The sequence below is a fragment of the Candoia aspera genome, chromosome 9 (genome assembly GCF_035149785.1).
Source record: "Candoia aspera isolate rCanAsp1 chromosome 9, rCanAsp1.hap2, whole genome shotgun sequence".
NCBI lineage: Eukaryota > Metazoa > Chordata > Lepidosauria > Squamata > Boidae > Candoia > Candoia aspera.
This window is the reverse complement of record NC_086161.1, coordinates 25,164,607-25,224,789: the sequence shown is the minus strand read 5'-3', so window position 1 is coordinate 25,224,789 and position 60,183 is coordinate 25,164,607. Positions and strand designations below refer to the sequence as shown.

At 50.0% G+C, this 60,183-nt stretch overlaps 3 protein-coding genes across 3 annotated transcripts; 1 reads left to right on the top strand and 2 right to left on the bottom strand.

Annotated features, from left to right (window-relative positions):
* Positions 1-39,171: 39,171 nt before the first annotated feature.
* LOC134502512 (inositol 1,4,5-trisphosphate receptor-interacting protein-like 1) lies at positions 39,172-40,734 on the bottom strand. The gene has a single exon (XM_063310882.1). The coding sequence runs from the start codon at positions 40,732-40,734 to the stop codon at positions 39,172-39,174; it is 1,563 nt and encodes a 520-aa protein (XP_063166952.1).
* Positions 40,735-42,974: 2,240 nt separating this feature from the next.
* Positions 42,975-44,275, top strand: NEURL3 (neuralized E3 ubiquitin protein ligase 3). The gene is made up of 2 exons (XM_063310881.1): positions 42,975-43,532; positions 44,066-44,275. The coding sequence occupies exons 1-2, from the start codon at positions 42,975-42,977 to the stop codon at positions 44,273-44,275; spliced, it is 768 nt and encodes a 255-aa protein (XP_063166951.1).
* Positions 44,276-45,858: 1,583 nt separating this feature from the next.
* Positions 45,859-47,437, bottom strand: LOC134502923 (inositol 1,4,5-trisphosphate receptor-interacting protein-like 1). The gene has a single exon (XM_063311450.1). It carries the CDS (start codon positions 47,435-47,437, stop codon positions 45,875-45,877), a length of 1,563 nt encoding a protein of 520 aa, XP_063167520.1. The 3' UTR covers positions 45,859-45,874.
* Positions 47,438-60,183: the final 12,746 nt, after the last annotated feature.

Here is a 60,183-nt window from a genome sequence, read left to right as displayed (position 1 = left end):
AGATTCAGAAGAGTTGCAAAAAAGTATCTGACATTATAGAAGGAGAGCTGTGTTAGTCAGGAGGAGTCTGGAAGCCCCTTTTCTGACTAAGAAACTGGATAAATTTTGCCTTTTAATACAATTTGCTAGCCGGAAAGGGGCACCCAGATTCCTTCTGAAAGAAGGATGAGAATTTATCTGAAAGAGGTGGAGTTGGGTGGGAGGCAACCATAGGACTTAGGGGCTGTTTGGTACACAACCCGAATCATCAAATTAAGTTATCTGCTATTACTAACGTGTAATTTATGCACGGCTCTACAATCGGTATCGTTGCTAAGGTAAAGTTTGTGCCCGACAATCTATATTCACTTGTTGTTTTCTTTGCCATTTGCCCCTTCCTGCTCTGATGTCCACGAATCGCCTCCGCAGCTGCCTCTCCAGGCCCAGGTAGGCCTTGTTCCAATAACTGTGGGCTGCATGGGTAGATATATTCGATCTGCCTGACTTGGGCATGCTCAGGCTTGACTCAACGTCATCTGGGAAAAAGTCTCCTGATGTTTCTTCATGAAGCGTATAGCGTTACAATGAGGCAAGTGTCCTTGAAAATGAAACCAGATTAAAGCCTGGGCCTAAGTCCAACCTATACCGTGATTGGTTGTGCCAAACATCCCTAAAGCGGGCAGGGCTGAAATGTCAGAGATACGTGGGATTGTTTTCTGAGTGTGGGCGGGTATTTCTGTATTTGTATTTCAGGAAGCGATAAGCCCTCGTGAAGTTCTGTATGGGTTTCCAAGTTATTTCCGGCTAAATAATGACCAGAAATCGTCTTTATATGGGCCGTTGTTCATTCTCCCTGTTTTCCTTCCCCGATGTAACTGGTGTCCAAAACGCCCTCTCTGAACTTTCGCTAATCCTTTCGGCATTAGCGTATTTCCAGGATGCCAGTCCCCTTTTCCAGTGGGTTTAGTTTCAATCCGCCACATGCAGTCGAGGCTGGCCAGGGACCTCTGCACACTGCAGAGTCCCAGCAGACTTGCCGATTTAAATCACAGCTAAGCAGGGTTTCCCTGAGGCTCTTCTGCATCTGGTCAGATGGTGCTGGCGACGCCTCTGGAGCCCCCTGTGGTCCTCAGGGCAGCCTGGTGCTTCACTGCCCACCCGTGGGCCTAGAACGGTACCAGGAAGGAGCCCTGCCCCTCTGGCGCCCTGTGCGATGGGGGCATTGGGGGGCCCTTGGTCAGGCTGCGCCAAGGACTCCTTGCCAAGACGGCTCTGTGGAGCAGGGAGGAGGTTGCCAGGCAGTCCCGGCTGGGAAGGCGGCCTGATGGAAGGTGGGTGCGGGGCCTCACGGGGGGGCCAAGCCTTTCCTGACCAGCCGCTCTCTCTCCTCCCTCCTCTCCAGGGAACACCCGGGGCGGTTCCTGATGCTCCTGCTGGCCGTCCTCCTTGCGGCACTGGTGCTGTTCGTCCATGCAGGGCCCTGCGGACAGCACTGCGCAGTCAGGAGGCACCTCACACCTCACTGACTCTGCGGGGCCAGAGAGAAGAGCTCGGGGGCATTATCGGTGCTCTCGTCCGACGGAGTCCTTGGGGCTCTCTGAGCTCAGTGGTTGGCCTGCAGACGTGTCGCTACCCAGCGAGGCAACACCATCTGGGCCAGGGAGGGTGCCCATTCGTGTTCAGGTGCCCCGTTGCTTCTGGGGTTTTGCTTGAGCCGTTTGGTTGGGAGTCTTGTCTTCCCCTTTTCAGCTTGTCTCAGAGAGGTAGTCTTGATGGTGCTTGTCGGCATTTCTGTCGGTTCTGGGTTCCAGTTGCTCCTTGAGGTTGTCTGTGGTGTACCACGTGGCACCACTGTAGCACGCAGAGCAACTCAAGCCCTCTTAAGTACACCAGAGGACCCCGGAGCCCAAGAGGGGCAGACAGGAGCCACCTGCAACATGTAGGGCAAGGACTATCGCAGTCGCTAGGTAGGACAGGCGGGCAGAAGACCGGCAGAGGCACCCACGAGCACTCTGGAGACACGATGGAAACACCCGAATCTCACCACACAGGGACAGACGCAACCCCGTTCCAACCGGGGACCTGGGAGCATCCCGGACCAAGCCAGATCCAGGAACGCCAGAAACGGAATTCCCGGAAGCCTGGCATTCGGACAAGCCAGCCATCAAGAGACACATGGAGATAAACCCCATGACACACCACTCAAGAGAGACAATAAAAAAGCCAAGAAGGAAACAAAGAGACCAGAACGCGTCCTCGCCAGCAGCCAACGCCCAGAGAAGCAGGGATTACCCCAGTCAGCCAGTCAGGCAGAAAGCAGTGCCCTCGTCTAGGAACTGCCAAGGAGGAAACCACACCCCCACCAACACAGGCAGAGCAAGTGACTGTACATATTCCCAGATCAGGGGCTCTGCTCACTGTTGCTCGTGCCCTAGTGTCCCCCCGTCTGGATTTCTGTAACGCACTCTACATGGGGCTGCCCTTGAAGAGTGCCCGGAAGCTTCAGCTGGTGCAAAATGCAGCTGTGCAGGCAGTTATGGGCGCCCCAGAGCGGCTCACGGTACCTCTCTGCTCCGCGATCTGCACTGGTTGCCAATTTGCTTCCGGATCCGTTCAAGATGCTGGCTTTGACCTTGAAAGCCCTTCGTGGCATCAGGCCGGGTTCGCTGAGGGACCGCCCCTCCCCGATGACATTGGGCTTGGCAGAGGAGGCATGCTGCGGGTCCCGTCTGCCAGGGAGTGGCTGTTGGCGGTCCCAGGAGAAGGGCCTTCTCTGCTGCAAGGCCTGCTGTGTGGCGCCTTCCCCCCAGCAGTGAGATGGGCGCCTTCCCCGCCAGCATTCCCCAAGTCCCACAAAATGCGGCTGTGTGAGATGGGCAGCTATATAAGTGTGACCAATCGATAAATAGTAAGAACAAAATATAAACAGGGCACAGCCCCCCCACCCACGCACTCTAGTACTAGCAACATTGCCTGGTCGGGCAACGGAGCGTCTGCAAGCCAACCGCCCCCGAGGTCAGAGAGCACCACGGGTCCGCAGTCCAGCCCGGAGCTACAGACGTTCCCTTCTGCTGGGTCCGTCTGGAAATCAGGAAATCAAGCCCCTTTTGCCTGCCATCGTTTTGGAACACCCTGTTTATTAAGAAGACTGTTTTTACTGTGCCATTTTACTGTTTTATTGTATTTTAATCAATGTTTTATTCCTGTTTTATGTAACCCGCCCAGAGTCGCTCTCTGAGTGAGATGGGCAGGGAATAACTTTGATTGATAGATAGATACAGAAATAGAGAAATAAAAACGTCGTATCTTCCAGAGTGTTTCCTATGCGTCACGTTGGTGGTGGCCTTTCATTTCTTTCAACAACTGAAATAGTTGCATATGGTTTCAATTTGAGTCCTTGGTCTAAAGCCAGCAGCGGATAAATTTTCCCAGCGCTGCCTTGGTGCGGAGGCTTGTCTCGTTTCCGCTGCCTCTGGTGTTGCTAGCATCAAGCTCAGCATTTAAATAATCTGGACACACATCAGCAAATACTTTCTGTTGTGGTTTTCCAGAATTTCTTGCACCACTTTGGAAGGAGCGAGATGCTGCTTTCCCAATGGAAGAGGCTGTTCGAACCTGTGCTTGATAACCAGCGAACACTCGGCTTCAACAATGGTGGTTATCTAGAAGCAGCCCTAGGTGTGGGGGGGGGTGGGGGGAATTCAGGCAGGCAGGCTTCAAAACAATCAGGGACGAGCCACACAACAAGCACGATTTATCCCAAAATGCCACGGATGGGTACATGAAGGGCTAGGTGGGTCCAAGCCTGGATGCCAGACCCGCTGGCGAGTGAGCCAGGAGTCCTGCTGACCGAGAGCGGGAAGATAACAGGCAAAGGTAAAGAGCGGGGTTAGCCTATCAAGAAATACCTAAAACCTAAAGATCAAAAACCTAGAAATAGAAGAAGATGAGATGGTGGTATCGTTCAACGTTACAGCTCTCTTCACATCCTTAGACCCGGCACTAGCGAAAGAATCCACGGCTGCAGCTCTGCGTAACACACCTGGCCTGGCCAAATACACCAGAATGGAAACGCCCAGGATAATGGACCTCATCAGCCTCCGCCTTCCGACCCACGTTCAGTCTGATGGAGAAATAGACCAACAGATCCGAGGAACACCCCTGGGATCACCGAGTTCAGGACTGAGAGCAGGGATCGTAATGCAGCGCCTGGAAAGGACAGCCCTCCCACACATACAACCCAAAGTATGGATCCGGTATGTAGACGACACTTTTGTCGTAGTACAAAAGAAACAACTGGAAGAAACCCACAAAACCATCAATAACACCTTTAATGGAATAAAATTCACAAGGGAGGAAGAAAACAACCACACACTACCATTCCTGGACATCCTCATCAGTAGAGGAAACGATGGTAAGTTGGAAACACAAGGCTACAGGAAAGCTGCCCACACCAACCAAGCTCTCCACTACCAAAGCGACAATCCAACCTCCCACAAGAGAAGCTGTGTAAAGACATTATTCTGACGAGCTCTTACACACTGCAGCAATCCAGAACACCAGAAAAAGGAAAAAGATCATCTGCACAGCATTTCCAACAAAATGGATACCCTCTCAACTTCATCAAAAAGTGCCTCACCACCCAACCCACCACAACCCAAGTTTAAGGTCAATTACTACCGTCCACCACAAAGTCACCACAAAGCACTTCTCTCTGGTTTCCTTCCAGCCCCTCCACTTTGTGGAGCCCACTTTGAATTTAGACCGGGGACATGGGAAGAAGAAGTTGGACTTTAAAGAAGCAGCTTGGGAAGAGGGTTGACGCCTCTGAACTTTGGTCTTGGAGAAGACTCCTGAGAATACTGAGGAGGGCCAAGAAAACAAACTGATGGATCATCCAACCTATCAACCCAGAGGTCTCACTCGAGGCACCAATGAGCAGGCTCAAAGGATCCTAGTGAGGACCCTTGCTGCGGAGACCCAGCGCTCGGGAGAAGGCTCAAGGCACTAAGACTGGGAAAGGTGGAAAGAAAGAGAAGAAGAGGACGACCAGCAGCGAGGGGGAAGGACTCAGCTACAGGGGCGATGGGGGCACCGCTGGAAGACCAGAAGGACCTCCCAGCTGGGGACATGGAGAAGATCTATGTGGTCTCTAAGAGTGGACACTGACTAGATGGCACCTAATGAAATCAACAAGGATATACCCCATCAAAGTGCTTGTAATAAATCATAATTGAAACAAAACTACAGCTCATGCCCCCTGGGAGGAGGCCCAGATTTGAAGCGCTTGCAAAATTGGGGGTGCTGAGGCTGGCGCAGCAACAACAGCATGATCGGAAGCCATCCCTAACAGCAGCAAATCCGGGTTTTTCTGGAGCTGCTGCTATAAATCTCCAAAGAGCAACTCTTGATCCAAAATATGCTCCATTTCTCACTATTGAGATCTCTGAACCCACAAAACTCACAAAGCCTAACCCCAGTGAAATCATTTTATTCATGAAGCCAATTTAGTGGCCTGCTAGAACCAGTGAAATGGAGCAGAGCTTATAACACAGCTGAGAAGCTGGCACAGAAAAAGAATTATCTTCAAATAGCTTCACTGAGCATGCCAGAGAAAGACAGGTTATTGCTCTTACACACTCAGCTCTCCCAAGCATAAAGAATCACATGCTTAGATGCATTAGGCTGAGATAAGTAAAAGAATTTCTCACTGACTTTATTGTTGCTTCTGCTACATCCATCTTGGCAGAGAATATGAAGTTCCTTTGTTCTTCTTTCCTTTCTAAATACTTAGTTTTGCCCTAAACTCTCAGCCCTACAGCTGCCAAGAGCTCCGTGGATGAAAGGGGAATTGCAGGTGGGTGGAATTCTGGGCATGGTGCCCAGAATGGAGGAGAGCAGCACACATCCATGTGCTGGCTTCTGGTGGAAGAGGGAAAGAGGAAGTGGGAGTGGCAACAAACAGCTTCCTCAGAGTTGCATTGTGAGACAACTTAATTTACATGTTAACTCACATGCAAATGAGGCATGCTGGATTTGCCAGAACTTCCAACAATTCAAGGGAGATCACACGAACGTACCTATTGTGGCAGCAGCAATGGGTTGCAGCAGCATAGCATTTGGCTCCAGTTTCACTTTCTAACGTAAGTGAGCACATTTGCATAGTTCACTTTTTGTGGTCAGACTTTTCACTCCTGGAGGACACGCTTGAAGAGGAATCTTCCTCTTGATTGACATAAAGGGGTCCCATTGTCACCTCTCTCCCCCACCGCCATATAAAACAGCTGCAAAAATTTCATCCCTATCTTGATGCCTCTGGGAGAGCTCCAGACCAAACTTGGCAACTTTCCTACAGGCAGTGCAACCCAATCAGGTTTACTTATTACCCTGATTTTAAAGTTTGAACGTTATTAATTTGGAAAGGGAGCAGGGGAGGAAAAAGGAGGGTGACCCCCAGTAATTTTTGTGAACTGCATTTAGGCCAAAGGTTACAGCAGGAAACATGGAAGACAACACAGATCTACATGATTCTTGGCCTTCTTGCACTGTGTCAAGAAAGACACACTCAGAATAGACACCACTGTAATTGGAATAGCCTGCTACCAATTGTTCACACCTACATTTTAAATCGGCCACTTTCACATGAGCAGAACTTGGTATCTCAGAAATCACAGACGAAGGCAGAGGAACGACCGTGGAATCAAACAGGACTTCACTGAGATAGCTGTGCGTGTGAAGTGTGGTGAGGAACACACCGGCCGTGCTGCAATCATCAAAAGAGGCGGCTGTTCTTTGCAACACGGGATCGCTCTGAAGATAAAACCAGGAGAAAACCCATGCTCAGATATCACACCGAAAGAGCTGGCAGCACCACCGCTCGGCATTCGTTGCTTGGACCTGGACAATTGCCCCAAGAGCAATCAACACAGATTGCCCTTCTCCCCTCCATCACCACAAAACAGCGCAGGGTTCTGTTTCGTCTGTTCTCACGTCATCAAAATTCTTAATCACATACAAAATAGACATGAATGCAGTTAAAATTATATATAAATATGCCTGCCCTTTTGAAAACACAACGGCAGCGTGAAAATGGATAGTTATGTATACAACTGAAATCACTATGATTGGTACCACTTAACAGAAGACCTTTTCTCTCAAGGAAATAAAAGCAAAGAATTCAAAATGCATCCTTTACTCCCAGCACAGTCAATTAAACATTACTGTCGCTTCTAGAAAGCAGACAATTATTTGTCCTATATGACCCTAATCCCAAGATGGAGTTTGAACTGCACGGTGAAACCTCTGGGCTAATCTGTGGATTTTCTTGCTTAATAGAAGAACATCCCTGGGAGATCAGGCTGACGGCCTTCCTAGTCCAGCATCACCCAGGACTCAACCAGCCACATTTAGGAAGCTTCTCAACATCAACAAGTAAATCAGCTATTATTCAAAGTCTGTATTTCCAGAGGTGGCATCAAGGGATCAACCATTACTTCGCACTATCTACAAGCGTGACGGTGCAGTGTAAGTACTGTAGACAGTGCAGTTTGGGAGCTATGCTCAGTATTTAAGCATCATAGGTAAAGGTAAAGGTTTCCCTTGACGTAAAGTCCAGTTGAGTCCGACTCTAGGGGGCGGTGCTCATCTCCGTTTCTAAGCCTTGGAGCTGGCGTTGTCCATAGGACACTTCCGGGTCATGTGGCCAGCATGACGACACGGAACGCCGTTACCTTCCCACCGAAGCGGTACCTATTGATCTACTCACATTTGCATGTTTTCGAACTGCTAGGTAAGCAGGAGCTGGGACGAGCAACGGGAGCTCACCCCGCCGCGTGGTTTCGAACCGCCGACCTTCCGATCGACAGCTCAGCGGTTTAACCCGCAGCGCCACCGCGTCCCTTTCATTTAAGCATCATACTCTTGCTAAAATAGATGGTTGATCCAACTTGCTCAATAATGTTTGTTGTGACCTGCACCAATGCTCCATGCTCAGATTATTGTTCTGATGTTCAAATAAGCAAAGGAGATGAAAAAATTCCTACAGACATGAGAGATCAACCTTAGGGGGAGGGAAGGGGCTTCGAAGATCTAAGCAATTCCAAATCACATGCTCAGTCGACAGCATCAAAAGGCCCACCTGTGTTCTGGTTCTTCTCGGGCTCTGCAGTTGCAGTCTCTGCCCAGGCCTCCAAGAACACGGTAAACGGCTGCCAGCTGCCAAAGCAAAGGGAAAGAAATGGGAGTAAATCCCAACCTGGGACAAGAGTTTCACGAGCCTTTTTATCCCTTTAGTGCTGCCTTTCTCAACTTTTGGACCCTGGAGGAACCCTGGAAATACTTTTCAGGCCTCAGGGAACCCTGCACATTCAGGCTCAAATAAAGGCCAGAAGTTACAAAATTACTATATTGGTTTCACGTGTAGGCCTGTGTATATGCATGAACAGTGTTCTTAAACTAAAAATAAAGAATGAGACTTAGCTCTTTAAGGTGAAGTTGCCTGAATCTGAAATCTCCAAGGGAACCCCTACTGACCTCTTGTGGAACCCTGGTTGAGAAACCCTGCTTTCATGTGTTTGAGTAATGGTCAAGAGAATACAAGCAAAGTTTTTATTCTTTGCTTTCTCTATTCTTCTCTGCCTGTTCACCTGAAACTATGGACTTTCAAAACCAATGTGGAAGACCTGCTGAATTTAGAAATAGCGTCAGGAACGTAAGCCATTGTTTTCGTATCTCAGCAACTATTAGTTTTTCAGTCTTTTGTTGGATACGGAACAGCCCTCAGGAGTCGAGAATAAAGAATGTGAACAAATCCACCCGCCGTATGGTGGAGGATGGCTGATCTTCATTTTCTAGAGCAGCCTCAGCACTTCTGCAGGGATGTGGTCAACTCCTGGGGCCTTGTTTGGCAGTTGGTCTTTTGGGTCAGGCCAAATAAGAGAATCAAGTGCAATCAATCAATCAATCAATCAATCAATCAATCAATCAATCAATCTTTCTCCTACTATTCTCTTTCCACTGGTGAAAAAGTGGGGCATGGGATTCCATTTCTGAGTCTTGGCTTCTTGTTAAAAACCTCAGGAACTGGGGATAGAATCGGCAGCTGTGATATAGCCATGGTCTTCACCAGCAGCCGTGCAGGACCACTTCGTTCCCCCCTCCCAACCTACCTCTGGAGGCACACGGCTTTTAAAGGGGCTGTGCATCTTAAACCAGGGATGCTCTAGGCCTCGCCTGCTCCTTTCTGGCACCACAGAATGTCACTTCCCGAGGCACAGTTTGGTTTGAAATCCCAGGCTTTTTCCAGCCTCGGGGAGCACAAGAATCTTTCTGCTTGAGTGTGTCAGTCATATAGCTAATCAGATGTAAGCCAAATGCATTCTTTGTGGTGATTTTCTGGAAAAGAGAACAACAAAATTGGAGGTGGGGGGAAGAACAATACTGTATTTTTATTTATTATTCACATTTCTATTACCGCCCATCTCCCCCCAAGAGGGGGACTCTGGGCGGTTCTGTGTTCGTTTTATGTTTAGAACAATAGCTAAAACTGTGTGTATCACCAAACTCCAAGATTTCAGCAATCTCATCTCTGAAATATCAAGCAACAACCTTGAGATTTTGGATTTGGATTTCTTGCCTAAAATTGGGTAGCACTGCATACAAAAACATTAAAAGCCACCAATATTTAGGATTTTAAGCTAACAACACAATGCTAACAAATGTAAATGTCACAAACCCTGCCGTAGGGAGAGGGAGGGCAGTGACTTTCGCTGGATATTCAAGACCGCAGGCCTGGCTTTCTGGAGATCCTGCTAGGCCCTTCCTTGCTGTGAGATCTCATTACATGTGTCCGTATCCTTTAAAGCAAATCTTTTCAGCCACAAAAAGGTTGAAAACTTGTTTTGATTTACTGATTTAGAAAAAAATGAAAACAATTTTTTGGTGTAGGGATGAAGGTGCTGGACTAGAACCCAGGAGACTGGGAGTTCTAGTCCTTCCTTGGTCATGAAAGCCGCATGTCTGACTTTGGGCCAGTCACTCTCTCTTAGACCACCCCACCGGGAAGTTGTTTTGGGAAACAGAATAGGAAGAGGGAGCATTATGTGCACAGCCTTGAATCCTACAAAACAAAAGTGGATATAACAGATCAATAAAAATTCTCACAAGTCCTGCAATCAGGCCAAGCGTTAAAAATTTTGTGATGGGGAGTTCTAGTCCCGCCTTAGGCAGGAAAGCCGGCCGGGTGACCTTGGGCCAGTCACTCCTTCTCAGCCCAACCCACCTCACAAGGTGGTGGTTGTGAGGAAAAGAGGAGGAGGAAGGAGAATGAGGTATGTTTGCCGCCTTGAGTTATTGATAAAAATAATAAAGAAGAGATTAAAAAAATCTTTAAAAAATGCACAGCCCTAACGCTAGTAACTAAACAGTTTGTCTGTACAGGTGTGAGCAGTGAGCAGAAGTTGAACTCACATTTTGTGTCGTGGAGGAATGCTCTGCAATCCAAGCACTGGACAGTTGTGGGAGTGCTGGCAGTGACGCCTCTGCCTGCCTACAAGACAAACGCAGACACAGGGACATGGATGAGGCACGTCTCTCTTTCCATGATGTTCCTTTGAACTTAGCGCAGGAGAACATTTCTGTAAACCAGTCTTTCTCATGGCTGGCTGGGGAATCCTGGGAGTTGAAGTCCGCATATCTTAAAGTGGCCAGCACTGAGAAACACTGCTGTAAGCTTATCACACGTAGCCCCACCTCCTTACAAGCTTCAAAGCCCTCCACTGTGTATTGCATTGCAATTACACAGTCACTTTCCTGGCGGGGGTGTGTGTGTGAAAGTTACTCGTACTTGCTAATGGGAGACTGTACGGACAGAGGCGATTCAGTGCTGAACTGTAGACCAACAACCCTAGAGCGCCTCCGCTGCTTCCTCTCCCGTTCATCATCGTTCGTTCTGGGAGCAATTCTCCAGCACTGGGGTGCCAGAGGCGCTGAGTGGCTGTCGTCTCGTGCCAGGGGACACAAACACGCTGTCGGAAGAGGCCCTTCCTCTGAAGCCAGCAGGCGGGAGTGTTGAAAAGCTCATGACCCCCAGGAAGAAAAACACAGCGAATCAGACTGATGTTCCAGATCTTCCACAACCAGAGGCTGCTCACCTGTAGGCCCTGCAGAAAATGCTCAGCCATCCCCACTTCTGACAAGGGCGGGCTAGAGTCCCTTTCCATTGAGCAGCATCTGGAAAGGGACCCATGCCCATCCCTGACCTAGACACGTTTTAACAGGCTTGCCAGAAGACTCAATTCTGTACCGAGGAGCTGAAGGTACAGAGCAGCCATTACAAAAACGTTGGTTTAACTTAGAAAGACAGGATGGGATGAGGTAGGAACTCAAAAGTGCCTCAAAAGGGAGGGAGGGAAGGAGGGACTCTGAGGCTTTCAAGATCCAGTTATTATTCCCTATAGTAACAGAGTTCCAGCAGTTGTTATGGGGTCTGTTTCCTGACCTGGCCTACCCTGAAGGGTAAACATTGAAATGTCCTTTCCACTAACCATTTTTCCCTCAGACCGACCCGTGAGATTGTTCATTTAAGAGAGATGGGGCAGGTTGGAAACTTAGTTTAAGAAAAAAGAGAACATCACCTGTCGGGTTTCAGATCAGTGGAAGGGTGTACCAACTGCTTTCCCTATGGAAGAGCATTTCCCAAGGTTTCTGCCCCCAGGATAAGACGGAATTCTCCTCCTGCCTGTTACTGGGTTTTGTCCTCCCAACGTGCTGCTGGTTACTATTGTTATGAATCATAGCTGGTGGCTTTTGTTTTGCCTTCTCTTTTTAATGCTAGAGTTCCCTTGGGTTCAGGCAGCGTACAGGCTAATTAAACAGGTCAAGATGCTAAGCCGTAACGTGGGCCGGTGGGCTGCAGCCTTACGCGGCGGGTACACTCTTCAGGCCGTTTATAAACCGCCGTTCACGGCCAACCGGTTTAGGGAGTAACGGCACGTTTTTAGGAGACGCTCAGAAGTTTCCCCGGAAGGTTTGAGAATCTTCGGGCGGGGACCACACGGGCCTCGCGGTCTGTTCACTTTCACCGCACGAGCAAGGCACGTCATTTCATCCCCCAGCACCGCCTCGCCGCTTCCCGTTCAACGCCTCGGCGCGGAAGGCGGCCGAGAAGTCTCCGGAGCTCTCCGGTATCTCATCCCTCCACGTGCCTTCAACATTTAAACGGGCAAACGCTCCAGCGGCTCTCTGCGCCGCTTCCCATTCGAGCACGCGGGGAAGCACGAGCGGTCTCACGGGCGTCCAGCCACCCCGCGGGGCGACCGAGCCCGGAAGCGCAGCAGCAGCAGCGCAGCCCAGTAAGCGGCGCCCAGCGGGACCGCTCCAACCGGCCAGCCCGGCTCTTGGCCAATCCGAGGGCTGCATTCCGCCGCGCTCGGCTGCGCCAATCGCAACGGCCACCCTCCCCCAGTTCGGCTTCCCCTCCTCATTGGCCGCCCTCCGCAGAGGCGACCAATCAGCGCGCGGCTCCCCGCACGACGTCTCTCCCGCCCTTTTCCCCTTCGGCCCGAGGCCGCCGCTGCCGACTTCGCCTCAGGCGGGACTTTTGCTTCTTCATTCCCGTTTGGCCTGCCCGGGGACCAGTCGCTGCCTTCAGGCGAGGGTTCTCTCCCCGCTCCGGCGACGCCGCTGGTTTGAATCCCGCCGCCGTCCCATTGCGCAGGCGCCGAAGACGCATGACGCCCTCGCGCCAGGGGCGCCTGAGGGGGGTGGGCGGAGCGCACTGAAGAGCGGGCAGGGAGGCTGCCGGGAGCACAGAGCTAGGAAAGGGAAGAGAAGCCTCGCCTGCGCTCGCGGACCGGGAGCGAGGCTGCGCCCGGGGTAGGATTTGCGAGGAGCAGCCCATAAGTGGCTTCCTCGGGAGTTCGTTTGTTGTTTTTTTAAAGGGGAAAATCTTGGGGGCTTTGCAGAAAAAAATAGACAAGGTCTTGGGGGGGAAAAAGGGTCATCTTCATTTATTGTTTTTTCCCTCTGGAATCTGGCTTGCCAAGGGTGGTGCTCCAAAAGCTAAGCATAAATAAGATCGAAAGGATTATAATATTCTCAGCTACATCAAGAGCAGGATGGCTTCCAAATCATGGGAACTGATAATCAAAGATCTTTTCCAAGCCAAGGCAAAGAGAATCCTGGCAGCCGTTAATACATAACAATACCAGTGCAGTGCAGGGATCTGTGGCTTGGTGGAGTTTAGTAAAAATGCGGTATCTCAGATGGCAATAGTATCTCAGACTGCCCCTTTCAGAATTTGTTCCCTTCTGCAATGAATCATTTTCCAGGATGGTTGGGCTTTCTAGTGCGGTATTGCCACAACATATGACAAAAGATCCAACCCGCTTGTTACCCTGAACTCTGTACCTCACCGCCCCAGAATGTATAATTCAAGTAGTCCTCGCTCAGCGACCACTTGTTCCGTAGCTATTCGAAGTTAGGATGGTGCTGAACAAGGAGACTAACCACTGGTCCTCAAAGTTGCAGCCGTTGCGTGTCCCAACAGTCATACGATCACAATTTGGCACTTGGCAACTAGTGCACAATTATGACAGTCACGGTGATCACCATTTGCGACTTTCTCTGCCGGCTTCCCACGAGCCAAGTCAACGGGGAAGCCAGCAAGAAGTTGCAAGTGGCGATCATGTGACCCCACGCTTAACGACCATGTGCAATTCACTTAATAACCACAACCAGAACTATCGTCGTAAGTCAGCGCAGTCGCATGATTTTTCACTTTATGTTAGCGACAGAGTTCCTGATCCCAATTATGGTTGTTAACTGAGGACTACCTCCACGATTCTCCCGGCCCAAGACCAGATTTGAGAGCTAAAAAGACAGCCTGGAAAAAAAAACAGTAGCAAGCTGCTTCCAAGAACGCTAGATGGACCTGTGGGAGAGGGCTGCCAGAGCTGAACATGAGCTGAAAGTGATCGTTTTACTGAGCAGACTTTGGATTTGGTGGCTTCAACAGCCGCTGCCAAGTCTTAGAATTCTAACGAATCACAGTGACAATTATAGACTGGTACATAGAACACCAAGACAAGTGGTAGGGACCAAGCGGTTCCCACCGCTGGCGACTCGCCTTCACATCTGGGACATAGTACGTTCCCAACTTGTGGTGCCAGCCAAGATAACTGGCGGGCATCAGGTTGGGAAAAGTTGAACTGAACTCAGGAACTGGTAGGAGATTCTAGCGTCATTAGTCCATAAAGGATGATACAAGAAGCTTAAGAACAGAGCTTGCTGGAACCCCACACCATGACCCTCAACCCACACACCAATGCCACCTTCTAGGAAACAACTGAGAGAAAAGCATTCCTGAAATGAATATGCAATATTCATTCCTGCCAATGGAATGGCTCTGACATTCAAGTTTGTCTGTGCCCAGGACTTTTGGCCCCACGAAAATGTTCAAACATGTCCCTCCTAACTATGGCTTGAGAAAACACCTTTAGCATATGCCTGTTTGTTCGAAAGTTAGCCTCCTTGCATGCTTCTCGGTCAGCGTAATGCCGCTGATGGAATGAAAGTGAAAGTAATTCAAATACTTACCGCCTCCAAACAGGCTTGGGTTTTCATTTCCTTCCAGACCAAGACTGTTTTTAAGATTGATGTCGAGCTTTGCAAGCCCACGCAAGGCATATCTTCTGTTTTGTGGTTAGGTTCTTTCTCATTCCCACCCACGGCATATCTTGTTTTTCACCGTATGTACTAACTTTAAACCTTGATCTTTACTTAGTACCTTTTCACTTATCTGCCCCAGCAAACTCAAACAAGGCTGGCCGAAGAAGGCTGTTGTACAGTGGGAAAGCCTCTGACCTTGGTATGGCAGAGCTTCTGGCCTCCACCAACCACACCTGTTTTGCCCTCCCGGGGAGCTGAGCACCTTGAGCAGGTGCTGAGTGCTCCAGGTCCAAATTGTTCCCAATTCCTAGTTAGGACATGTAGGAGGAGAGCTGTGTTCAGTTTATGGTGGCAAAACAACAGGAGCCTGGTAGCAGCTTTTCCAACTCACAAGTTTCATTCAACGATAACATAGCCAGAACCTTGATCTCACCATCATGGCCTCTGTCTTGACTTTTTTTTGACCATACGCCGTGGACACCCCTGTTGCTGCTGCTGCTGCTGCTGCTAACTTTGCATGAAGAAGGGCAATGTTTTTGTGTTCTCTTAAATCTCTGGATTCCCTCGTCTTAGCCTAAGCACTCATCCTGGAAAGATGAGGCCTTCTTGGTTTGCTTGTTTGTTTTTTTCATCTTATGTGGAAAATGGAGGCTTTGCAAGCTTGATAAGTAGCAGGCAATGGGTACTATCATGAAAAGACCAAAACAAAATCCAGAATCCAGAATTTATTTTTTAAGACAATATACCACTTTTCAACCATGCTTTAGGTCATGCTGACCAGGAATTCTGGGGGGTTGAAGTCCAAAACATCTGGTGGAGGGCACCAACAAGCTTCTACAGCAGAGTGAGTAGCAATATTGCTTGATTTAGAAAGCAGTTTGCTTTCAGGGTGCTCTGCTTGTGCTCCCATAAATGGACTGCTGTGTTGTTATGAATTCCTCTCTCCCAGTAAGAGGGAGATACCATTTAAAAGCCACCTTTGGGACATCTGAGAGATAAATTAGGACCTTGTATCCCTTCCCATGTTGGAGCAATACTTGTAACAGGCCACAAGTCGAAGAAATGCCAAAAAAAGAACTTCATTTTTTATTACTTAGTGAAGCTCTTATTTCACCGAGAACACAAAGCCCTGTGAGGCTTGTTTTTGAATTTCACTTGAAATATTGATGCCTCTGCAGATTCCACTTGCCTGGGGCTCCAGGAGGTTGCTGAAGAAAGCCCGGCTGAAGACGGCAGGGTCTGCTTTGGGTCCAAGGCCAACACCGTGATGTTCCTGCGCTGCGGAACATTGCTCTTCTCCCGGTGCTAGCCAGAGAGCCCTCACTGGTTCCACCACCTCTGCAAATGCCTTCATTGCCTCCGCATGAAGGCTGCTGTCCTGGGCCAAGGGCTCGAAAAGGTTCAAGGGGCAGCACTTTGGAGGCTTTCCCTGCTGCGATGGAAGGCCAGAACCTTTGTGGAGATTGTGAGTTGCCTTCCCCTCTGCAATGGGGCCCTGAGGAGCAAGGGCAGGGAGTTCCTCTGAGGTGTCTTCCTCCCTCGGAGCCCCTGAGGAGCAGCTGCTCACATTTGCCCTGGAGCTGCCTCGGCCTCCCAGGCTGCAGGCCCTTAAGCCCTTGGCGGGCATCGCCCACCTCCTCCTCTGTCCTTGGGCCGCTGAGACCAGCCGGGCACCTTGAGCAGCTTGGAGCGTGCACTCAAGCGAGAAGCCATCAGCAGAGCCCGGCCCTCTTGTGGTGGCTTACAAACTGGGGAACTTCTCAGAAATGGGGAAACACGGAGAAAGGGGTTATAACTGTTTTAATGTTTTTGCTTTTTTATGGATTTTGTAAGCCGCCCAGAACCAAAAGACTCAGAAGAACCAAGGGACCCAAAAGACCCCGAGGCCAAAGAAGCAAAAAGAGGAGCCATCCGCCACAAACGGTGCAGGGACTGTTGCAGCCCCCGTGCCGGACAGGCGGGCAGAAGACCAGCACAGGGCACCCACCAGCACCCGCGAGCAGTCGGGGGACACGGTGAAAGCGCCTCAGTCGCACCACACGTGGATAGAGTCAACCACAGTTTCAGTTGGGAAGGCATCCTGGACCAAGCCGAATCCAGACATGCTAGGGAATTCCCGGAAGCTTGGCAGCCAAACAAATCGGCCCTCAACAGACCCATGGAGAGAAACCCCAAATGAGAGTGAGTAAAATCCATTCAATACCAGTTCGTCTGCAGCCCACGTTTCCCGGATCGAAATGCCGTCGCTTCGGGAGAGGCAGTCAGTGAAGCGGGGTCTCTGGTGGGTGCAAACCGCCCAGCCTCGTTCCGGGTTCGAAGGGCGACCTGAGGCATGTCGCTTGGATGTCCAGCGGATGCGCTGTGAACCAGGGGCTGGGTGCATGGGTGGGTTTGGCAGGGTTCGGGGCTTCGTATTAGTTGTTGGTTGAGGTGGTTGTAATTGTCTCCCCCTCTGGGGAGGGGAAGGGGGGCACTGTCCAGTTCCTGCTCCCTCTCCTCTGCCCTGTTTGTCCGTCAAGACTGTTTTCAAGGCAAACACGTCTCTGAAGGGATCCCCAACGTTCCCAGCGAAGGCGGTACGTTAGGAGGCTTTGAGGAATCTGGTGAGGAACGATCTCTGAAAGGGGCCACGGGGTGTCTGTTGCCCATTCAAAAGTAAGGTTCACAGCAGCAGACACCCAACTCCACTGTTGCTTTCGCTGCTCAGAACATCTTCTGCAACACCATCTGTCCCCTGTCTTTTCTTGCGGGGGGGTAGGGGGAGGGCAGCAGGAAATCTCAGTTCCAGATGAAGCACCGAGATGCAATCGCCTCATTTTGTTTTCTGAAAATGCCGATGTAGGCCCGGGAAACGTTTGTGTAAATAAAGGCGGCAGAGGCTGGCACTCTGCTTTGTAGCTCACCAGGTTCCTGTTGAACTTTTGCTTTCATTTTTGGGTTTTTCTCCATCAGAATCAGGGGGGCAGACACCGTGGTGGACCTCTACAGGGCTCTGGGGGCCAATCCCCATCGTGAAGCCAGATGATGAGTGGAGGACGCTCAGCAGACCCCCGCTGGTCCTGGACCCCAGCCCCCTGCTCCGCCCGGTCCTGTTTCCACCCAGCCGGACTCAGATGCCTCCCTCTGTCCCTTCACATCGGAAGAGGGGTGCGAAAATTGTGCCGTTCTGGTGAAGCTTTGGGAGAAAAGCCGGGCATAGCAACAGCTGAGTTTTGGTTTCCAAGGGAGCCCCTGATGGGGGGGGCAGGTTTGTGGGAGCAGCTGTGACCTCACACTCGCTCACAGGCAAGGTCCTGCCTCCACTGCTGTGAAAGCCACTTGGGGGGAGTGACCTCTGCCCTTCGGAGCAGAGCAAGCGCTGTCCCCACACGGCGCGTCCAGAACGCTTCTGGGAACTGCTGGGAGGTGGCTTTGCGCCTGTCGTGGTATGTAAGAGAAGGAGGAAAGAAGGCGTTTAGGGCTAAAGACTCCTTGCTGGTGCTAATGCCTTAGGCCTGCTGAATGCTGGAGGGAATCCCCTCTAACCGCTGCAATGACGCTGGCCCTGGCGCTGAAGCAGCTGATCCGGTCCCCGAAGCGCAGGATGGAGCGACAGCTGCAGTCCGGGAGACTGACCGACTGGTCAGTCCTGGCGAGCGTTTCTGGAGTGCCCGATTAAATCACCAGAGGCTTGGTTCCCGCCAGGAGAGATCGCTGGCCGTTGTAGTAGAGACGGCAACGGGGTTTCATTGAAATGCACGGATCTCTTCCAAGTGGCTTTACAGAGCTTGATTCATTTTGCATTTTGATTGCCTTGTTCAGCGATCAAAATACAAAGTGTTCTTAATTAAAAAAATGTTTTGGTGATTCAAGTAAAAAGAAAAAACCTAAAGGGCCTAATTTCAGCCTGCTCTTGATCTTTCGCAGAGAGATGGCTGCTTCCAGTTGTGGAGGTCTGGTGGAAGAACTACGCGGGGAGAACTCTCTCCTCCGTAGGGAAAACCCGGTGGTGAAGGAGGACCTGAGGAGGTGAGGAACGTTCAGACAGCCACCCTGACTTCCCCTTTCAGCATTTCCTACCAAACTCTCTTTAGCTGCCTCCCCTGGACCCGCGTCATACCACATTCCAGGTTTAGTTACAGCGCCTGGGAAAAAGGCGGGGGGCTCCCTTCAGACAGCTCAAAACGATGCTGCTCCCCAGCCATCTCCAGCCAGCTTGGTCGAGTGGTTCAGGTTCTGGTGGTTCAGGCAACAGGCTAGAAACCAGGAGACCGTGAGTTCTAGTCTCGCCTGAGGAAGGGAAGCCGGCTGGGTGACCTTGGGCCAGTCGCGCTCTCTCAGCCCACCTGGGTGCAATGGAGACTAGCCCCTCGTGGCACAGCCCGGGCAATGTGACTTGTCACGGCTAAATAGTCTACACATCTGGCTGCTGGACCTCACAAGGATTTCCCAGCAAGAAAAAGCAGCATGGACACCGAACGGCTATGCCATACGATTAAAAAACAAATAAACTCCGAGACGACAGAGGGGCTCCCTTCAGCGACTGCGTCTGGCTGCTCCTCCCTCCGCCTTTGTAACACGCACAAGAACGCCGATCTGTGGTCGGGGCCGCGGGTTCTGTCCTTTCGGTTCCAGTTTGCCCATCCCGCTGTTGCTTATTCTGGCTATTCCGCTAGTTTGAGCGATCCTTTAGGGCAGGGAGACTCTTTATTTCCTCCTGTTTTTCTGCTACTTTGAATTATACGTTGCCACGGCTCTTCAAGAGAAAAGTAGCGTAGCCATCCAACCAGTCAGCCAGTCAGTCACAGTTGTCCTAAAGGGTCGTTCAGGCCAGAGGAATGGGCACAGAAATGGGCAATGCAGTTGAGGTGAGCAGACAGGCCGCCCTCAACTTACACGGCAACGGGGACTGGAATGCCCGCTGCTCGGCAGGGCGGTCACAGAGCGGGATGGCACTGCTTGCTCCCAGGGTCCTTAGGCAAGGCCACGTGTCAGCGGGGAAGCCGGAGGGAAGTTGCCAGTCCCAGGCGGGCAAAGGGGCTACTGCCAGGCAGGGGAGGGAGCCAGGGGGTGCCTGCGGGCGCAAGGGAGGCCAGGGGATGCGCGAGGGGGCCCGAGAGGCGCTGCACGGGTCGCAGGGGTGCAATGAGCGATCGCTGGCTGTTGGAATAGAAATGGCAAAACCGCATTGATTAGAGTGCACGCATATGGCCTACGTGACTTTATGGAGTTTAGCGCACTTTGCATTTCGGTTGTCACGTATAACACTCAAAATGGAAAGTATTTTTAATTTTTTTTTGATTTTAGAAAAGTTTTGATGATCCAGGTAAAAAAATTAAGGGGCTATGGTCTTCATATTTAACAGAAGGGCGATGATGAACTCAGCTCTGCTCCGGGAGAAGGAAATGCTCCGACATGACTTGTCCCGTTTTGGCCAGAATTGGCAGCTAGAGAGACAGGAGCAGAAGCTCCGAGACGAACTGAGGAGGTGAGGAACGTTTGGACAGCAACCCTGACTGTCTCTTTCGGAATGTCATACTAAATTCTCTCTCGCTCCCTCCCCTGGACATACGTCATGCAGTGTTCCGGGTTTAAGTCCATTGCCTGGAAGAAAGCTGGGGAAAATAAGAGGTGCCTGGTCAAAAAATTCCGGCTCTCCAAGCCTGTCCGGTTCCCTCGACGCCCGGAACGCCAGACGGGACTGAGGCTGCCACGGCTAAAGATGAGGCTGGACGGGGGGTGGGGGATGAAGGCACCTTGTCTGAAAGATCCTTCCGGGCAGCTGGCTGGGAAGGAACCAAGTCGTTACGGAAACAGAGGAAAAACTGTCCCGTGAGCCAGACAGAGGGAGTTGGGCCTGAGCACAGGGAAGCCCCCTCCACGTCCCGTCAGCAGCAACCAGCCTGTAAACCGACAAGGGAGAGCAGCTGCCCATCGTGGGGATCAGGAAAGCAAGGACTTAGGGGGAAAAAAGGGGTCCCGAAGCCCGCCCCCTCGTTGAGTCCTCTCTGGATCCAGACTTGGTGGCTTCCGTCCCTCTGGCTAGCGCCTGGCCACGCGGTTGAGACGGACTGGGTGCGTGTGGCTGAGGATGTGCACATGTGAGGAAGAGCAAACATCCATTGCCGCTCCTTTACATTCACTGGGCCGCCATGGATTCCAGAGAACCCGCCGTGCCACACGCTCGGTCAGAAGCGACCTGAGCGTGTCCCTAGCTGTTTCCCAGCTGCGGAACACGGCTGTGAGCGTGTGTGGTGGACGAGGGCGACCTTGGGGGGTAGAGGGGAGAGCTGCTGTCTGGGATCAATCACGTAAAAGGAAGGGGAGCCTGGGAGAGGGGGACGGTCCAAGGAAGAAACTCAGGGAAGACCTGAGCGATAAACAGGGGAGCTGGGAGATTGGTCCCTGCAGCCGCACCAGGTCCTGTTTGTGCAGCCTTCCCACAAAGTGGGACCAGTTCCTCCTGTCCTGTGTCCTGATTGGCTGACCTGGGAGGGCTGACAGCGTGTGAGCGAGCGAGCATCAGCCGAGCCTGGGAGCGCGGGGAACACTCCCTCAGAGACTTTCGCCCCCAGAGACGCTGGTCTTCCTCTTTTGCAGAATGACGACGATGAACTCAGCTCTGCTCTCGGAGAACGAAGAGCTGCAGCGTGAGAACGCGGCCCTCCATGGCCAGAATCACCAGCTTGAGGGACAGCAGCGGGAGCTCTGCAGGGAAAACGCAGAGCTGAAGGAAGAGCTGAGCCCGTGAGACGTTGCTAGGCAGCAGTCCTGAGTTTTGGGGTTCCCTGTTTTTGCCTCTCCTGCTCCCTTGTTCTCCTGGAGGCATCCCAGCCAGGCCTCCTTCCCTCAGAGACTTTCGCTGCCAGAGACGTCGCCTTTTGTGGAGGCAGCGGAGCAGAACCGAGTCGGCCCCAGAGGGGCACCAGAGATCCCGCGTCGCCTTGCAGGGAGCGTTCACGGCCAGTCACCTCTCGTTCAGAGGTCCAGGGTTGGGGCTCCTGCTTAGTGAAGGGGTTCACACAGGGTCATGCATGGGAAGCAGCTGCTCCCTCTTTCCTCAGCCCCAGGCCAGACCACCACGCCCCTCTGGTGGCTGCGTCCAGCTGCATCCAGGAGGGCTTTAGAGCCCAGGTGAATCCGGGAGGGTTTAGCTCTGCTTCCGTTGCGAGGGGGACCGGGGGTGGCACCCTCAAGAGACAGTTTAACTGGTGGAAGTAATGTGGGGAAACAACAATGTCCCCCACATGGTAAATCTGGCTCACCCGTCTGCTTTCATCCAAAGAGCCCATACCTCCTGGAAACAGGCTTCTGAAGCACGCAGACCAGTTCTGCGAAAAGGGCTTAAAGCCCCCTTTAAAAAACGTGGAGAGGAGAGTCCCGAAGCCTCCAGCCGACATGTCAAAAACCAGCTTGAAACAGCTACGAGGAACCGCGAAAAGGACGGACCTGATGCGCCCCATCTCCGCACTCGGAGACAGCTGGAAGCAGCCACTAGAGGCCTCCGGGATCTGCGTAAGTCTGAGGCAGAGCTTCGTAGCAGCCCCAGAGACAGGAGGCTTGAAGGATCAGGAGGCAACCTCGAGAGGCAACGCTCTGAAGCGTCTGCGGGGAATACACCACAGCGGCTTCGAGGATCCCTGGAAGGCCGCTCGACTCCTGAGGGACCCAGACCAGTTCTGGGAAAAGAGCTTAAAGCCCCCTTTAAAAAACGTGGAGAAGAGAGTTCCGAAGCCTCCAGCGAAGAGGTCAAAGAATGGCTTGAAACAGCTAGGAGGAACTGTGAAAAGGGCGGACCTGATGCGCCCCATCTCCGCACTCGGAGACAGCTGGAAGCAGCCATTAGAGGCCTCCGGGATGACGAAGATGATTGTGTTAAGCCATCAATAAGCATGGGGAGGAGCAGGGGGAGAGTGAGTGTTATAGAACCCACTCGCTCCGAAAGCTGGCTAGGGAACGGATGGCTTCGCACATCTCTGGCCGGCCTCAGGAAGAGGGGCTCCGAAGCGGCCACCAGGAACCTGCAAGAGTGGCTACAAGGGTCTCTGAGAAGGCTCAGACGAGGATCCCCCAAAGAGCCCAGGAGGAGCCTGGGGGCGTGGCTGAAGGACTCCGCAAAGGCTCTTCGGAAGGACCATGCTGGGGCATCCGGGCAAGGCGTGCGTGAGTGGCTGCAGGCGTCCATCAGTCACCTCCAGGAGGAAGGGCCCGGGACCGCCTACCTGGACATGGAGGCGTGGCTGGAAGCACCCTTGGGAGCTCTGCAGGAGGAAGCAGCGCGAGAGGCGACGGGAGGCACGTCTGGGGCACCTGCCAGGAGCCTCCTACCGGAAGACCGTGGAAGATCTCCTGGGAGCAGCGGACTAGGACGCTCCCCGCCTGCATCCAGCGGAGTCCTTTGGCGAGGAAAGGAGGTGTGTGAAGCGCCAGCGTAAATAAAGGGACCAGTCATGTTAAGGGGGGGTCATTCTTCACGTTTTCTCTCTCTCTTCCTTACGTATTGAGCCAAAAGGGAAACAGGTTTATTTCTAGTTCCGTGTAGCGAGCGGTCATCAAGGGGGAACCTGGAAAGGGAGATGACATAGCAAATGTTTGCATGAAAGAAGTTTCAGAAAAAAAAATCTATTTAGATCTAAACTCAAGAGCCCAATCAGGACTGGAGCCCCCACACTTAAGGAGCGTGGCTCCTGCTTTTTCCGTGCTGGAGGGTGGATGGAAATGGCACCCTCAGATGGCCCTTGGCTGCGAGAGGAAGCCCTTCCCTGCAGTAAATACGTCCTGTGGAGGACACCGTTAGTCCCCTCTGTGCAGGGGATCCACCGCTGGAGCCCCACGGCAGGTAATTCAGAGCAGCCTTTCTCAAACGGGGCTCTGCAAGATGTCGCTGGGGCTTTCACGGGAGAGCGTACAGGTGTATATAATTTTTTAACTTTATGCTCCTTGCAATGCCAGCTGCAGATATAACAATTTTTATCCAGGGCTCCCCTGAGATTTGAGAATTATTTCAAGGCTTCTTCCAGGTAAAAAGGTTGAGAAAGGCCGATTTATGGAGAGAGAGAGAGAGAGAGAGAGAAAAGGGGAGAGAGAAAGGCGAGAAGGAAACAAAAAGACCAGTAAAAAAACGATCCTAACATCGTCACAGTATGTGAAAATGGGATGTCTTTCTCTGAAGTCTTTCATTTCAGAGAATAGTGCCCTGCGTTGATAACCTGCATATTACTTTTACTTGGGAAGATTCAGAAGAGTTGCAAAAAAGTATCTGACATTATAGAAGGAGAGCTGTGTTAGTCAGGAGGAGTCTGGAAGCCCCTTTTCTGACTAAGAAACTGGATAAATTTTGCCTTTTAATACAATTTGCTAGCCGGAAAGGGGCACCCAGATTCCTTCTGAAAGAAGGATGAGAATTTATCTGAAAGAGGTGGAGTTGGGTGGGAGGCAACCATAGGACTTAGGGGCTGTTTGGTACACAACCCGAATCATCAAATTAAGTTATCTGCTATTACTAACGTGTAATTTATGCACGGCTCTACAATCGGTATCGTTGCTAAGGTAACGTTTGTGCCCGACAATCTATATTCACTTGTTGTTTTCTTTGCCATTTGCCCCTTCCTGCTCTGATGTCCACGAATCGCCTCCGCAGCTGCCTCTCCAGGCCCAGGTAGGCCTTGTTCCAATAACTGTGGGCTGCATGGGTAGATATATTCGATCTGCCTGACTTGGGCATGCTCAGGCTTGACTCAACGTCATCTGGGAAAAAGTCTCCTGATGTTTCTTCATGAAGCGTATAGCGTTACAATGAGGCAAGTGTCCTTGAAAATGAAACCAGATTAAAGCCTGGGCCTAAGTCCAACCTATACCGTGATTGGTTGTGCCAAACATCCCTAAAGCGGGCAGGGCTGAAATGTCAGAGATACGTGGGATTGTTTTCTGAGTGTGGGCGGGTATTTCTGTATTTGTATTTCAGGAAGCGATAAGCCCTCGTGAAGTTCTGTATGGGTTTCCAAGTTATTTCCGGCTAAATAATGACCAGAAATCGTCTTTATATGGGCCGTTGTTCATTCTCCCTGTTTTCCTTCCCCGATGTAACTGGTGTCCAAAACGCCCTCTCTGAACTTTCGCTAATCCTTTCGGCATTAGCGTATTTCCAGGATGCCAGTCCCCTTTTCCAGTGGGTTTAGTTTCAATCCGCCACATGCAGTCGAGGCTGGCCAGGGACCTCTGCACACTGCAGAGTCCCAGCAGACTTGCCGATTTAAATCACAGCTAAGCAGGGTTTCCCTGAGGCTCTTCTGCATCTGGTCAGATGGTGCTGGCGACGCCTCTGGAGCCCCCTGTGGTCCTCAGGGCAGCCTGGTGCTTCACTGCCCACCCGTGGGCCTAGAACGGTACCAGGAAGGAGCCCTGCCCCTCTGGCGCCCTGTGCGATGGGGGCATTGGGGGGCCCTTGGTCAGGCTGCGCCAAGGACTCCTTGCCAAGACGGCTCTGTGGAGCAGGGAGGAGGTTGCCAGGCAGTCCCGGCTGGGAAGGCGGCCTGATGGAAGGTGGGTGCGGGGCCTCACGGGGGGGCCAAGCCTTTCCTGACCAGCCGCTCTCTCTCCTCCCTCCTCTCCAGGGAACACCCGGGGCGGTTCCTGATGCTCCTGCTGGCCGTCCTCCTTGTGGCACTGGTGCTGTTCGTCCATGCAGGGCCCTGCGGACAGCACTGCGCAGTCAGGAGGCACCTCACACCTCACTGACTCTGCGGGGCCAGAGAGAAGAGCTCGGGGGCATTATCGGTGCTCTCGTCCGACGGAGTCCTTGGGGCTCTCTGAGCTCAGTGGTTGGCCTGCAGACGTGTCGCTACCCGGCGAGGCAACACCATCTGGGCCAGGGAGGGTGCCCATTCGGGTTCAGGTGCCCCGTTGCTTCTGGGGTTTTGCTTGAGCCGTTTGGTTGGGCGTCTTGTCTTCCCCTTTTCAGCTTGTCTCAGAGAGGTAGTCTTGATGGTGCTTGTCGGCATTTCTGTCGGTTCTGGGTTCCAGTTGCTCCTTGAGGTTGTCTGTGGTGTACCACGTGGCATCACCGTAGCACGCAGAGCAACTCAAGCCCTCTTAAGTACACCGGAAGACCCCGGAGCCCAAGAGGGGCAGACAGGAGCCACCTGCAACATGCAGGGCAAGGACTATCGTAGTCGCTAGGTAGGACAGGCGGGCAGAAGACCGGCAGAGGCACCCACGAGCAGTCTGGAGACACGATGGAAACTCCCGAATCTCACCACACAGGGACAGACGCAACCCCGTTCCAACCGGGGACCTGGGAGCATCCCGGACCAAGCCAGATCCAGGAACGCCAGAAACGGAATTCCCGGAAGCCTGGCATTCGGACAAGCCAGCCATCAAGAGACACATGGAGATAAACCCCATGACACACCACTCAAGAGAGACAATAAAAAAGCCAAGAAGGAAACAAAGAGACCAGAACGCGTCCTCGCCAGCAGCCAACGCCCAGAGAAGCAGGGATTACCCCAGTCAGCCAGTCAGGCAGAAAGCAGTGCCCTTGTCTAGGAACTGCCAAGGAGGAAACCACACCCCCACCAACACAGGCAGAGCAAGTGACTGTACATATTCCCAGATCGGGGGCTCTGCTCACTGTTGCTCGTGCCCTAGTGTCCCCCGTCTGGATTTCTGTAACGCACTCTACATGGGGCTGTCCTTGAAGAGTGCCCAGAAGCTTCAGCTGGTGCAAAATGCAGCTGTGCAGGCAGTTATGGGTGCCCCAGAGCGGCTCACGGTACCTCTCTGCTCCGCGATCTGCACTGGTTGCCAATTTGCTTCCGGATCCGTTCAAGATGCTGGCTTTGACCTTGAAAGCCCTTCGTGGCATCAGGCCGGGTTCGCTGAGGGACCGCCCCTCCCCGATGACATTGGGCTTGGCAGAGGAGGCATGCTGCGGGTCCCGTCTGCCAGGGAGTGGCTGTTGGCGGTCCCAGGAGAAGGGCCTTCTCTGCTGCAAGGCCTGCTGTGTGGCGCCTTCCCCCCAGCAGTGAGATGGGCGCCTTCCCCGCCAGCATTCCCCAAGTCCCACAAGATGCGGCTGTGTGAGATGGGCAGCTATATAAGTGTGACCAATCGATAAATAGTAAGAACAAAATATAAACAGGGCACAACCCCCCCACCCACGCACTCTAGCACTAGCGACATTGCCTGGTCGGGCAACGGAGCGTCTGCAAGCCAACCGCCCCCGAGGTCAGAGAGCCACGCAGGTCCGCAGTCCAGCCCGGAGCTACAGACGTTCCCTTCTGCTGGGTCCGTCTGGAAATCAGGAAATCAAGCCCCTTTTGCCTGCCATCGTTTTGGAACACCCTGTTTATTAAGAAGAATGTTTTTACTGTGCCATTTTACTGTTTTGTTGTATTTTAATCAATGTTTTATTCCTGTTTTATGTAACCCACCCAGAGTCGCTCTCTGAGTGAGATGGGCAGGGAATAACTTTGATTGATAGATAGATACAGAAATAGAGAAATAAAAACGTAGTATCATCCAGAGTGTTTCCTATGTGGCACGTTGGTGGTGGCCTTTCATTTCTTTCAACAACTGAAATAGTTGCATATGGTTTCAATTTGAGTCCTTGGTCTAAAGCCAGCAGCGGATAAATTTTCCCAGCGCTGCCTTGGTGCGGAGGCTTGTCTCGTTTCCGCTGCCTCTGGTGTTACTAGCATCAAGCTCAGCATTTAAATAATCTGGGCACACATCCGCAAATATTTTCTGTTGTGGTTTTCCAGAATTTCTTGCACCACTTTGGAAGGAGCGAGATGCTGCTTTCCCAATGGAAGAGGCTGTTGGAACCTGTGCTTGATAACCAGCGAACACTCGGCATCAGCAATGGTGGTTATCTAGAAGCAGCCCTAGGTGGGCGGGGGCGGGGGGGGAAGGCAGGCAGGCTTCAAAACAGAATCAGGGACGAGCCACACAACAAGCACGATTTATCCCAAAATGCCACGGATGGGCACACGGAGGGCTAGGTGGGTCCAAGCCTGGATGCCAGACCCGCTGGCGAGTGAGCCAGGAGTCCTGCTGACCGAGAGCGGGAAGATAACAGGCAAAGGTAAAGAGCGGGGTTAGCCTATGAAGAAATACCTAAAACCTAAAGATCAAAAACCTAGAAATAGAAGAAGATGAGATGGTGGTATCTGTTGGCAGAATGCTGGGAAAGCCTGTAGCCCAGGAGAGATCAGAAAAGCTACACACCAAGCATTTCTCTAAAAATAATTTATTTACAGAAAGCAAAACAAAAAACAAAACATATTTAAAGGACTTAGCTCTCGTTGAGAGCTACATGCCAGCAGAGAGAAAAAAGAGGAAGTAAGAACAAGTCTGGGCAGGATCCTCCCCCCAGGCGAATTGCATAAAGCACGTGAAAGGAGACAATCAAATACAACCTCTTCACCCGGCCAAAATGATTAGGTACAATAGCAGTCTTAATCTTAGTAGGAAAACCTCAACACTCCCCTTTTTATACTACAGATTAAGATGCAAACCAATCTTCTCTGACAACTCTTTGTGTCTTGGTACAGGAAGAGGTTTGGTTAAAATATCAGCAATCATGTCTTTTGATTCACAATATTTTAACATTATTTCTCCTTTGCTTATCATATCTTTGATATATTGATATCTAATATCAATGTTTTGTTCTATTTCTGCAGGCTTCAGATTTTGCCATAGCAATGCAAGCTTGATTATCCTCATAAACAGTTATAGGCTGGTTCACTTCCATGCCCATGTCTTTTAACAAACGTTTAAACCATATAACCTCATTACAGGTTTGTGTTAGAGAATAAAACTCTGCTTCTGCAGTGGAAAGAGCAACAAGTGTTTGTTTTCTAGAATGCCAGCCTAAGCTAGATCCAGCAAATTGAATTAAAATCCCAGAAGTGGATTTTCTGTCACTGACATCTGCTCCCCAGTCAGAATCGGCAAAAGCCTGCAATTTCTCAGTTCCAGAGGCATTTAGCTTCAGGCAGTAATTCTTTGTTCCTTGCAAATACCTCATTAACCTCTTCAATGCTGCTTTTCCAGTAGATGTAGGCTTCTCTACCTGTCTACTTAAAATGGCCACAGAATTTGAGATATCTGGGCGAGAATGATTTGCAATGTACAGTAAACTTCCAATTGCAGATCTATAGTTCTCTGCCTCAGTTAATTGAGTTTCTCCTATATCTTTCTGAAAATCTGTTATCATCGGAGTAGAGACTGGTTTACAGTCTTGCATATTAAAATCCTCTAGGAGCTTTTGAATTTTACTACGTTGGTTTAACAGAAAGCTACCATCCTTGTCTCTGTGTACTTCCAAACCTAGGTAATTCATCACAACTCCAAGGCTTTTTAATATGAAATGGCTTTTCATGGAGGCTTCAAAATCAAGCCTTTGTTTTTCTGTTGATGTGAACAGCAGCAAATCATCAACATAAATGCACAGATACATACAGCCTTGTTTGTCCTTCTTCATATATACACAGGGATCTGCTTTTCCTTTTTCAAAACCAAAATTCTGCAGTTTTTCATCTACTTTTTGGTTCCAGGATCTAGCAGCTTGTTTTAACCCATAGATTGACTTCTGCAGTTCACAGACTAGATTCTCCCCTTTTTCATAGCCAGGGGGTTGCTGCATGTATAATTTGTGATCTAAATCTCCATAGAGAAATGCAGTTTGAATGTCATAGTGGTTAACTGACATTCCTTTTAGTGCAGCAACTTTTAACAGTAATCTAATTGATTCACCTTTAGTAACTGGTGCAAAAGTCTTGTCAAAGTCTAAATCTTTCCTTTGAGTGAACCCTTTTGCAACCAACCTTGCTTTATATTTTTGGATTTTGCCATCAGCATCCCTTTTCAGTTTGAAAACCCACCTACAACCCAGACAGCGTTCATTGGGAGGTAGATTTACCAGTTTCCATGTTTTATTTTCTTTCAAGGATGCTAATTCCTGTTGCATGGCAGAATGCAAATTTTGTGCAATCTCAGGTGGTAACGCATTCACTTGTTCTAAAGACTCAGGTTCTGTGAATATGTGAAAAGCCTTTACTGTTTCAGCCTGAAAACGTGATGGAGGAACGCCTTTATTACTCCTCTGAGATCTGCGAGGTAATACAGGGCTTAAATTTTGACTCCTATCACTTTCCTGAGAAGCATCTGTCTCATCAGACAGATCTTCAGTTTGCTTTTCTGGTTTAATGTCCTCATCAGGCAAAAGATCACCATCAGCAAGTCCTTGCTGTTCTCTTGTGGTGGTCAGATCAACTGAAGAGCTAGAATTTAACCTCCCCCAGTTTTGTTCAGCAAAAGAAGCGCTTTTGCTAATTATTAATTTCTCTCCCACTATGAACCTGTAGCTCCTCTGGCTTTGTTCATAGCCAACAAAGATGGCTTTCTTTGTTGTGGGGCCTCCTTTCCTTCTCTGCTGTTTTGGAATGTGAACCCATGCAGTGCTACCAAACACTCTAAGATGGTTTACCTTTGGTTTCACACCATAAAACAAATGGAATGGAGTGTCCTGAATCACAGAGTTATACAACCTGTTCTGTACATAAGTGGCAGTAGATATGGCCTCTCCCCAGTACTTAAAAGATAATCGTGAATCTTTTAACATGCATTCCATCGCATTTTGCAAGGTTCTGCCCTTTCTTTCAGCAACACCATTTTGCTGAGGGGTGTAAGGGTTAGAAAGAATTTGTTCTATCCCTTTTTCCACTAGGAACCTTCTGAATTTGTGAGAAAGGTACTCTCCTCCCCTATCACATTGGAGTGCAGATACAGGCCTAGGGAATTTTCCATTTGTCCATGTCACAAAACTTTTAAATTTCTCAAATGCTTCATCTTTATGTTTTAAGATGTAGATAAATGTGTATCTTGAGAAATCATCAATGATGGTCATTGCATACCTTGCTTGTCCAAGACTTGGAGCAAAAGGACCAATAATGTCAGAGTGTACAATTTCCAAAGGTCTAGTTGTAACTCTGTCACTGTGCTTACTCACAGGAGCTTTTAGTGTTTTGCATTCTTTGCAAACTACAGTCTAAGTATTTATCACAGGGTTTTATCTTTAGGTCAGCACACAGCTGTGGCATTTGTGCTATATACTTGAAATTAGCATGACTAAATCTCCTGTGCATCAGGTGTACACATTGGTCATGATATGGAGTGTTGCCAACTGCAGCCTTGCAGCTTGGCTTCCTTGCATTTTGCACAATGTACAAGGAGTCTTTTAACATACCAGTAGCACACAATCTCCCATTTTTACGTATCTCACAACCATTTTTCTTAAATGTTATGATATACCCTGTTGCAGCCAATTGTGCCACAGATAAAAGGTTTGATTGTAAATTTGGCACATACAACACACCTTTTACAGTTTCTCCCAAGCAGGATAAATACAAGTCACCTTGTCCCATAATTTTGGTCACAGACCCATCAGCCAAAGATACACTTTGTCTTTCAGTTTTAGACAGTGACACAAAAGAGCTTTTACAATTACATAAATGACAACTGGCCCCAGAATCTAACACCCATACATCAGAATTACCCTTCTCAGCAACCTGTGCAATTTGGGTTGTCTGAAGAGCCTTCTTCTGTGTTGCCATTGTGTTCTTCTCTGTCTTTCTACTCTTGGGTCTCAAGGCACAGTCTCTTTGCAAATGTCCAGCTGAACCACAAGTGAAGCATCGCTGGCTTGCTAGCGCTGTGGCCTCAGGTTCCTTTCCCTTCTTTTCCCTCGTTTTCTGGTCTTGCAGCTTTCCAGAAAAGATGGGGGGGGGATCTTTCCTCTCTCTTCTCCCATTCAGCGAGTAAGCGCTGTGTAACATATGATGGGGTGAGGTCTGTTTCAGGCATAGCCTCCAGGGTACAAATCAGCGTGTCCCACGTTTCATTCAGTGAGGACAGGAGGATATAGGATTTTGTGAGAGGTGTAAATTCCATTCCTCTCTCCTGCAACTCAACAAACAGCTGCTGAATATAATGCAGGTGCTCAGGAAGGCTATCTCCTTCTGCAAGGTAGGCTCTGTACAGCTTTTTCGTCAGAGTAACTTTACTCCCTGCTGTTGCCTTTACATATAAGTCTCTCAAAGTGTCCCAAAGTTGCTTTGCAGACTGCATGCCTCGCACGTGGACTAGCTGATTGTCCTCAACTCCCAAGATAATGGTGGCTCTAGCCCGCTCATCCTGTCTCAGCCATTCAGCACAGGGATTTTGGGGGTTTTGCTCACCAATTGGCAGCCAAAGATTCTCTCTGCGAAGATACATTTCCATCTTCAGGGCCCAATTCAAATAGTTGGTCTCTGATAGGCGCTCCAGAGGCATCGCTGAGGGCTGGGAGGTAGCCATGGCTTCTTCCTTCTTTTGCAAGTCACCTCAGCTGGCTTCTTTGTCCTGTAGACCGGCAGTTGCTGGAAAATCTCCAGGCGGCTCCAAAGAAAATCTTCACAGGTCTTTGCTACCTGCCTTTAAATTGTGCATGAGGTATGGAGCTGATCTCTCTTTTCTCTCTGGGTTTTACTGGGCTTACTGGGTTGCTCACTGGGCCCATAACCTGTTGGCAGAATGCTGGGAAAGCCTGTAGCCCAGGAGAGATCAGAAAAGCTACACACCAAGCATTTCTATAAAAATAATTTATTTACAGAAAGCAAAACAAAAAACAAAACATATTTAAAGGACTTAGCTCTCATTGAGAGCTACATGCCAGCAGAGAGAAAAAAGAGGAAGTAAGAACAAGTCTGGGCAGGATCCTCCCCCCAGGCGATTTGCATGAAGCACGTGAAAGGAGACAATCAAATACAACCTCTTCACCTGGCCAAAATGATTAGGTACAATAGCTGTCCTAACAACCAGGAAACACACTGAGACAATGAACTGGTCTCTAATATTTATTGCTAGTACTTAACAGGAATCCTAACAAACTGAAGAAGCGTGGGAAAAACCCAGACATATAACCCCCAAGGGTTAAGGCGGTCCCGATCTGTGTCTCTTTGAATGGCTGAACAGTTCCTCAGTGCTACGCATGCGCTTGACAGTCTGGATGGGAGCCCCCTGCTCGCCATCCTTACTCATGACATCAGCAGTCTTAATCGTTAGTAGAAAAACCTCAACAGTATCGTTCGACGTTACAGCTCTCTTCACATCCTTAGACCCGGCACTAGCGAAAGAATCCATGGCTGCAGCTCTGCGCAACACACCTGGCCTGGCCAAATACACCAGAATGGAAACGCCCAGGATAATGGACCTCATCAGCCTCCGCCTTCCGACCCACGTTCCGTCTGATGGAGAAATAGACCAACAGGTCCGAGGAACACCCCTGGGATCACCGAGTTCAGGACTGAGAGCAGGGATCGTAATGCAGCGCCTGGAAAGGACAGCCCTCCCACACATACAACCCAAAGTATGGATCCGGTATGTAGACAACACTTTTGTCGTAGTACAAAAGAAACAACTGGAAGAAACCCACAAAACCATCAATAACACCTTTAATGGAATAAAATTCACAAGGGAGGAAGAAAACAACCACACACTACCATTCCTGGACATCCTCATCAGTAGAGGAAACGATGGTAAGTTGGAGACAAGGCTACAGGAAAGCTGCCCACACCAACCAAGCTCTCCACTACCAAAGCGACAATCCAACCTCCCACAAGAGAAGCTGTGTAAGAACATTATTCAGACGAGCACTTACACACTGCAGCAATCCAGAACACCAGAAAAAGGAAAAAGATCGTCTGCACAGCATCTTCCAACAAAATGGATACCCTCTCAACTTCATCAAAAAGTGCCTCACCACCCAACCCACCACAACCCAACCAACAGAAGCTGTGAAAAGGATAGCACTGCCATACATCAGAAACATCTCAGAAACCACCAACAGACTGTTACAACCACATGGTATCACTCTAGCACCTAAACCAACTAAAACTCTTCAAAACATACTAAGTAACCCAAAAGACCCAATAGCCCAAGAAGGAAAACAGGAGTTATTTACAACATACGGTGCAAAGACTGTAACAGGCACGATGTAGGATGGACAGGCAGAAGACTAGCAGAGCGCATCCACCAACACCAACTAGCAGTCAGAAGACACGCTGAGAACTCCTTAATCTCACAACACATGGACAGACTCAACCTAGTTTCAACTGGGAAACAGTGAGCACCCTAAACCAAGCCAAATCCAAAAACGCCAGAGAATTCCTGGAAGCCTGGCACTCAGGCAAAGCAGCCATCAGCAGACACATAGAGGTAAACAACATTTACATACCATTCAAAAGAGACAATAAAAAAGCCAAAAGACCAGAACACCTCCTCGCCAGCAATCAACACCCAGATATGCAAAGATTGACATCAGGATTAACACCAGATAAACCATCAGACAGCACAAAGGAACTATTAACTGAGGCAATCAACCCAGCAGCAAACAGCAGCCCAGTCAAGGAACTCCCAGGGAGAGAGCAACACCCCCACCATCACAAGCAGGGCAAGCCACGGTCTATAAACTGAGAGCAGGGCCCTCTCCCTGTTGGCACTGAAGATGTAGCCTAGCCTGGCAATGAAACGTCTGCAAGAAAAGAACCAGGCTCAGGGAGCACCAAGGACTCCACTATCAAGAAATCCCACGAAAGGTGAGATGTTGGAAAAGTGCCAGGTGGTGTGGGGGCAGCTTGGTGCCCCCCAGGTGGAGGAGGGGGCCCCGCAGTTTGCGGTGTGTGAGGGGGAGGGCAAGAAGGGCACGCGCGGGCCCTGCAAGAGGCGGCGTGCGGCCAGGGGGGAGGCGGCTGCGGGCGGCACGGTGCGCTTCCTCTGCTGGCGGGTGGTGGCCCCAAGAAAATCGTCCCTGTACCTCCTAACCATGGCTTGAGAAAACATCTTTAGCATATGCCTGTTTGTTTGAAAGTTAGCCTCTCCTTGCAGGCTCCTCGGTCAGCACAATGCCGCTGGTGGAGCGAAAGTGAAAGCAATTCAAATACTTACCGCCTCCGAACACGCCTGGGTTTTCATTTCCTTCCAGGCCAAGACTGTTTTTAAGACTGATGTTGAGCTTTGCAAGGCCACCCAAGGCATATCTTGTGTTTTGTGGTTTGGTTCTTTCTCATTCCCACCCACGGCATATCTTGTTTTTCGCCATATGTACTAATTTTAAACCTTGATCTTTATTTGGTACCTTTTCGCTTATCTGCCCCAGTAAACTCAAACAAAGCTGGCCGAAGAAGGCCGTTGTACAGTGAATCAGTACAGTGAGTTGTTTTTGCTTATATCACATAGTTTGTTTCCTTGAGATCAGTCTATAGGAATGGTTTTAAAGAAGGGACCTTTGCATGTACATTTGGAATCCCAAACATAACTTGGAGTTTTGTCCTGTTGATGTGAACATTGGAAAGAGGGCTGCACCTGGAAATCCGGGTTACGGTCTTGGGAATAGCTCCACCAGACCTACAATAGCAGGGGCAACCTGCTTTGAGTGATCCTGTTCCCCACTAGAGCAAAATATACAAACCATGTGTGAAATTGCTTAAATTAGGACCAACTGGCACCAATGAATGTTGTTATGTAAAAATAATATATTTTATATCATTAACATAGATCAACTGCAAAAATATATTTTCTTTGACCAAGAAGCATCGATAGAATTAGCTGTTCAGTACAAAAAAACCCTAACTGATTACAGTGAAGGCGGGAGCCTGGAGACTGGTAAAAGGAGGGGGTTGGGGAGAATTCAGTTACTTGACTCTTTCAAGGGAGTAGGCAATGGTACTGTATCTTTCAACAAATGAAATAGTTGACTGAGACCTGATCGGTTCCAGAGAGATTTCTTACTATTGAGATCTCTGAACCCACAAAACTCACAAAGCCTAACCCCAGTGAAATCATTTTATTCATGAAGCCAATTTAGTGGCCTGCTAGAACCACTGAAATGGAGCAGAGCTTATAACACAGCTGAGAAGCTGGCACAGAAAAAGAATTATCTTCAAATAGCTTCAGTGAGCATGCCAGAGAAAGACAGGTTATTGCTCTTACACATTCAGGGAGGTCACACGAATGTACGTATTGTGGCAGCAGCAATGGGTTGCAGCACCATAGCATTTGGCTCCAGTTTCACTTTCTAACGTAAGTGAGCAGATTTGCATAGTTGACTTTTTGTGGTCAAAGACTTTTCACTCCTGGAGGACATGCTTGAAGAGGAATCTTCCTCTTGATTGACATAAAGGGGTCCCATTGTCTCCAAAGGATCAGACGGCTGTCTCCAAGCTTCCTACGCTCTATTCTTCCATCCTAACATCAAAGGATCCCAGGTCATTATGGAGGAATCTTGCGGTAGAGTAAGCAGAAGAGCTTCATTCCATGATGGTATTGTCTTCTCCAGACCTATGTGCATTGGGAAGGAAGATGTGGTCATGACATATGTGCAAGTCCAGACTTACCCAGGGAAGACAAAAGGCACGTCCTTCCCCTGTCTAAAAGAATAGAATCTTGAAGGGGGAAGAAGAAAAAGAAGGTCCTGGTGGGGAGGCAGAAAGAAGGGGGCCTCACCATCCGCTTGGAACTTCCAGAAAAGCCAGAAGCAAGTCAAATAATATTGAATCAGGAAGGGATGTCTGATTCAAGGAACTACGGTTGGAGTAGGTCTAGGTAACCAAGTTCAGCTGGACATTGTAGGAGGAGAGCTGTGGTCAGTTGATTCTAGCAAAACAGCAGGAGCCTGGTAGCACCTTTTCCAGCTCACAGATTTTATTAAACAATAACATAGCCAGAACCTTGATCTCACCATCATGGCCTCTGTCTTGACTTTTTTTTTGACCATACGCTGTGGACACCCCTGTTGCTGCTGCTGCTGCTAACTTTGCATGAACAAGGGCAATGTTTTTGTGTTCTCTTAAATCTCTGGATTCCTTCCTCTTAGCCTATGCACTCATCCCTGAAAGATGAGGCCTTCTTTTTTTTTAATCTCATGTGGAAGATGGAGGCTTTGCAAGCTTGATAAGTAGCAAGTAATGAGTACTATCACTAAAAGACCAAAACAGAATCCAGAATCCAGAATATATATGTTAATACTTTATACCACTTTTCAACCATGATTTAGGTCATGCTGACCAGGAATTCTGGGTGGCTGAAGTCCAAAACATCTGGTGGAGGGCACCAACAAGCTGTATTCCTTGATTTAGAAAGCAGTTTGCTTTCAGGGTGCTCTGCTTGTGCTCCCATAAATGGATTGATGTGTAGTTATGAATTGGTTATGAATTCCTCTCTCCCAGTAAAAGGGAGATACCATATAAAAGCCACCTTTGGAAAGTCTGTGAGATAAATTAGGACCTTGTATCCCTTCCCATTTTGGAGCAATACTTGTAACAGGCCACAAGTCAAAGAAATGCCAAAAAAAGAACTTTACTGCAGATGCTGACTGCAGTCAGGAAATCAGAAGGCGCTTAATCCTTGGGAGAAGAGCAATGACCAATCTCGATAAAATAGTTAAGAGCAGAGACATCACACTGACAACAAAGGTCCGCCTAGTTAAAGCAATGGTGTTCCCCGTAGTAACATATGGCTGCGAGAGCTGGACCATAAGGAAGGCTGAGCGAAGGAAGATCGATGCTTTTGAACTGTGGTGTTGGAGGAAAATTCTGAGAGTGCCTTGGACTGCAAGAAGATCCAACCAGTCCATCCTCCAGGAAATAAAGCCAGACTGCTCACTTGAGGGAATGATACTAAAGGCCAAACTGAAATACTTTGGCCACATAATGAGAAGACAGGACACCCTGGAGAAGATGCTGATGCTAGGGAGAGTGGAGGGCAAAAGGAAGAGGGGCCGACCAAGGGCAAGATGGACGGATGATATTCTAGAGGGGACGGACTCGTCCCTGGGGGAGCTGGGGGTGTTGACCGACAGGAAGCTCTGGCATGGGCTGGTCCATGAAGTCACGAAGAGTCGGAAGCGACTAAACGAATAAACAACATATCTCAGAATAAACATATGGATTCTACAAGTACAGGGTTACCATGTGAGGATCACATCCTTCTTGGGGAAAGAACTTCTGGTGTTGAGCGTAGACGTGGTGGAGCGCCCATTTGTCTTGTACAATGTGTGAAATGGCCCTGTGGGATGAAGGCGTTGGAGAGGCATCTGGGAAAGGCCTACAGCTGCAGCTGAGTATCCCAAAGCCTCTCTTTCCTGCTCCAGGGAACGGCAAGGCTTCCTCCTCTCCCCCTTCACTAACGTGGCCCACTTCAGCCACCTCAAGGCTGACAGCCGATTCCCACTGGTGGAATCAACACGTTCAGCTGCACCTATGTGCTCTGGGAAGGCAGATGTGGTCATGACATATGCGCAAGTCCAGACTTACCCAGGGAAGACAAAAGGCAAGTCCTTCCCCTCTCTAAAGAATAGAATCGTGAAGGGGGAAGAACAAAAAGAAGGTCCTGGAGGGGAGGCAGAAAGAAGGGGGCCTCACCATCCGCTTGGAACTTCCAGAAAAGCCAGAAGCAAGTCAAATAATATTGAATCAGGAAGGGACGTCTGATTCAAGGAACTACGGCTGGAGTAGATACAGGTAACCAAGTTCCGCTGGAGATGGTAGGAGGAGAGCTGTGTTCAGTTTATGGTGGCAAAACCACAGGAGCCTGGTAGCACCTTTTCCAACTCACAAGTTTCATTCAACGATAACATAGCCAGAACCTTGATCTCACCATCATGGCCTCTGTCTTGACTTTTTTTTTGACCATACGCCGTGGACATCCCTGTTGCTGCTGCTGCTGCTGCTGCTGCTGCTGCTGCTGCTAACTTTGCATGAACAAGGGCAATGTTTTTGTGTTCTCTTAAATCTCTGGATTCCTTCCTCTTAGCCTATGCACTCATCCCTGAAAGATGAGGCCTTCTTTTTTTTAATCTCATCTGGAAGAGGGAGGCTTTGCAAGCTTAGTAAGTAGCAAGTAATGAGTACTATCACTAAAAGGCCAAAACAGAATCCAGAATATATTTTTCAACACAATATGCCACTTTTCAAGCATGCTTTAGGTCACGCTGACCAGGAATTTTGGGGGATTGAAGTCCAAAACATCTGGTGGAGGGCACCAACAAGCTTCTACAGCAGAGTGAGTAGCAATATTGCTTGATTTAGAAAGCAGTTTGCTTTCAGGGTGCTCTGCTTCTGCTCCTATCAATGGACTGATGTGTTGTTATGAATCGGTTATGAATCTCCCTTCTACTGATACCATATAAAAGCCACCTTTGGGAAATCTGTGAGATAAATTAGGACCTTGTATCCCTTCCCAGTTTGGAGCAATACTTGTGACAGGCAGCAAGTCGAAGAAATGCCCAAAACAGAATTTCATTTTTTATTACTTAAGAAAGCTCTGATTTCACAGAGAACACAAAGCCCTGTGATGCTTGTTTTAGACTTTCACATGAAATATTGATGCCTCTGCAGATTCCACTGCCTGGGGCTCCAGGAAGTTGCTGAAGAACGCCCTGCCGAAGATGGCAGGGTCTGCTTTGGGTCCGAGGCCAACACCCTGATGTTCCCGGGCTGCCAGGCGTTGCTATTCTCCCGGTGCTAGCCAGAGAGCCCTCACTTGTTCCACCACCTCTGCAAACGCCTTCATTGCCTCCGCATGAAGTCTGCTGTCCTGGGCCAAGGGCTCGAAAAGGTTCAAGGGGGCAGCACTTCGCAGGCTCCTGGGCAGAGGAATTCGAATAGGGAAGGCAAGGTTCCCTACGAGGAAGTGCTGGAGGTATTTTCCTTCCAGGGCACCACGCATGTGCAGGAGGATGTCCTCAAGTCTCAGTGCAAATTGCTCTGGCTCCCAGGAGGACAGAGGCCCCTGAAGCAAGAGGTGCATCAGAGAGGTCTTGTAGTGGTAGTCGGTGAGCACCGGGTTCTTCTTTCCTGGGGTACTGGAGGCTTGGAAGAAGAGGAGGACCTGAAGGCATTTCAGGTGGCAGCTGTCCCTGGGAGCTCGCTGGCCCACCCATTTGAAAAAGAGCAGCTCCTGGACAGCAAAGCTCTGATACCAAGCAGTACCGTTTAGATGGTCTTTCTTGCCACCCTGGGGGGTCAGGAAGACCAGAGAGTCTCCTTGCTGCACCCCAAGTAAAAGGTCAATCAAGATCCCCTTCCCGGATGGGAATTCCAATTTCAGCCGGCAGGTCTTGCCGGACTGCTGGATGGTGAGACTTAAGTTGTACTTCTGGCCAAGGGTATTCCAGGCCTTGCTCACCAGCGCTCGGAACCACTGGGTGGCTTTCTCCCCGTCCAAATGGGAACGGGTGCAAAGGACGTGCAATAGGGAGCCACCTTGCTCTTCCCGGCTCAGCTGTCGCTCCGGGTGGTGAAGGAAGCACACCACGTCCCCCAGCAGCTTCTCTCTCTTGCACACGCAGTCCCTTTCGACCGAGATGTGCCCGTGCTTGCTTGGAGCATCCTGAGAATCACTGGTTTCAGTGTGGAAGGAGTGGCCCTTGGGTGGCGATATGGGCACAAGGACAGAGAACGCTTTGGAAACCTTCTCCACGGGCCATCCTTCAAAGGCACTGCCCACCCCAATGCAGTTCTCCAGCAGAGGAAGTGTGTTTTGAGAGGGAAGGGCGTTCCGGCTCCCTTCCAGCAGATTGTTCACAAACGCCTCCACAAAATCGCACAAGCTGCTCATGCCACTCCCTTCCGTCTCAACGCGGTGGTAGTAAAAATCCTCCAGCAATCTTCGCTTGGAGTCGTAATACGCGGGTTCCAGGTCAGTGTCCTCGTCGCCTTCACTGCTGCTGCTGGAGCTGTCTGTGCTGGAGGCGTAGCCGGGCTCCTGCTCAGTGGTGCGTCTGCAGCATCCGAAGAGGAGGAGGAGGACCAGCCCTACGTAAGGCCACCCGTCCCAGGTTCCGCCTTCCGGTGTTCGCTCACCGCTGCTCCACTGCTCCTGGCTCTGTCCTGGATCCCAGTCCCAGTTCTCCTGATCCAATTCCACCTGCAGGAGCCCCATTTCCCTAGTCAGCCGCACCTCACGCTCCCTGAGACGGTCCCGCGTGGCGGAATCGTTGATGTCACTGACCATGAGGGGGTGGTGGACTAATGCCACGACAGCCAGGAAAATCAGCGGGCCGATGGCCATACCCAAAGCGGTTGTCTCTGGAAGAAAGCACAAATGATAAAAGTGTCCCAATGGGAGCCAAGAAATCACATGCTCTGTGCCTTGCCTGCTCCTTTCTGGCACCCCAGAACAACACTTCCTAAGTCACAATCTGGTTTGAAAGCCCTGGCATTTTCCAGCCTTCGGGGAGCCCCATTGGCTGCTAGTTGCTGCACTAGTAACCCCTGCCCATTGTTACTTGACTGATTGTGAAGTCCCAGCTGGCCTTAAAAGGACATCATCCTCATCATCCTCATCCTCATCTTATGTATTTTCTATCCCGCCTATATTATTTTGATAAATAACTCAAGGCGGCAAGCGTACTGCATACTCCTCCCTCCTCCTCTTTTCCCCACAACAACAACCCTGTGAGGGGAGTCGGGCTGAGAGAGAGTGACTGCCCCAGCCGGCTTCCATGCCTAAGGAGGGACTAGAACTCTCAGTCGCCCGGTTTCTAGCCCAGCACCTTCACCCCTCGACCGAACCTATTAAATCCTCCCCCTCGGCTCCTCAGGCAGCTTTGGAAGCGACACAAGTACAATAACATCACTGAAAGACAAAAAATGGAACACTGTCCTAAAAGCCAGAAGCGAGGAGGGGACCACACTCATTTTCCACCGGGGGGGGGGTGTCTACAATCATAATCGCCCAGTTATTCACCAGCCTAAGATTTCTCAGTAGACTGATGAAAGGATAGAATTTACAAGATTACGCTGTATGACCAAGTACATGAGGGATTGATTTTCAGCCCTCTTAGGTTTTTGGGACCATTTAGAGCTCAAAAGCTAACAGGAAAACCTTAATTTGGGCCTAGAAACAAATTGGCAGACCCAGTTCAAAGGGTGTAGAAGGAGTACCATACATTCAGAAGGAAAGACTCTTCCCAATTTCCTGGTGGTGCATTTCTGGACATTTTTCAGGATAAGGTGAGGCAAGGAATGCATGACAGGGAGCCAGCGTGAACATCCCCACCATACATGGCAAGGAGCTCACCGTTGATTTCCAAACTGTTTTCAGCCCTTAAATACATCCCATCCAGCCAACAGCTCTGCAGTCTTAGCCCAATCCACATTTCCAAACACACCTTACCTCTATTTTACCTGGATCCAGTTTAAGGTCAATTACTACCGTCCACCACAAAGTCACCACAAAGCACCTCTCTCTGGTTTCCTTCCAGCCCCTCCGCTTTGTGGAGCCCACTTTGAATTTAGACCGGGGACATGGGAAGAGGAAGTTGGACTTTAAAGAAGCAGCTTGGGAAGAGGGTTGACGCCTCTGAACTTTGGTCTTGGAGCATACACCTGAGAATACTGAGGAGGGCCAAGAAAACAAACTGATGGATCATCCAACCTATCAACCCAGAGGTCTCGCTCGAGGCACCAATGAGCAGCCTCAAAGGATCCTAGTGAGGACCCTTGCTGCGGAGACCCAGCGCTCGGGAGAAGGCTCAAGGCACTAAGACTGGGAAAGGTGGAAATAAAGAGAAGAAGAGGACGACCAGCAGCGAGGGGGAAGGATTCAGCTACAGGGGCGATGGGGGCACCGCTGGAAGACCAGAAGGACCACCCAGCTGGGGACATGGAGGCGATCTGTCTATGTGGTCTCTAAGAGTGGATGCTGACTTGATGGCACCTAATGAAATCAACAAGAATATACCCCATCAAAGTAAATGTAATAAATCAAAATCGAAACAAAACTACAGCTCATGCCCCCGGGGGGAGGCCCAGATTTGAAGCGCTTGCAAAATTGGGGGTGCTGAGGCTGGCGCAGCAACAACAGCATGATCGGAAGCCATCCCTAACAGCAGCAAATCCGGGTTTTTCTGGAGAAGCTGCTATAAACCTCCAAAGAGCAACTCTGGATCCAAATAAATGTGAAACCAAAATGAGAGTTGCTCCCTAAAAATAAAACCCACCTTTCAGGCAGTTATTTGTTTTTTCCTGAGAGATAGATTAAAATGTAAATATGAAAAGTGCTTTCTTTCTTGCCCAAGCCTAACCCCAGTGAAATCATTTTTTTCAAGGGGCGGTCACACAAATGTACCTATTGTGGCAGCAGCAGTGGGTTGCAGCACCATAGCATTTGGCTCCAGTTTCACTTTCTAACGTAAGTGAGCACATTTGCATAGTTCACTTTTTGTGGTCAAAGACTTTTCACTCCCGGAGGACACGCTTGAAGAGGAACCTTCCTCTTGATTGACATAAAGGGGTCCCATTGTCTCCATGGGATCAGACGGCTGTCTCCAAGCTTCCTACGCTCCTCTATTCTTCCATCCTAACCTCAAAGGATCCCAGGTCATTATGGAGGAATCTTGCCGTAGAGTAAGTAGAAGAGCCTCGTTCCATGATGGTATTGTCTTCTCCAGACGGCCCATAGAACTTTATGAGAAAGTGAGGGTGAAAATCATAGAAGAAGACCGGAAGTGGCAGGGTGGACGACGAGTGGGCTTCACCTGGAAAGATCCCTGTCTTCAGTGTGGTGAATTGCCTCCATTTGTGTGCCCAGACTTGGTCAGTCAAGGGAAGACTTGTGCATGTGTTGTTCCAGATGAATATATAGCAGAAGATACCACTGTCAGCTTCTGGGTGGACAACCAGGGCTGCGTTTGTTGCAGCACCAAGCTTGAGGCAGAAGGGTCCTTCCTCTTCAATGGTGTCTCGGTTGAATCTCCCCTTTGGACTGTTGTGGACGTCTGTGGAAGAACTAAAACAATCCAACCTCTCGGGAAGCAACCGCAGGCTCTACAATTGGCTTTGGATGACTTTTTAGATCAGAGGAGGGTCAGTAGAGTGAAGGACAGGGCTGTTCCTGCCTGGTGAAGCCAGAGGGATCATGGAAGAAACGGACTGCGCAGAGGGGGAAAATGAGGCATGCAATTAAACGTAATCCCCAACTGAAGACGGGGGCGGGCTCTGATCGATTTACATCCTTCAAACCTACATAATTCTTGCCAGGAAGGGGCCAGTGTGCTCCCCTTCCAACTGGGGGAGATCGAGAGAGCTCCGCAGGTAGCATCGAAACACCAGTGTTTTCCAAAGACGCTGTTCTGGGGTGAATCTGTATTGGCCCCAGTGGCCAGCTGGAATTGGCAGGCTGCTGCAAAGCACCTTCCAGCTCTTCGAGTCTCTCCCAAGGCTTAAAACGGTGAGGATCTCTGACCTACTTCGCACCACATCTGGAGAGAGTTGGATGGGAGATATCATCAGCGACTTGATGGCAACTCAGAGGTGACCTTCTGATGAAGACAGCCTACTTAATCACTTCGTGACATCGTCTTTTGCGTGCTGATGCTCATCTTCCCCTCTCCCCTTAGACTAGGGAATACGTGTTGTTCCGAAGTGATTCTACAATAACGACATACAATCTGCAAGGCTTGTTAGGTTTAAGCGTGGGTATGGGGATCTCCCTTATACGTGCAAGAAGAGACAACGTGGACCACGCCCCTGTACTTCCTCTCCATTTCTTCCATGGTGAAACCAAAGGATCCGTGGCCATTGCAGCAAAGCTGGTGGCGAAGCTGTAGCATCAACGGTAGACATGACATTTGTATCCTCTCTATATCTCAGAATAAACATATGGATTCTACAAGTACAGGGTTACCATGTGAGGATCACATCCTTCTTGGGGAAAGAACTTCTGGTGTTGAGCGTAGACGTGGTGGAGCGCCCATTTGTCTTGTACAATGTGTGAAATGGCCCTGTGGGATGAAGGCGTTGGAGAGGCATCTGGGAAAGGCCTACAGCTGCAGCTGAGTATCCCAAAGCCTCTCTTTCCTGCTCCAGGGAACGGCAAGGCTTCCTCCTCTCCCCCTTCACTAACGTGGCCCACTTCAGCCACCTCAAGGCTGACAGCCGATTCCCACTGGTGGAATCAACACGTTCAGCTGCACCTATGTGCTCTGGGAAGGCAGATGTGGTCATGACATATGCGCAAGTCCAGACTTACCCAGGGAAGACAAAAGGCAAGTCCTTCCCCTCTCTAAAGAATAGAATCGTGAAGGGGGAAGAACAAAAAGAAGGTCCTGGAGGGGAGGCAGAAAGAAGGGGGCCTCCCCATCTGCTTGGAACTTCCAGAAAAGCCAGAAGCAAGTCAAATAATATTGAATCAGGAAGGGACGTCTGATTCAAGGAACTACGGCTGGAGTAGATACAGGTAACCAAGTTCCGCTGGAGATGGTAGGAGGAGAGCTGTGTTCAGTTTATGGTGGCAAAACCACAGGAGCCTGGTAGCACCTTTTCCAACTCACAAGTTTCATTCAACGATAACATAGCCAGAACCTTGATCTCACCATCATGGCCTCTGTCTTGACTTTTTTTTTGACCATACGCCGTGGACACCCCTGTTGCTGCTGCTGCTGCTGCTAACTTTGCATGAACAAGGGCAATGTTTTTGTGTTCTCTTAAATCTCTGGATTCCTTCCTCTTAGCCTATGCACTCATCCCTGAAAGATGAGGCCTTCTTTTTTTTAATCTCATCTGGAAGAGGGAGGCTTTGCAAGCTTAGTAAGTAGCAAGTAATGAGTACTATCACTAAAAGGCCAAAACAGAATCCAGAATATATTTTTCAACACAATATGCCACTTTTCAAGCATGCTTTAGGTCACGCTGACCAGGAATTTTGGGGGATTGAAGTCCAAAACATCTGGTGGAGGGCACCAACAAGCTTCTACAGCAGAGTGAGTAGCAATATTGCTTGATTTAGAAAGCAGTTTGCTTTCAGTACGCTCTGCTTCTGCTCCTATCAATGGACTGATGTGTTGTTATGAATCGGTTATGAATCTCCCTTCTACTGATACCATATAAAAGCCACCTTTGGGAAATCTGTGAGATAAATTAGGACCTTGTATCCCTTCCCAGTTTGGAGCAATACTTGTGACAGGCAGCAAGTCGAAGAAATGCCCAAAACAGAATTTCATTTTTTATTACTTAAGAAAGCTCTGATTTCACAGAGAACACAAAGCCCTGTGATGCTTGTTTTAGACTTTCACATGAAATATTGATGCCTCTGCAGATTCCACTGCCTGGGGCTCCAGGAAGTTGCTGAAGAACGCCCTGCCGAAGATGGCAGGGTCTGCTTTGGGTCCAAGGCCAACACCCTGATGTTCCCGGGCTGCCAGGCGTTGCTATTCTCCCGGTGCTAGCCAGAGAGCCCTCACTTGTTCCACCACCTCTGCAAACGCCTTCATTGCCTCCGCATGAAGGCTGCTGTCCTGGGCCAAGGGCTCGAAAAGGTTCAAGGGGGCAGCACTTCGCAGGCTCCTGGGCAGAGGAATTCGAATAGGGAAGGCAAGGTTCCCTACGAGGAAGTGCTGGAGGTATTTTCCTTCCAGGGCACCACGCATGTGCAGGAGGATGTCCTCAAGTCTCAGTGCAATTTGCTCTGGCTCCCAGGAGGACAGAGGCCCCTGAAGCAAGAGGTGCATCAGAGAGGTCTTGTAGTGGTAGTCGGTGAGCACCGGGTTCTTCTTTCCTGGGGTACTGGAGGCTTGGAAGAAGAGGAGGACCTGAAGGCATTTCAGGTGGCAGCTGTCCCTGGGAGCTCGCTGGCCCACCCATTTGAAAAAGAGCAGCTCCTGGACAGCAAAGCTCTGATACCAAGCAGTACCGTTTAGATGGTCTTTCTTGCCACCCTGGGGGGTCAGGAAGACCAGAGAGTCTCCTTGCTGCACCCCAAGTAAAAGGTCAATCAAGATCCCCTTCCCGGATGGGAATTCCAATTTCAGCCGGCAGGTCTTGCCGGACTGCTGGATGGTGAGACTTAAGTTGTACTTCTGGCCAAGGGTATTCCAGGCCTTGCTCACCAGCGCTCGGAACCACTGGGTGGCTTTCTCCCCGTCCAAATGGGAACGGGTGCAAAGGACGTGCAATAGGGAGCCACCTTGCTCTTCCCGGCTCAGCTGTCGCTCCGGGTGGTGAAGGAAGCACACCACGTCCCCCAGCAGCTTCTCTCTCTTGCACACGCAGTCCCTTTCGACCGAGATGTGCCCGTGCTTGCTTGGAGCATCCTGAGAATCACTGGTTTCAGTGTGGAAGGAGTGGCCCTTGGGTGGCGATATGGGCACAAGGACAGAGAACGCTTTGGAAACCTTCTCCACGGGCCATCCTTCAAAGGCACTGCCCACCCCAATGCAGTTCTCCAGCAGAGGAAGTGTGTTTTGAGAGGGAAGGGCGTTCCGGCTCCCTTCCAGCAGATTGTTCACAAACGCCTCCACAAAATCGCACAAGCTGCTCATGCCACTCCCTTCCGTCTCAACGCGGTGGTAGTAAAAATCCTCCAGCAATCTTCGCTTGGAGTCGTAATACGCGGGTTCCAGGTCAGTGTCCTCGTCGCCTTCACTGCTGCTGCTGGAGCTGTCTGTGCTGGAGGCGTAGCCGGGCTCCTGCTCAGTGGTGCGTCTGCAGCATCCGAAGAGGAGGAGGAGGACCAGCCCTACGTAAGGCCACCCGTCCCAGGTTCCGCCTTCCGGTGTTCGCTCACCGCTGCTCCACTGCTCCTGGCTCTGTCCTGGATCCCAGTCCCAGTTCTCCTGATCCAATTCCACCTGCAGGAGCCCCATTTCCCTAGTCAGCCGCACCTCACGCTCCCTGAGACGGTCCCGCGTGGCGGAATCGTTGATGTCACTGACCATGAGGGGGTGGTGGACTAATGCCACGACAGCCAGGAAAATCAGCGGGCCGATGGCCATACCCAAAGCGGTTGTCTCTGGAAGAAAGCACAAATGATAAAAGTGTCCCAATGGGAGCCAAGAAATCACATGCTCTGTGCCTTGCCTGCTCCTTTCTGGCACCCCAGAACAACACTTCCTAAGTCACAATCTGGTTTGAAAGCCCTGGCATTTTCCAGCCTTCGGGGAGCCCCATTGGCTGCTAGTTGCTGCACTAGTAACCCCTGCCCATTGTTACTTGACTGATTGTGAAGTCCCAGCTGGCCTTAAAAGGACATCATCCTCATCATCCTCATCATCATCTTATGTATTTTCTATCCCGCCTATATTATTTTGATAAATAACTCAAGGCGGCAAGCGTACTGCATACTCCTTCCTCCTCCTCTTTTCCCCACAACAACAACCCTGTGAGGGGAGTCGGGCTGAGAGAGAGTGACTGCCCCAGCCGGCTTCCATGCCTAAGGAGGGACTAGAACTCTCAGTCACCCGGTTTCTAGCCCAGCACCTTCACCCCTCGACCGAACCTATTAAATCCTCCCCCTCGGCTCCTCAGGCAGCTTTGGAAGCGACACAAGTACAATAACATCACTGAAAGACAAAAAATGGAACACTGTCCTAAAAGCCAGAAGCGAGGAGGGGACCACACTCATTTTCCACCGGGGGGGTGTGTGTCTACAATCATAATCGCCCAGTTATTCACCAGCCTAAGATTTCTCAGTAGACTGATGAAAGGATAGAATTTACAAGATTATGCTGTATGACCAAGTACATGAGGGATTGATTTTCAGCCCTCTTAGGTTTTTGGGACCATTTAGAGCTCAAAAGCTAACAGGAAAACCTTAATTTGGGCCTAGAAACAAATTGGCAGACCCAGTTCAAAGGGTGTAGAAGGAGTACCATACATTCAGAAGGAAAGACTCTTCCCAATTTCCTGGTGGTGCATTTCTGGACATTTTTCAGGATAAGGTGAGGCAAGGAATGCATGACAGGGAGCCAGTCTTGACTTTTTCTTTTTTTTTTGACCATATGATATGGACAGCCCTGTTGCTGCTGCTGCTATGTTTGGTAATAAAAATCCTCCAGCAATTTTTGCTTGGATTTGTAATTTTCAGGTTCCAGATCAGTGTCCTTATCGTCTTCGTTGGTGGTGCTGCTGCAGCTGGAGCTGGAATTTCAAAGGGGGGACAGCATAGGAGGAAGAGCCTGGCTTGTTGTTTATTCGTTTAGTCGCTTCCAACTCTTCGTGACTTCATGGACCAGCCCACGCCAGAGCTTCCTGTCGGTCGTCAACACTCCCAGTTCCCCCAGGGACGAGTCCGTCAGCTCTAGAATATCATCCATCCATCTTGCCCTTGGTCGGCCCCTCTTCCTTTTGCCTTCCACTCTCCCTAGCATCAGCATCTTCTCCAGGGTGTCCTGTCTTCTCATTATGTGGCCAAAGTATTTCAGTTTTGCCTTTAATATCATTCCCTCAAGTGAGCAGTCTGGCTTTATTTCCTGGAGGATGGACTGGTTGGATCTTCTTGCAGTCCAAGGCACTCTCAGAATTTTCCTCCAACACCACAGTTCAAAAGCATCGATCTTCCTTCGCTCAGCCTTCCTTATGGTCCAGCTCTCGCAGCCATATGTTACTACAGGGAACACCATTGCTTTAACTATGCGGGCCTTTGTTGTCAGTGTGATGTCTCTGCTCTTAACTATTTTATCGAGATTTGTCATTGCTCTTCTCCCAAGGATTAAGCGTCTTCTGATTTCCTGACTGCAGTCAGCATCTGCAGTAATCTTTGCACCTAGGAATACAAAGTCTTTCACTGCTTCTACATTTTCTCCCTCTATTTGCCAGTTATCAATCAAGCTGGTTGCCATAATCTTGGTTTTTTTGAGGTTTAGCTGCAAGCCAGCTTTTGCACTTTCTTCTTTCACCTTCATCATAAGGCTCCTCAGTTCCTCTTCACTTTCAGCCATCAAAGTGGTATCATCTGCATATCTGAGATTGTTAATGTTTCTTCCAGAGATTTTAACTCCAGCCTTGGATTCCTCAAGGCCAGCTTGTCGCATGATGTGTTCTGCATACAGGTTGAATAGGTAGGGTGAGAGTATACAGCCCTGCCGTACTCCTTTCCCAATCTTAAACCAGTCTGTTGTTCCGTGGTCTGTTCTTACTGTTGCTACTTGGTCGTTATACAGATTCTTCAGGAGGCATACAAGATGACTTGGTATCCCCATACCACTAAGAACTTGCCACAATTTGTTATGGTCCACACAGTCAAAGGCTTTAGAATAGTCAATAAAACAGAAATAGATGTTTTTCTGAAACTCCCTGGCTTTTTCCATTATCCAGCGGATATTGGCAATTTGGTCTCTAGTTCCTCTGCCTTTTCTAAACCCAGCTTGTGCATCTGGCAATTCTCGCTCCATGAACTGCTGAAGTCTACCTTGCAGGATCTTGAGCATTACCTTACTGGCATGTGAAATGAGTGCCACTGTTCGATAGTTTGAACATTCTTTAGTGTTTCCCTTTTTTGGTATGGGGATATAAGTTGATTTTTTCCAGTCTGATGGCCATTCTTGTGTTTTCCAAATTTGCTGGCATATAGCATGCATTACCTTGACAGCATCATCTTGCAAGATTTTGAACAGTTCAGCTGGGATGCCGTCGTCTCCTGTTGCCTTGTTATTAGCAATGCTTCTTAAGGCCCACTCAACCTCACTCTTCAGGATGTCTGGCTCTAGCTCACCGACCACACCGTCAAAGCTATCCCCGATATTGTTATCCTTCCTATACAGGTCTTCTGTATATTCTTGCCACCTTTTCTTGATCTCTTCTGCTTCTGTTAGGTCCTTGCCATCTTTGTTTTTGATCATACCCATTTTGGCCTGGAATTTACCTCCAATGTTTCTAATTTTCTGGAAGAGGTCTCTTGTCCTTCCTATTCTATTGTCTTCTTCCACTTCCGCGCATTGCTTGTTTAAAAATAATTCCTTATCTCTTCTGGCTAACCTCTGGAATTTTGCATTTAATTGGGCATATCTCCCCCTATCACTGTTGCCTTTTGCTTTCCTTCTTTCTTGGGCTACTTCTAGTGTCTCAGCAGACAGCCATTTTGCCTTCTTGGTTTTCTCTTTCTTTGGGATGTATTTTGTTGCCGCCTCCTGAACAATGCTGCCAACTTCTGTCCATAGTTCTTCCGGGACCCTATCTACTAAGTCCAGTCCCTTAAATCTATTCTTCACCTCCACTGCATATTCCTTAGGAATATTAGTGAGCTCATATCTAGCTGATCTGTGGGTCTTCCCTAATCTCTTTAGTCTGATCCTAAATTGTGCAATAAGAAGTTCGTGATCTGAACTACAGTCAGCTCCAGGCCTTGTTTTTACCGACTGTACAGATGTCCGCCACCTTTGGCTGCAAAGGATGTAATCAATCTGATTTCGGTGTTGTCCATCTGGTGAAGTCCATGTATAAAGCCGTCTCTTAGGTTGTTGGAAGAGAGTGTTTGTTATGCAGAGTGAATTGTCTTGGCAAAATTCTATCAGCCTGTGTCCTGCTTCGTTTTGTTCTCCCAGGCCATACTTACCTGTAATTCGAGGTGTCATTTGACTGCCCACCTTAGCATTCCAGTCTCCTGTGATGAAAATAACATCTCTTTTAGGCGTGTTGTCCAGTAGGTGCTGCAGATCCTCATAGAACTGCTCTACTTCAGCTTCTTCAGCATTTGTGGTTGGGGCGTATATTTGGATCACTGTGATGTTAGATGGCTTGCCCTGAATTCGAATTGAGATCATTCTGTCGTTTTTTGGGTTGTATCCAAGCACTGCTTTCGCCACTTTACTATTAATTATGAAGGCTACTCCATTTCTTCTGTGGTCCTCTTGTCCGCAGTAGTAGATCTGGTGGTCATTTGATGTGAAGTGGCCCATTCCAGTCCATTTCAGTTCACTGATGCCCAAAATGTCAATCTTTAATCTTGACATCTCCCCAATAACCACATCCAATTTGCCCTGGCTCATAGATCTTACATTCCAGGTTCCAATGGTGTGTTGATCCTTAGAACATCGGATTCGCCGTTCACCACCAGCACCGTCGGCCGCTAGCCGTCCTTTCGGCTTTGAGCTAGCTGCGTCATCACGTCTGGGGCTAGTTGAGCTCATCCTCTGTTCCTCCCCAGTAGCATTTTGACCATCTTCCGACCTGGGGGTCTCATCTTCCGATGGTATACCGACATATCTCTGGTTGTACTGATCCATTTAGTTTTCACGGCAAGAATACTGAGGTGGGTTGCCATTACCTTCCCCAGGGATCGCATTTAGTCTGACCTCTCTGTCATGACCTTCCCGTCTTGGGTGGCCCTTCACGGTTTAGCTCATGGCATCATTGAGGTGCTCAAGCTCCAGCACCACGACAAGGTAACGATCCTTTGCTGAAGAAGAGCCTGGCTACCACATCTTAATAGTCAGAAGGCCAGAGGAGGGTTTGAATTCAGTGCAGTAAGCATAGAGCTACCAGTAATAGGCTACAAAACTCTCTTTGACCGTAGGATGGCACCAAAGAGGGTGTTTTATGTCCCTTTGCTGCCATCTAGTGGTTTTCTGAAGTTTTGAAGCACAGATACAGGAGCCCTGGCTTAGCATGTTGTGCAACATGAGCTGTCCTGTCAAGAGTAATGGGACCTAACTTCTTTCCCACACCCTGTGAGTAGACTAATGTAGATATTGGATAGATGCATTTGTGCAACCTGCTAGCCTCGATTCGAATAGGGTCAGTGGTTCAGTATGTGTGAGAAAACTTGTTTGCCTTTTGTGTATTGTGTGACCCAAGCTGTAACAGCAACAGAGCAAGAGGGCGTTCCTACCTTGCAAGACCGAGTGATGTGCTCAGGGTTATTACACCTTGGCCAGGGAGGAGACGCAATGAGAGCAGGGGTAAAGTGGGCCCAGGGTAAATTGTACAGACAGTTTGTGGGGAGGGGAGGGAGGGGGGGAGAGGCACAATGAGCCTGCCACAAAATGCATTTGGGCCCGAGCATTAGAGTCAAATGCCAACGCTGCTTCCTAAAGGCTTGGGAGTCAGCACGGCTGTTGACACCTGCTCACGCTGGGGTGTAAATCCACAGCAACGCCACTAAAGTCTGTGAAGGACTCCAAATTTAACTTAACGCATGGCCGTGCCCCTGAATTCTCCACCCACTCTCTTTCTCCGACTCCAGAGTCCTTCTCTAAGTCTTCTTATGAGGTGTCCCATTGCAGAGGAATAAAATGGCAATTATGGGCATGTCATGGGAGGGCTATACAGCAGGGGGTGGGCAACAGGATCGGAGCCGGCCACGTTAACTGAGACCTTATCCCTGGAGCAGCTCAAGGGAGGAGGAGGAGGAGGAGGACAAGGGATCAGCTCCATTTGCGGTGACACCGTGGCCCTTCTCTCTTCCAAATAAACATCCGCACACTGCCGGATCTTCCCTGGATTGAAGCTCATTCCAGGAAGGCCCGGAGCAAAATGCAGGGTCTCTAGATGGCAACGTGGAGGCAGGGAAGAGCTTGGTTTTCCCCTTGAGAAAGGCAGTCCACTTCCTGCCTGTGGACTGATGATGGGGTGACCAGCGGTAGTCACTGGAATGGATTTGGGCCAGGAGGTTCCGATTGTGTGCCTTTGCGCGTTTGGATGGAGGCTTTCAGCGGAGAAATGGGTCCCTCCAGGCACGGCGCTCATTTTATTCTCAGCGCTGCAAAAAATGGGAAAGAAATCACCCTGATCTTTCTCCCCAGGGCTTTCAAGGAATGCAGTGAATGCTTAAGGCCTCTGCAAGGCTCGAGGCACTGATTTTGCTCCCTAAAATCACCTCTCCCCCCCCCCCACCGCCACATAAAACAGCTGCAAAAATTTCATCCCTATCTCGGTGCCTCTGGGAGAGCTCCAGACCAGCGTTTCTCAAACTTGGCAACTTTAAATGGGTCCCAGATGGCCTAGTGAGAGGTGGACACCACTTCTTACGTAAGGCAGCCATTTGAAGAAAATTGCATTTCCTCAGGAATTTTGCTCCCTTTATACTGGGAGGGGGGTAAAAGTTAAAAAAGGGGCTGGGGCTTTGCTCAAGCAATCTCAGCTGCCTAACTGATTTTTTTACCTTCCCGTAGACACTCTTGCCTTTATGACTTCTGGTTTTCAGTTCACAGGAAGCGGTTTAAGAGGAACCTTTAAACCGAGCCTTCGCTTAATACTGTAGAGATACTTCTATGGAAATGCACATAAAAAGAGACAACTATAAATTGCACTGTGACAGAACAGATTTCCTCACTTCTGTCCGAATATAACGCAGGCAAGCTCCAAGAACAGCAGCTGCACGTCCAGTGAAGACCACCAACGGTCCAGCCCTGGAGGCCTTTGTTCACACGGACAAAAGGCGAAGATGTGTTTGGCTCATTTGTGGCTCAGAGTGCTACGTTGACCCAAAGTGTAGTCGGTTTTCGGTTCAACGTACTGTGTGAACCCAAGCAGCCTCGGTCTCCCACTCCAGCACAACGCAGCGCTGCTCATGCGAACGGGAGTCCAGCCCCTCTTCCCATAATCCACAGCTCTGGCCAGGTAAGTTCGGCTCCCTGCTTTTTCCTTCTCAGACGAATTTGGATCTCTTGCGCATCTCACCTCTCGGGGGCCTTCTTTTCCACCTTTTGTGCTTGGTGATCAAGGCACAGTCCCCACACTAGCAGCCCTAGTTTGCGCATCGCGGCCCACAAGAACTGAGCTGCAGGAGGACAACTGCGACGTCACGGAGACGGGTGAAATCAAGCGTGGCCCCTCTCCAGCAGCCGTCTTTCTACCCCGCTGAGGGGGAGGGTCCGCAGCACCACGTCCCGGTCCCTGGACTCTGAGGGACCCTTGGAGCATGCTCAGCGTTCCCGGCCGGGCCGGGCACTGCTCTCAGGCAGCTGGCTGGCAAGGGGGCAGGGCAAAGGAGGAAGGCAGTGAGCACCACTGGAATCCTTCTCCACAGAGCTGGCTTAAAAGGCAGAAGGAGCAGGGCGGGTGGGCCCAAGGGAGCCGGCCACCGGTTGGCTCGGCTTGGCTTCCTGCCCCTCCTGTAGCAATGTTAACGGTGGACCCCTGAACACTGTCCCACCACAGCTTCAAGGGAGGTACCATTGGCGACACTTTCCCCCTCGTTCTGAGGTGGGGGGGTCAGGTAACCTGTGCATGGATGACGGGAGGTGTGTGAAACAGACGCTCGCTCCTCCCTGGTCATCAGCCAGCCTCCGATGCAGCCGTTCCTCACCCAACGTTTCCACCGTTCCTTGAGATCCATCACGTCCCCGTGGCTTTCAGTCAGTTATGGGGGAGGAAGGGGTAACTTTTTCTGCAACTCCATGTTTTTGCGACACCAAAATAGCATCAGTGCGAAGTCTTCACCTTCAGATGCAGCTGCTCTGTTTTTCCTTGTTGCACTACAGGTAGTCCTCGACTTACAATCACAACTGGGACAGGAACTTCTGTTGCTAAGCAAGGCAGTTGTGAAGTGAGTCACACCCAATTTTACAACCTTTTTTGCTGTGGTCGTTAAGCGAATCTGGCTTCCCTCATGGACTTTGCTTGTCGGAAGCCAGCTGCAGGGTTGCAAATGGTGATCGTGTGACCCCAGAATGCTGGAACTGTCGTAAGGGTGAGCCGGTTGCCAAGCGCCTGAATTTTGATCATGTGACCGCAGGGATGGTGCGGCGGTCATAAGTGCGAGGACCGGTTGTAAGTCGCTCTTTCCAGTGCCATCGTAACCTTGAGCGGTCGCTAAACGAATGATCGTAAGTCAAGGACTACCATATCCTGAAAATAACAAGAGGTATTGAGCTCGGGGTTTGTTGCCTATTTGTCAATTTCCCTTTATTTGTCAGTTTCAACCTGCTCCACCCTTCCTTGTGGGGTCAAGAGAGCTGGCAAGAGAGCAGCTACTCCATTTCGGTTACCCCACTCTAGAGGATATAACTAGTTTCACAGTCAGAGTAAGATTTGCCTCCTTCCCCTCTGCCCTAGTGTCTTCCTCTGCGCGTACAACTGTAGCATTAGAATTAGTTGCTTCTCGCGGAATTGAAAAACATCTGCAGATGCATGCTTAAGATTGGGAGCCATCTTCCCATATGTGTCTTTATTTTCACCTTGTTTTTAATTTGTGAGGTGTCCAAATGGGGAGCTGGAGGAGGAGCAGATCAGCCATCCTAGGAAAGCCATGGTGGAGCCCCCAGGTGGTGGAACTGCACAGTGATGCCAAGTGACTACTTGGTGCTGTGACCCCACCTGTTCCTGCTGGCTTGTGACGTGCTGAAGAGGGACAGCAGCAAAGGTCATCCTTTCGCATGCCACAATGGCCAGACGGCACGATTCGGCAGGGAATCACAACAGACGGAAGAGGCAGGACTGGGAGTGGCGAGGGGGACGTCCAATTTTACGATGGTGTTTTGGGCTGATACAAGGAGTGGATTCAGCACAAAGTCAAGGTGGGGAAATGGCCTGCAAAGACTGGTGGTTTCAATGTGCTGTGCCTTGATGTGTCCGAACACGTCCCCCCGGGAAGTATCAAGGCCAGGGTGACGTTACTCCCTCAGCCGCTGCATCCTGATCATACAGTGCCCCCAAACCACTTTGGTTAAGTTGTGGCAACTTTGCTCTGCCAGTTCAAAGCAGGGCACCACAGAGTTCCTAGAAGTCCTTCAAAGGGCCCTTGGTGCAAACTTTTGGGGAAGTTGTCCCCCCCCAAGAAGGGTGACCCAGCCCCAGCCTCACTGTGGTGCACTCCACAAAATTGTGGGCTGAAACAGGGTGGGACCTCCCTGATGTCATCCCCTCCCTCCACCCTCAGTTCCATGAGACCCCAACCCACAATTCGTGCAACCGGCTCCATCTACCAGGGAGAGTCTGAGTCAGAGGCCATGTTGTTCCAACTGGGCTCCTTACAGATGGGGGGGGGGGATAAGGGACGTGGTACCCAAGTGCAACAGGAAGGTGTAACATGACAATGGCCAGTGCATTTGCAGCTGGGAGTAGCGGGTCCCTCTTGAGGCACTGTGTGGCCAAGAACTGTTGAATATCCTTTACGGGTTTATTGATGCCAAGGCCGATGTTCTGTGCCTCGCTGTGCCAAGCGGGGGCTGAGCGTTCAGCAATTCCAAATCCCGTCCTTACTGAGGCTGGCTTGGGTTACGTGGGTCCCTTGTAATGGCAGCCAGCTAATCCCAGCCCCTTTCGCTGGGATTACTGTCAATCACAGTCCATACCCTTTGGGTCCAATTGGTGCCCCTCCTTCTCTGGGGCTGGATGGGGTGCGCATTTCCACTGGACCGCAGACCCCCCTGCCCCTGAAGGCCTGTCATCGCGGCTATAAATAACGTGGCTTGTTTGCAGAAGAACAAATTTAGCTTGTCCGAAAGGTCAAAGTGGCAGGGAGCCCAGCCGAGCTCCAAACAGTCTTCCATTAAAATGGTTCTCGTGCTTGAGTTTCCCAGCCAAAGGAGGAGAAGGCTCAGGCCACGGAAGGTGGAGAGGGGCAGGCAGGAACCCACGGGACTCTCTGGCGTCTGTCTTCTTCCTTTGCCCTGTCCGCCCATATTCCGCCTGAGCTGTATCACGACAGAGCGACGGGATGGGGGTCCCACAGGACAGCTTGTTCCAAAGTACAAAGAGCACCCCATTTACTCAGAAAGCTAACCTGTCGGAAAGAAGGGGAGGAGTACTGCCATCTTCCCAACACACTAGCACTCTATCCCAGCGGACTGATTTCCAAATGGAGAAGCACCCATTCCTTACCCATGGCCTGAAGCAGCAGACCCAAATCGATCCTCTCGGTGAGGAGGCAGCCTTGAAGAAGAAGGCCTGTTAGTTACACGGCACCCTTACCGTTATTTACAACCAAGAAACCCCCACTGGATGGTATCAAAGGCCAACTCATCCCTCACTCTCCTTTCAGCAGAGGCTAGCCAAGGACTTCTGGCAAGCAAGATGTGACAGGAATGGTCTTTTCCTCTTCTGCAGCACTCAATATTCATCGTTGTTTCTGCTCATGGAGGTTCCATTTTGCCGGGCAGCTAGTATCCACTGGCAGTCTTATCCCGTACAGCCCTATTGAAGCATTCTAAATCCTACTTCAGTTTACGGAGATCAAAGATGGACGTTTTGCCCCCTCATCCATGGCTTCAACCTCTGTTGGTTGAATCCCAACTGTCAACAACAGTAAACCCTTCTCTTCTCACGGAGAGCGATGAGGACATCAACAAAGCCCGAGGAGGGCAATTTCCTGCTCTCCCTGCTAAGATTATCACATGAGGGTGAATTTGTCCCATCTGCTTCTAAAGCCATCTCTGACACCTTGTCACTCTTTGGGCTGTAATCCACAGCTGGACTAAGTCTTTATTCGGAGCAAAAAGGGGCATGCGAGCTCTTGAGGGCTCCAGAAGAATTCATGACGCAAGATGTGACAGAAATTAGGGGATGGGGGCATCTAAAAAATTAGGCCAAATGTCACAGCCACAAAGTCTGCAGTTCAAATATCTCAAGATACTGCATGGTAGTAACTTCTGGTCTACCTTCTGAACCTTTCTGCATCTTCTTCATCCCCTGCTTTTATGGATGTGATGGGTCAATACAGCCAAGATGGCCTTGATGTGTTTTTGGCCACGTTGAGAAGCCCTTAACTGTTGTATGAAGTAATACCTCTTGTCCCAAACAGACCTCCTGTCACAGGACCCTGCTGTCCCACAAGATAGGGGACCACTGATCCAAATTACTGTGTTTAAGTGGAACTAAGCAAAATCCCCACCGACTTTGTTCACTGAATATTTTTGTTGTGGCTGCTCAGTCATTACACCTCGTGACCTCATGAACTTCATTTCACCCGATTGCCAATAATTGCACCTTCAAGTTCTTGCAAGCTGCTGCTTGTGTCACCAGGAGCAGGATCTAATCACCTTGTCTTCTTCTGGGCGGCTTTTCCAAGCATCGGGGACTTCTCCAACGACTTTTGCCTTCACGTTATCTGTCCAAAAATATTAAAGCCTTAGCTTCATTCTTAGTGCTTCCAGTAAAAAGTCTGGTTTTACTGCATCTGATCTTGCATGTATTTATTTTTGGGTTTTGTGTACTGTTGCTTAGCATGTTATATGAACTCAGTCCATTTGGCTGTTTGTGGCAGGGCTATAATATCCATTCTGCACAAATCTGGATACCCGCTGGACGGCAGCAAAGTCAGACAGAAAACTCCAACTCTGTGTTGCTGCCATCTAGTGATCACCGTGCATTTTGCAGCCCACGGACGATAGCACCAGTAGAGGGCTCAGTGGCAAGCCCAGAAGGTGGGTTCATTCCTTCACTTGGTTAAGCGTGTTGTGCATCCCAGCCCATCCAGGCTTTCCGGCACAGTCACCCCGCTCTGCTGTACTCGGTGCCTGGGGAGCAGGAGCTACACAGAGTTCGGGAACGTAGTTTTAATGCGTATCTCTGGTAAATACAGAACCTTGGGAATTACAGGAGGAGTTTCCTACCCCCACTGATAATGAGTTCATTAGGGCAGAGGCTCTTTGAATGACAGGAAACTCTTCGGGGGGTGCACAGAGGGTAGAGTCCAAACTGAAGGCAGCAGCTGCGATAGTATAGCACATTCCGTCACAAGTATGATTTGACGGCAGAACTTCCATCACACCACCGCGGCCTCCCTCCTGACTTTCCCCACCATACCCTGCAGACATCCCTGGCAACGCTTCTCCCCTTGTTCCCTGCAGCTGCGCCGAGTCGCCCCTTACGAGGCAAGGCGCCCACAGATGCCCCTCTGTCTCTTGGGTGCTCAGGCCTCCTCTCCTTTGCGTTCCTCTTCCAGCCTCCCGCAATCCCTCACCGCAAGACGCAGCAGGGGAGAACCTGGGCCGCTGCGAAGGCCCTTGTGCGAGCCCAAAGAACGAGAGAGCCAAGAACGTTCCCAGGGGAGGAACGGATAGACAGCTGGGTCTCCTCAGTGAGGCCAACTCCCAGGGACGGCACGGATGATGCTCTCCCTCCTAACTGTGCCGCTTGGGCTCCTCCTGTAACCGCAGGCCCAGTTGCCAGAGGAGTGAAATGAAACCGTATCAGCTGCACTGATTAGAGAACCAGATCAGAGGGGCCGGGGCCGAGGTGCAAGAGCAGCCGCCAACTGCCCCATTTTCTGCTTCTTGACGGTTTCTGCCCACTCTCTCTTCCACCTCCCCAGAATCTCTCACAGCACTCTCCATCTTTCCTGCACCCATAATCACGGCTGGATTGCTGCAGGACGGAAGCACCTAGAGAACCTGGTCTTCAGAGGAGACGGGGAATAGGGAGGAGTTGACTGAGATCCCAGGGAAGGTGAAACAGGTGAATGACGACTAGCCCATCTCTGGCGAAGGGGAACATCAGCTCCAAGCATCAGATTCCTCTTTCCTCAGAAAGGCTGGTGGTTGTCCTGGGCTAGTCCTGCCTTGCTCTCACCTTCTCGCTGGCTGAGAGTATAAAATGGGAAGAAGAGGGCATCTAGGGGAGGTGTGAGCAAGTTTCTTGGAATAGCTCCCTAGGATCTGCCCTCCAAAATGTTGGTGGACCCAGGACAAAAAAAATATTTCATTTATGTTAATGTGCATTGAATTGGCTACCAATATGTTTCTGGGTGCACTTCAAGGTGCTGGTCACAGTGCCACTTTAAGGGCCTCTACAACTTGGCCATAAGGGACGCGGTGGCGCTGCGGGTTAAACCGCTGAGCTGTCGATCGGAAGGTCGGCGGTT

Bases quoted from the DNA above. Each gene is read 5' to 3' on its own strand.
- LOC134502512 (XM_063310882.1), bottom strand. From the start codon at position 40,734: ATGGCCATCGGCCCGCTGATTTTCCTGGCTGTCGTGGCATTAGTCCAC.
- NEURL3 (XM_063310881.1), top strand. From the start codon at position 42,975: ATGGGATCAGACGGCTGTCTCCAAGCTTCCTACGCTCCTCTATTCTTC. The intron at 43,533-44,065 runs GTCAGTAGAGTG...CTCTCCCCTTAG, and splicing joins ACTTTTTAGATCAGAGGAGG to ACTAGGGAATACGTGTTGTT.
- LOC134502923 (XM_063311450.1), bottom strand. From the start codon at position 47,437: ATGGCCATCGGCCCGCTGATTTTCCTGGCTGTCGTGGCATTAGTCCAC.